Consider the following 72,089-nt stretch of genomic DNA (forward strand, 5'->3'; position numbering starts at 1 on the left):
GTCTACCGGATTTCTATCACTGTTCTGGAAAAAAAAGACATTCTGAAGAAAATATACTGTTTGCAGTGTTTTCACTGGACATCTAGCCTACCTCAAAACAGTTTGAAAGGACATAATACGTTTATAAACGCTCCGAACAGGTAGGCATGATTATTAAGGTGCGCACAGTTACAGTTAAATAATAGCCTGTAAAAAGTTTGTGTTTAACAACAAATGCTTTAGGACAAACTAAAATATCCTATAATAATAGAAAATAGAGTTCACAAATGTAGTATTCAACAGTTTACTACTGATAGTTCACCGAGTTATCAATATGGGTCTTAATTTTGGAGAGAGCTGGATTATTGCAACCATATTGTGTCATAGAAGGACGTGGGTGTATCTCAATACCAGACCCGCCTCCTTTCCTATGTCTTATTTCTTAGGCCTCACTAATATGAAACGATTGTATATACATGTAAGTGAGTGCATTTTATCAGTCACTCCAGCTAAACAATATTGCTTGGGCCTCAAATAGGAAAAATAGAACTAACACCAACTGTTTTTGAGCCTGTGTGTCAGAGTGACAGGATAAAACACTTTATTGAGTTGGAGTGGTATGCAGACTTTGCTTTTGAATAGTTGGATGCACCTTGATGACATTTTTGACATCTGCATTCATCCTGCACAAACACCCTTGTTACATCATGCTGTGGTATTTTATTTTCACAGGATGTGATTCACAGTTTCACACTCATGCCATAATTAGGTAGGTGTGTTTGTATGGAGAAACACTACATACCATATCTTAACCCTCAGCAATGTGTTGGCCTACCCAAGCTTTCACAATCACATTGAACCATGGTAAAGATGACTTCACTTACTGGTAATGAGTAAGAGAAAAGCCTTTCCCTTGGACCTAGGATGGCCAAGAGGTCAAGACACAAAGTGATCACTGGAATTCCGTCCAGGGACAAGATGTGCTTTTGAGTCGGAATAAAGGAGCAATTGTCTTAAAAATGTACCACAGTACGAGGAATTTAAAAAAAACATCCAGGTTACGAGTAGTAATCATCAGTAATTGCTATAATGCATAAATGAAAACACCCAAATCAGCTGTCCTTTTCCACACTGCCAAGTGTGATACTCAGACAATCACACAAAGATGACATCTCATTTATCCATGGAAGCCATAGCTGTCAATCCAACTGACTGAGTGGGGTAATTTGTGGACTAATGCTCACCAGAATATCTTTGACTCCGTGTGTAGCAAGGTCTGTCTGTTTAAATATGTTCTGTTGATTCTGTTGAGTTGGCAGTGGCACTTCATGAATGCCTTTATATTAGATGGCCTGCGTCTGCTCCGTTTCCCTGTGCCAGCTGTTGCTCTAGCACTACATCAGATTTCAAGGACAACTGCATACATAAATAATGAGTGAGAGTGAGTCTTCAACAGTCATGAAAACAGGGTTTAGACATCATGATACCCATTTAATATGCTGCTTACATTCTCATGAAAACTCTAAAATAAATCCTGGTTCAGGTAGGTTTCTTCTACAGTCTTAATATTTTGTGAATTTGTTGTTTTTGAAGTGCCACATTGCTTTATGCCTATTTGCATATGATACTAAGTACAGTACCCTGTACTTAGTTTCAACTTCAAGGGCAATGATTGGTGGTCTCGTTGGACCACAGGCTGGCTTTGCACTTCACGTGTCTCTCTGATCAAGGTTGTCAAAAAATAAGCACGAGCTGAGCGAGGGAGGGAGGGAGGAGAGAGCAACCAAAAGGGGAAATTATAAAAGTATTACATTGGATTTCTTGAGTGTCAGTGAGTAGCACTATGTGAATGTATTATAGGTAGACATAAACCACATCCGTTTATTTACATGAAAGTGTGTACAACAATGGTATTGCCTTGTTGTTCATAGGATGACTAAGGTGATTAACACACAGGAACCTGTGATGGAGGACTTCAGTGTAGCTGCAGCTGTGTCAGGGGATCAGGGCATATCCTTTCAGGTGAGTCTACTATTGCCTCAATCCATCCATTCATCAATCCACCAGTCACTCAACCAAGAGATTAATTGACATCGTACCAATGAAACAATTACAAATGTGCCTTTCATTTCAGATCTTTCTTGTAAAATGTTGTATGAGCTCTCATTGCAAGGATCTCAAATCCCTTAAAAAGAGTAAAACACTCTAATAAAGAGTAAATGCACCATACTGAGATACAGCTTCTACCCCCAAGCCATAAGACTACTGAACCATTCATCAATTGGCCACCAGGACTATTTGCATTGACCCCACCCCCCTCTTGTTATTACACTGCTGCTACTCACTGTTTATTATCTATGCGTAGCCACTTTACCCCTACCTAAATTTACTAATCTGGACCCCCACGTATTACCCCTACCTAAATTGACTAATTTGGACCCCCACTTATTGTTATTTTATTGTGTTACTTTTTATTTATTACTTCAGTTTATTTAGTAAGTATTTTCTTAACTCTATTTTCTTAACTGCATTGTTGGTTAAGGGCTTGTAAGTAAGGATTTCACGGTAAGGTCTACCTATTGTGATCGGCGCATGTGGCAAATAACATTTTATTTGATGTGGTCGTCTCACCTAGCTATCTTAAGATGAATGCACTAACTGTAAGTCGCTATGAATAAGAGTGTCTGCTAAATTACTAAATTGTAATACTTCTTGTGTCCAGATCTTCCCTGATACCCATGAGAGGAATTCCAAGCTGTCCAAGAGACTTCCCTCTATTGTGGTGGAGCCCTCTGTTGGGGGCAATGTGGAGAGTGGGGAACTCCGCTGGCCCCCTAAGGATCCCAACTCTGCTGAGGTCCCAAGTGGGATACAGCCCTACAAACACACACCTCTTCAGACAACACAGGACCAGACTGCAGGTAGGATAACCTGGCATGATATTCTATTGCCCCAATTTCAAAGTGTGAGTGTGACTCTTTCCCTATCGGAGTGTGACACATCTCTCCATGCGTCTCCCAGATGAAGATCATAATCTTGGGGTGAAGGACAGCAGTGAAGTGGTGTCTGGGGCTGTAGTGGAGGAATCGAACTGAGAAGATCATCCACCTCCACAGCTGCTCTTGCTGTGAATGTGTCCAGAGTAAGATAGATAGGCATGGGCACGGAAGAGAGGGTAGGAGGTACTTGGAGGGTTGTAACCCTTACCTGCACACTGCCAAAACACATAGGATTTAATTTGGATGTTTAAGCTGGACAGCGATCTGTAAAGCTGTCTTAAATATCTTGCTCACATTTGCCATACTACTGGTGGTAGCTACTTTGTGCAGTTTTCATATACATGCAAACTAGATCACAGCTACGCAGCACTCTCAAAGCTGCAATATGTAACTTTTTGGGCGACCCGACCAAATTCACATAGAGTTTTATAGACGTGAGTTTTATAGTTGTATATTGTCATTATCATTGGAAGCAAGTCTAAGAAGTGGTAGATATGTTCTAGGTCCACTATATGCTTCCCATTCTTAAGTTTTGTTTTTGTGTCTTTTGCTTTCGGTTTTGTACACCAGCTTCAAACTTATGAAAATACAACATTTTTGGTTATTGAAAAGATATCTCATGGCGGTTTAGATGCTTGTTTTTTCACAAACTCAAATGAGGCAAACTATTCTAATTTTAACAACCAGGAAATGGCAGTGCAATTTCTGCATATTGCACCTGAATCATGTTGTTTTCCTTGCTCTGTAGAAATGCTGATACTGTGTAAAAACATGGAGTACTTTTTAACAACTGAGGTGTTTTTGAAAAGCAGCATTTAAAGTTGTGTCCAGCATATACACTCCAAGTAAAATTTAAGATGCATAAAGTGGTGATAACTGTGGGTGTAGTAAAAAAAACTACTATTCTGGTTGGCAGTTTTTTACGTCTGGCTTCATATGTGTAAGCGTAATTTGTTTTCTTCAATATCTTCTACTATAAAAAGCAACAGCATAACATCCAGAGATAGTCCGAGTTGTTACAATCCATGACAGTGAAAATGCTGTGTAATCTATTTACCGCAACTGCATTTTTATCATCTGCAGTTTTTATAAACAATAAAAATGTGAGTGCTTAGATTGAAGCCTCGTGTATTGCATAAATAACAGTCTTTATGCTTGCCAAACGTTTTTTTGTTACCTTGATTTTTGTCAGCATGTGCCTATATACCTATCCCCCTCTCTCTCACCCCCTTCATGTATATCCCCTCCCAACCACACACAATCCTGGCTTGCAATCCCCATGTCTGATGGCTCACTTGAGTCTGGTTTCCTGGTAAAGGTCAGATACAATGTTTTCATCTCGCTAGACATGAGTGGCAGGGTCTCAATCTTATTTTTCCATCTCTTTCCTTTTTGAATGTGACCTTTCAGCTGACAATTTAGTGAAGGTCCCACCTCTGGGAGAACGAGTGGGCAGGATTGGAGAGTAAGGAGGGAGACAGAGAAAAAAAATATGGTGTAGATAACTTTTTGACATTTGAAAAATAGATATATTTTTGAGAAATGGAAGATCAATACTGTGCACTATTTAAGCCTTGCAGGCCTTAATGCTCAAATCAGTTTAGTTTTTCAAATCCATTTTGGACTACTGTCTGTCCAAACAGCAAGTACAGTGAACAAGTCAGATTCTTGAGTTCAGACAGCAGTCAGTTGCTGATAAGGCTATGCTAGTTGTCATAGTAATTGTGGGTGTGTGTGTAGTACTTACAACTAGTTGTTTATTGGGGTATCTGTACTTTACTAATTATATATTTGACAGCTTTTGCTTCATTACATTCCTAAAGAAAATAATTTTTTACTCCATACATTTTCCCTGACACCCAAAAGTACTTGTTACATTTTGAAAGGAAAATGGCCCAATTCACACACTTATCAAGGGAACATCCCTGGTCATACCTACTACCTCTGATCTGGTGGAATCACTAAACACACCTGCTTTGTTTGTAAATTATGTTGGAATGTGACCCCAGCTATCCGTAAATTGAAGAAACAAGAAAACTGTGTTGTCTGGTTTGCATAATATAAATAATTTGAAATGATTTATAGTTTTGCTTTTTATACTCAAGTATATCTAAAACCAAATACTTTTAGACTTCTACTCAAATAGTATTTTACTGGGTGACTTTCACTTTTACTTGAGTCATTTTCTATTAAGGTATCTTTACTTATACTCAAGTTTGACAATTGGATACTTTTTCCACAACTATGTGCGGTGGTGTAAGCTGATTGGTGTTGATGTTAGTGCTTCCTACACCTCAGAAGTTATGTATCAAGCTAAGGTGACAACAATGCCTGCCATGTACATTTCCCAGTTTATTTTAATGTTCAAAATCATAGGGTAAGAACACGTCTAGGGTTTTTGTATATCTATGGTGTTTTGGTATGTCTAGGTAAATGTAGGTCTATGGTGGCCTGAGTTGGTTCCCAATCAGAGGATGCTGTTTATCGTTGTCTCTGATTGGGGATCCTATTTAGGTTTCCATTTTGGTTTTGTGGGTTATTGTCTGTGTAGTTGCATGTCAGCACTCGTGTCTTATAGCGTCACTGTCACGCCCTGGCCATAGTTTACTTTGTATGTTTCTATGTTTTGATTGGTCAGGGTGTGATCTGAGTGGGCATTCTATGTTGGATGTCTTGTTTGTCTATTTCTGTGTTTGGCCTGATATGGTTCTCAATCAGGGGCAGGTGTTAGTCATTGTCTCTGATTGGGAACCATATTTAGGTAGCCTGGGTTTCACTGTGTGTTTGTGGGTGATTGTTCCGGTCTCTGTGTTTTGCACCAGATAGGGCTGTTTTCGGTTTTCGTATGTTTGTTATTTTGTTAGTTTATCGTGTATAGTTTCCTTATTAAATAAAATGAATCACAACTACGCTGCATTTTGGTCCGCTCCTCCTTCCCACAACGAAAGCCGTGACAGTCACGTTTGTTTTGTTGTTTTGTTTAGTGTTCTCTGTGTAATAAAATAATGTATTCTTATCAAGCTGCGCCTTGGTCTCCTCGTTATGACGAACGTGACAGAGCTAATCATTTAAATGTAATTAACTAGAAAGTCGGGGCACCACAAAAGAGTGTTTATAGAGCTGTTATCTTCCGAATAAACTCTTAAAAGACCTAGTAATATTTTACATCAATAGCAGTCAATATTAATCGTCACCTTATTTCAGTCTCATCTGAAAGTTGTAAATTCTTGGTTATCTTCACGAACCCCGGCTAACAAGTTGAATCGGCAATACAAAATTGGGTTGAATTATTTATTTACTAAATACCTCACTAATCACACAGAATTACATAAACACAGAATGAGTCATACATCGATTACAAATTATGCCATAAAGGACAATGTCCCCAGCGGACAGAACAGATATGACAGCTGGTTACACAATGAAAGGGGGTTGGGTTTGAGTGAAAGAGCGGGAAGACTTGAGGAACAAAAGGAGAAGCTATGTCTCTATCGGGCCGTAGGCAGCTACTCTATCGTAAATACAGAATCTTATGCATTCTAAATTACCGCCCATTTGGAAAAGGAAAATGCAATAAATATTAACACTGAGCTGCGCTTCAATAGGTTGGTGGTAGATGGAAGGCTGTGTTGCTCAACAGAGTCCTTTGAAGAGTGTCTCTGGTGGTGAACGAGATACGTTGTAGTGTCGTCGTTGTGTGGTAGACGGGGTACGTTGTCCATCCTTTCCGAGCCCACGTTTACAGCTGCTGTTGCTAACTCAATGGCTAGAATGTCTCACTTCTTTAGTGAATAAGAGTTCAAAGTTCATACCATTCACAACCAAAGCACACGCTGAGGTTGGCTTTGTTCTGTAGTTGACATGTCAGTCCTTTTTAACGTATGGACCGTCGTCCTCACGCCCTCGGAACGGAAGGTTACATTTTCGTCAAGGGCTTATATAGTGGAGGGAGAGAAGAGTGTGTTTCATAGTTTATAACCAATGTCTCTTCACAGGGGCGGGCCACTGATTGAGCAGAGCTCTAACCTTATAAAAACCCAATTCTCTCATTTGGAAGCTAAAATTAAATGTCATCACAAATAGATTCATATTCAAACATTTAAATTGCACAACAATTCCATGCGAATCTGATAACTAGAATGTGTAGACTTTTCCAGATACAGTTTATGTCGTCCTGTCATCAGTTATAATGTCTCAGATGACAACCGAACTGACATCATATTCATTAAGTACCAACGCATATTTTCCCCTGGTTGGATTACCGAAATATGGTTCCTTTCCCCCCACCATTTGATGTTCCCAGACTATGTTTAACAAAGGCTATTCAAGAGTCCTTCAGTAGAGAAGAGAGAGAGGGGAGAAAGGTATTTATGAGGGGGTCATAAACCTTACCCACAGTCCAAAGAAGAAACCTCGCAGGCACAAAACATTCATCCACCACACAACCCCTGAAACCGCTACATACCTCCCCCCAGCATTAACCCTGTGGTCAGAGCAGTCGAAGAAAACATGGCATGCATACGAGACATGGTATCAGCATTACCATGTTTAGAACATGAATGGTGGACGATCCGATAGTGGAAAGGCTGGAGGCTAAGGAACCACCGGGTGATTCAGGCGTTAGTGTCCTTATTCTACTTTCTCCAGGTAAGGGGAGCGTGATCTGTCGTCAGTACAAACTTGCAGCCCAGAACATAATATTTCAAGGACTCGACGCCATTTGATTGCCAAACACTCTTTTTCCACTGTTGATACTTGGTTTCACGGAGAATCGTCTTACGGCTAATGTACAGCACCTCTCCATTAACTTCCTGCGAGAGTGCAGCTCCAATTCCAGTGTCCGATGCATCTGTCTGGACAATGCATGAGGTTGAGAAATCTGGCGAATACAACACAGGGGCAGTGCATAAGGCCGTTTTCAGTTTCTGAAATGCCTCTTCGGCCGCAGGGTTCCACTGTACCATGGCAGATTGGCCCTTCCAGGTGAGGTCACACAGGGGTCCTGAGATGATTGCATAATCCTGGATGAAACATCTGTAATAACTGTAAAGCCCATACCTGTTTCTTATTCACTGGTCAAGGCCAATTATGGATCGCTGCGACCTTCTCTTGTGGTTTCAGCAACCCTCGCCCTATGGAATAGCCCAAATACTTTGCTTCACTTACCCCCAGCGTGCATTTCTTTGGGTTGGTCGTGAGTCCTGCTTGCCGAAGGGTGTCGATGACCGCTGTTAATCGGATTAGGTGCTCCTCCCACATGTGGCTGTGGATTATCACATCGTTCAGGTAGACTGCAGCATAGGTTTGATGTGGGCGAAGAATGCTTTCCATCAGAGGAACCTGCCAATACCCCTTGGTAAGGTCAAGAGTACTAATGAACCAGGCATTTCCCAGTCTTTCTATCATCTCATCTATTCTCGGAATGGGATAAGCATAAAATTCCGAAATGGCATTACATTTACGGAAATAATTACAGAACCGTACTATACCATCTGGTTTCGACACCAGGATAATCGGGCTGGACCACGCACCGTGTGACTCTTCAATGACTTCCAGCTCCAACATCTTCCCTACTTCTTATTTTATTGCTGTTCTCTTCGCCTCTGGCACCCGATAAGGTTTTTGATGGACCCTTATCCCTGGAGGTGTGATGATGCCATATTGGATGTGATAGGTTTGTCCTAGTAAGGAAGAAAACACATCTTTATTTTTCATAACCAACTCACGTAACTCTTGGGTCTGGGAAGGCGATACATCTCCGAGGGTATTCTCTTCCAGCAGGTTCTTGGAAGAAGTGGAAGTGGCCGAAAGTACTTAAGTCTGTAGGTTTGTTCCCCCCCACAGTGCTTCTTGACTTACCCACTTTTTTAACAGGTTAATATGATACACCTGTTCTGGCTTCCTTCTCCCTGGCTGACGGAGGAGGTAGTTTCATTTTCTGCAGCATCTGTAGCCAGGAATTTTTATTCTATCGTGGGTACTAACACCATAATGCTCTTGGCGTTGGGTACTATAGTCTATCACTGGCAACGGGATTAAGGTATATCATAAATCAGGAAGGGGTGAGTGTCATGCATAGGTGTAATAGGTGGCAAGGAAGTCAGGCGCAGGAGAGTCAAACTGAGTGTAAAATGGAGTCTTTTAATAAAGTTCCAAGAGTATGCTCCATAACACTAAATGTACAAACAAACCAAACATGGGTACGAGGACCCGACGCGCACCTAATACAACAATCACACTATACTGACAATAAAACAATCTCTGACAAAGACATGAGGGGAAACAGAGGGTTAAATACACAACAGGTAATGAATGGGATTGAAAACAGGTGTGTGGGAAGACAAGACAAAACCAATGGAAAATGAAAAAAGGATTAATGATGGCTAGAAGACCGGTGACGTCGAACGCCGAGCACCGCCCGAACAAGGAGAGGCAACGACTTCGGCAGAAGTCGTGACAGTGAGGTTCTCTGACAAGTCAGGACACCCCTGGAAATACCTTACCACATCCGCATACACCCCAGTCTCCATAAATGTCCTCCCAACAGATTTCTATGGACCAGGCTCAGCACTGTCCTCCGAAACGAAGTTTGAACCAACAGCTGTGATGTCATTGAATTTGTTATCTGGTTTAAGAGATTGTTTCTCTAGGAAAGGTGAGTACATTAGCAGGATTTATAGGTATAACATCTATTGCCTTGACATTCTGTCTGGTGTTCTGTAGTGTAGGGTCTTCCAGCTGAGCAGTGCCAAACTTTCCTATATACTGTGTTAACTCAGGAGGAAAAATCTCATTAGCATAAAAATTTCCAGGCTCCTCGCTTCCTGTTCCTCCTCTTCCACCATTTCTGGCCCATTTATCCCCACTGGTTTTCCTGCCTCTTTTCTGTCACATCTGCTCCCCCCCTGGCGCTTGAGGGTGCCAGGCTGCCCTGCATCACTCACGCCTATCATCTATTAAGCAAACCTGCCTTCCCTCTTTACGCGTATCAGCGATATTGGACTCAACTGGACTCATCTGTTTATTTCCTCCCCTATATTTGTCAGATCCCTTGCTCTGTTCCCCGCTGCTGCATGAATTGTTTTTTGTCTGTATTACTCGTTTGCGGACGCTGTTCCTGTCTCGCTCCATGTCCGTTATTTATTAAATGTTTTACTCCCCATACCTGCTCCGTCTCTCCAGCGTCAATTCATGTGACAGTCTTTCCCCTTCTCCCAGGAGAACTCGAGTGTCGGCTACGGGAATCTGGAAGGTAAGTACCTATTTGGCAATTCTCCTATCATAGGTCAGGGAGTTTTTTGGTAGCGGTTTCATTTTCTTTTCACCGGAAAATGTAAATGGTACCTGGCATGCCCTATTACAGGCACAGTCATCTCCTTTGTCCTGTAGTCCTTCCCACAGTTCTTGAAAATATGGACAGTCGCGTCCCAGTAGCACCGGATATGGTAGGTTTTCAATCAACCCTAGGTTACCTCTAAACTGCCCTCTGGTGTTGTAAATCTCTACATCTGCGGTTGGGTTAGTTTTGGTGTCCCCATTGTCATGACTGTCCTGTGAGGATCCGAATGGGTAAGATCAGCTTGGCAATGGATGACAGTAACCAGACCCTCTCTCACCCACAGAGGGGAGGAGGGAGATGCTGGGGAAGTTGACAGTTCACACCCTGTTGTAAATTAAGGAGAGAGAACATCCCTCTCCAAATTTCACAGAGTAATGTGCTTTATCTACACTGAGGTTTCCTGCCGAAACTCTATCACGTTATAAAGCGAATACTGGAAAAATATTCCTAACAGAAAACGTGGGGAATGGTAAAGAAATTAACATTTAGACCAGAAAAGCATGAAGCAGTAGCTACACGTTTGAAATGGTTGGAACTTTGAACCTCAATACGAGGTGAAAAAAATAAATTCACCTCCCAGACCAGAACATCACCAGGCTGCAGCTGCGCGTGTTAACCTGTTGATGCTCTGGGGGCGCTATTTCATTTTTGGATGAAAAACGTTCCCGTTTTAAACAAGATATTTTGTCACAAAAAGATGCTCGACTATGCATATAATTGATAGCTTTCGAAAGAAAACACTCTGACGTGTCCAGAACTACCAAGATATTTTCTGTGCGTGCCCTAGAACGTGAGCTTCAGGCAAAACCAAGATGAGACGGCATCCAGGAAATGAGCAGGATTTTTGAGGCTCTGTTTTCCATTGTCTCCTTATATGGCTGTGAATGCGAGAGGAATGAGCCTGCCCTTTCTGTCGTTTCCCCAAGGTGTCTGCAGCATTGTGACGTATTTGTAGGCAGATCATTGGAAGATTGACCATAAGAGACCACATTTACCAGGCGTCCGCCCGGTGTCCTGCGCCGAAATTGGTGCGCAAAAGTCACCTGCCAGTATTTTTCCATGGGATACAGAGAGGAAAGCACGCTTCCACGAACTGCATATCAATGAAGATATATGTGAAAAAACACCTTGAGGATTGATTCCAAACAACGTTTGCCATGTTTCGGTCGATATTATGTAGTTAATCCGGAAAAAGTTTTACGTTGTAGGTGACTGAATTTTCGGTTCGTTTCGGTAGCCAGACGCAATGTAGAAAACGGAACGATATCTCCTACACACAGACGCTTTCAGGAAAAACTGCGCATTTGGTATGTAACTGAGAGTCTCCTCATTGAAAACATCAGAAGCTCTTCAAAGGTAAATGATTTTATTTATTTGGTTATCTGGTTTTTGTGAAAATGTTGTGTGCTAAATGCTACTCAAAATGCTATGCTAGCTTTGCATACTCTTACACAAATTAGTCCATTTCTATGGTTCAAAAGCATATTTTGAAAATCTGAGATGACAGTGTTGTTAAGAAAAGGCTAAGCTTGAGAGCAGACGCATTATTTTCATTTTATTTGCGATTTTCAGAAATCGTTAACGTTGCGTTATGCTAATGAGCCTGAGGCTTTAGTCACGATCCCGGATCCGGGATGGGGAGTTCCAAGAGTGGTTTGAACCCTGAATGCCTTACAAGCGTGCCACTGACAGGCCCATCACCCTTCCTAAGGAGGGCTGGTTACGACAGAGATAAACGGCAAACATAGGCAGTCACACGTAAATTCATTCATGATTTTTTAACTCCAAAGTGGCGGAGGTTACGACTGTTCAGAAATCAAATTTTATTTGTCACATACACATGGTTAGCAGATCAAGAGGTTAATGCGAGTGTAGCAAAATGCTTGTGCTTCTAGTTCCGACAATGCAGTAATAACCAATGAGTAATCTCGCTAACAATTCCAAAACTACTACCTTATACACATAAGTGTAAAGGGATAAAGAATATGTACATAAAGATATATGAATGAGTGATGGTACAGAGCGGCATAGGCAAGATGCAGTAGATGGTATCGACTACAGTATATACATATGAGATGAGTATGTAAACAAAGTGGCATAGTTTAAAGTGGCTAGTGATAAATCTATTACATAAAGATGCAGTAGATGATATAGAGTACAGTATATACGTATACATATGAGATAATATAATGTTTACATACCCTACATTATTTAAGTAGCATTGTTTAAAGTGGCTAGTGATATATTTTACATCAATTCCCATAAATTTCCATTATTAAAGTGGCTGGAGTTGAGTCAGTGTATTGGCAGCAGCCACTCAATGTTAGTGGTGGCTGTTTAACAGTCTGATGGCCTTGAGATAGAAGCTGTTTTTCAGTCTCTCGGTCCCTGCTTTGATGCACCTGCACTGACCTCGCCTTCTGGATGATAGCGGGGTGAACAGGCAGTGGCTCGGGTGGTTGTTGTCCTTGATGATCTTTATGGCCTTCCTATGACATCGGGTGGTGTAGGTGTCCTGGAGGGCAGGTAGTTTGTCCCCGGTGATGCGTTGTGCAGACCTCACTACCCTCTGGAGTGCCTTAAGGTTGTGGGCGGAGCAGTTGCCGTACCAGGCGGTGATACAGCCCGACAGGATGCTCTCGAATGTGCACCTATAAAAGTTTGTGAGTGCTTTTGGTGACAAGCCAAATTTCTTCAGCCTCCTGAGGTTGAAGAGGCTCTGCTGCGCCTTCTTCACCACGCTGTCTGTGTGGGTGGACCAATTCAGTTTGTCTGTGATGTGTACGCCGAGGAACTTAAAACTTTTGTTTTATTGACGATGAGTGTGAGGTTATTTTCCTGACACCACACTCCGAGGGCCCTCACCTCCTCCCTGTAGGCCGTCTCGTCGTTTTTGGTAATCAAGCCTACCACTGTAGTGTTGTCTGCAAACTTGATGATTGAGTTGGAGGCGTGCATGACCACGCAGTCATGTGTGAACAGGGAGTACAGGAGAGGGCTCAGAACGCACCCTTGTGGGGCCCAAATGTTGCGGATCAGCGGGGTGGAGATGTTGTTACCTACCCTCACCACCTGGTGGCGGCCCGTCAGGAAGTCCAGTACCCAGTTGCACAGGGCGGGGTCGAGACCCAGGGTCTCGAGCTTGATGACGAACTTGGAGGGTACTATGGTGTTAACTGTTGAGCTGTAGTCGATGAACAGCATTCTCACATAGGTATTCCTCTTGTCCAGATGGGTTAGGGCAGTGTGCAGTGTGGCTGCGATTGCGTCGTCTGTGGACCTATTGGGGCGGTAAGTAAATTGGACTGGGTCTAGGGTGTCAGGTAGGGTGGAGGTGATTTGGTCCTTGACTAGTCTCTCAAAGCACTTCATGATGACGGAAGTGAGTTCTATGATAGTCGTTTAGCTCAGTTACCTTAGCTTTCTTGGGAACAGGAACAATGGTGGCCCTCTTGAAGCATGTGGGAACAGCAGACTGGGATAAGGATTGATTGAATATGTCCATAAACACACCAGCCAGCTGGTCTGTGCATGCTCTGAGGACGAGGCTGGGGATGCCGTCTTGACCTGCAGCCTTGCGAGAGTTAACGTTTAAATGTTTTACTCAAGTCGGCTGCAGTGAAGGAGAGTCTGCATGTTACAGTCTGATGTCTCTCTGGAATGCTACCCTTGCTCGGATTTCATCAACCTTGTTGTCAAGAGACTGGACATTGGCAAGTAGTATGCTCGGGAGCGGTGGGCGATGTGCCCGTCTCCGGAGCCTGACCAGAAGACCGCTTCGTCTGCCCCTTTTACGGCGTCGTTGTTTTGGTTCGCCGGCTGATACCCGATCCATTGTCCTGGGTGGTGGGCAAAACAGAGGATCCGCTTCGGGAAAATCATATTCCTGGTCGTAATAATGATGAGTTGACGTTGCTCTTATATCCAGTAGTTCCTCCCGACTGTACGTATTAAAACCTAAGATTACCTGGGGTACCAATGTAAGAAATAACACGTAAAAAAAAAATACTGCAAAGTTTCCTAGGAACACGACGTGAAGCAGGCCATCTCTGTCGGCGCCAGAAGTGGCTATACACACAGTTGAATTCGGAAGTTTAAATACACTTAGGTTGGAGTCATTAAAATTTGTTTTTCAACCACTCCACAAAATTTCTTGTTAACAAACTATAGTTTTGGTAAGTCGATCAGGACATCTACTTTGTGCATGACAAGTAATTTTTTCAATATATATTTTTTTTTTACAGACAGATTTTTTCACTTATAATTCATTGCATCACAATTCCAGTGGGTCAGAAGTTTACATACACTAAGTTGACTGTGCCTTTAAACAGCTTGGAAAATTCCAGAAAATTATGTCATGGCTTTAGAAGCTTCTGATAGGCTAATTGACATTATTTGAGTCAATTGGAGGGGTACCTGTGGCTGTATTTCAAGGCCTACCTTCAAACTCAGTGCCTCTTTGCTTGACATCATGGGAAAATCAAAAGAAATCAGCCAAGACCTCAGAAAAATAATTGTAGACCTCCACAAGTCTGGTTCATCCTTGGGAGCAATTCCCAAATGCTTGAAGGTACCACGTTCATCTGTACAAACAATAGTACACAAGTATAAACACCATGGGACCATGCAGCCGCCATACCGCTCAGGAAGGAGACGCATTCTGTCTCCTAGAGATGAACATACTTTGGTGCGAAAAGTGCAAATCAATCCCAGAACAGCAGCAAAAGACCTTGTGAAGATGCTGGAGAAAACAGGTACAACAGTATCTATATCCACAGTAAAACGAGTCCTATATCGACATAACCTGAAAGGCCGCTCAGCAAGGAAGAAGCCACTGCTCCAAAACCGCCATAAAAAAGCCAGACTACGGTTTGCCACTGCACATGGGGACAAAGATCATACTTTTTGGAGAAATGTCCTCTGGTCTGATGAAACAAAAATAGAACTGTTGGCCATAATGACCATTGTTATGTCTGGAGGAAAAAAGGGGAGGTTTGCAAGCCGAAGAACTCCATCCCAACCATGAAGCCCGGGGGTGGCAGCATCATGTTGTGGGGGTGCTTTTCTGCAGGAGGGACTGGTGCACTTCACAAAATAGATGGCATCATGAGGTAGGACAATTATGTGGATATATTGAAGCAACATCTCAAGACATCAGTCAGGAAGTTAAAGCTTGGTCACAAATGGGTCTTCCAAATGAACAATGACCCCAAGCACACTTCCAAAGTTGTGGCAAAATGGCTTAAGGACAACAAAGTCAAGGTATTGGAGTGGCCATCACAAAGCCCTGACCTCAATCCTAAAGAAAATTTGTGGACAGAACTGAAACAGCATGTGCGATCAAGGAGGCTTACAAACCTGATTCAGTTACACCAGCTCTGTCAGGAGGAATGGGACAAAATTCACCCAACTTATTGTGGGAAGCTTGTGGAAGGCTTCCCAAAACATTTGACCCAAGTTAAACCATTTAAAGGCAGTGCGACCAAATACTAATTGAGTGCATGTAAACTTCTGACCCACTGGGAATGTGATGAAAGAGGACTGGCCACCCCTCTTAGCCTGGTTCCTCTCTAGGTTTCTTCCTAGGTTCTGGCCGTTCTCGGGAGTTTTTCCTAGACAGTGCTTATACACCTGCATTGCTTGCTGTTTGGGGTTTTAGGCTGGGTTTCTGTACAGCACTTTGAGATTTCAGCTGATGTAAGATGGGCTTTATAAATACATTTGATTTGATGATTGAAATAAAAGCTGAAATAAATCATTCTCTCTACTATTATTCTGACATTTCACATTCTTAAAATAAAGATCCTAACTGACCTAAAACAGGGATTCTTTTGCAAGGATTAAATGTCAGGAATTGTGACAACTGAGTTTAAATGTAGTTGGCTAAGGTGGATGTAAACTTCTGACTTCAACTGTATATACCAATACAGAGTCAATGTGCAGGGGCACCGGGTAGTTGAGGTAGTATGTACATGTAGGTAGAGTTAATTAAAGTGACTATGAACTTCTGCCGTCTAGAAGTTTCCTCTGAGCTGTCCGTGGTCCTGCCTCTGATGATTTGGGATGAGTTGGACTGCAGAATGAAGGAAAAGCAACGAACATGTGCTCACCATATGTGGGAACCCCTTAAAGACTGTTGGAAAAGCATTCCTCATGAAGCTGGTTGAGAGAATGCCAAGAGTGTGCAAAGCTGTCAAGGCAAAGAGTGGCTACTATAAATAATCTAAAATATACACTTTTTTGGTTACTACATGATTCCATATGTGTTATTTCCTATTTTTGATGTCTTCACTATTATTAAACAATTTAGAAAATAGTAAAAATAAAGGCAGGCCCTGGAATGACTAGGTGTGACCAAACTTCTGACTGGGACTGATATATATATATATATATTCTTTAATCTTTTTTTTATTGGACTGGGCATACGGTAAGAACTCCAACTAAAATAAAATGCTGTTTTTAACCTTTGTCTCTTAATATAAATATGCATGTGTGCATCATAGTTGAACTCAGTCTTCATATGTTGTGTATTCTTAATATTTGCCTTGAAATACCTTCATTAATGATGGTGATGACTTATCCTCACTTATCCTGCCACTTATACTGTGTTTTCAAAATACCCCTCCATATACCCATCAAGAGGCATTAAAAGTAATGTAAAACTTTGTAGAATTGCAGGAAATGTGGCTATTTTCTTCCCAAAATATCTAAACCACTATTTCGCTCTTGTTTGAACATAAACACCAGACCTAATTATTCTTTGTTCACAATAATAGTATATTGCACCCTCAAGTAAAAAGTTATTTTACATACAGCTACTGTACATATAACACGTATTTTGTATATTTAAGCACATTTCTCATGTCATGGCAACAGTCTGACACGGCTGCAGCGTCACCATGGCAAGCACATTTCCATATAATTTCAAAAACAGCACTTGACCCAGTTGTACAAAACCTGCATGTTGATTCTCTCTCTGCATGTTGATATAATCACCATCATCATCAGTGTTCCCTTGTTCATGGTGATTATCATTACAAATACATTTAGAATCTTCTGTGTTTGTGTTTTTTCCCTCCTCATTGATTTGTATTTTGTTCCATTTTGTTGGACAAAGAGTGACCCACATCAGATGGTGCCCGCTCTGTGTTCCCACTTTCATCTTTCTCTCCCGCTGGCTTCAAACAGGTCCTTTAAAGTGGGGCATAATGGGTCAAGTTAGATACCCTACCACACCTAACATATCCCTTCACACACCAACCAACCAGCATCCTCAGCCTTCACACGTCACTTTCAGACTCATCTCACCCAGCAGGAACTTGATGGGGATGTTGTCTCCCCATCATCAGGGCAGCAGGCCAGAGAACTCTCATGACAGGGTCGTTATGCTTAAATGAGGCCAAGGTCCGGAAAGCTAGGACATGCATGTGGGCTTGCATCCCACTAGCTTTTCCTACCCAGAATGAGGACTTAATGAAATTAAGGCTTTGGGAGTCTTTTGGCAAAGTCATTCCCTCACAGTAAATTATGTGAAGGAGAGATAGAAAATTCAGAGGCAGAGCAAATGCAATGAGAGGATGTAGATTCACAGTGATTCTATAAGGTAATTTATCCTGCAAAAGCACTTAATTAACCACCATCTTAATCTACATTTAGTTAGGGCTCCCAGCGGTCTAAGGCACTGCATTTCAGTGCAATAGGCTTAACTTCCGTCCCTGGTTTGAATCTAGGCTGTATCACATCCGGCCATGATTGGGAGTTCCATAGGGTGGCGCACAATTGGCCCAGCATTGGCTGGGTTTGGCTGGGGTAGGCCATCATTCTAAATAAGAATTTGTTCTTAACTGACTTGCCTAGTTAAATAAAAGGTAAAAAATAATAATAATGTAGTCAGGGAGATAGAACAGCAGCCTCACTAGAGAATTGTAAGCGAACATGCAGTTTCTGAATGCTTTATAGAATATCAATCAGTGTAGCATAACCACTTCATTATGTACAGGGCTCTTCACTGAATAGCTCAAAGATACTTCTCTCCTCTTGTTAGTGATGCGGTGTTCATATTTACCACAGCCGAGGGTCACGCCTTTAGCCTTCCCAGCAAACATTAAATGTCACTTTAATCAATTGTAGATAAGAGGCACTACACATGGCAGAGCCGAGGAGAGCTAGGGATTCTGTCACAATCAAAAAATGGCACTTAAACAGTACATAAAGTGTGTCTTTGTCACGATCATGATTGATTGGTTGGTTGATTTTATTTGTCAGTAAAGAAAAAATACATAGTGAGCTCCAAAAGTATTGGGACAATGACATTTCTTTGTTTGTTTTGGCTCTGTACTCCTGCACTGATGACATAATGACTGTGGGGTTAAAGTGCAGACTATCAGCTTTAATGTGAGGGTATTTTCATCCATTTCTGTTGAATCGTTTAGAAATTACCGCACTTTGTTTATGTACTAATCCACCCATTTTAGGAGACCAAAAGTATTGGGACAAATTCACTTATGTGCATTAAAGCATGTACCATGATTATGGATAGTCCTGAATCATGAATACTAATGAGTGAGAAAGTTAAAAATGCACAAATATCATACCCCTCTTCAGGGTATAATATTTATGCTTCTAACTATTTTTTATTTTCGTCAAGACCAGTATGTAGGGGATCTATACTGAACAAAAATATAAACGCAACATGTAAAGTGTTGGTCCCATGTTTCATGAGCTGAAATAAAAGATCCCAGAAATGTTCCATATGCACAAAAAGCTTATTTCTTTCAAATGTTGTGCACAAATTTGATTACATCCCTGTTAGTGAGCATTTCCCCTTTTCCAAGATAATCCATCCACCTGACAGGTGTGGCATATCAAGAAGCGAATTAAACAGCATGGGCTCCCGAGTGACGCAGCGGTCTAAGACATTGCATCTCAGTGTTAGAGGCGTCACTACAGATTCTGGTTTGATCCTAGGCTGTATCACAACTGCCCATGATTGGTCGGTGTCGTTAGGGGAGGGGTTGTCCGGGCTATGCCATCATTGTAAAATAAGAATTTGTTCTTAACTGACTTGCCTAGTTTTAAAAAAATCATTACACAGGTGCACCTTGTACTGGGGAGAATTAAATGCTACACTAAAATGTGTAGTTTTGTCATGCCACAGATGTCTCAAGTTGAGGGAGTGTGCAATTGGCATGCTGATGGCAGGAATGTCCACCAGAGCTCTACCATAAGCCGCCTCCAACGTCCTTTTAGAGAATTTGACAGTACGTCCAACTGGCCTCACAACCACAGACCACATGTAACCACAACAGCTCAGGACCTCCACATCCAACTTCTTCACCTGCGGGATCATCTGAGGCCAGCCACCCAGACAGCTGATTAAACTGAGGAGTATTTCTGTCTGTAATAAAGACCTTTTTGTGCGGAAAAACTAATTCTGATTGGCATGGTCCTAGCTCCTCAGTGGGTGGGCCTATGCCCTCCCAGGCCCACTACTTTTATCAGTACACTCATAACAAAATAAGAATTAAGAAATATATATTCGATCAAGTAAACCTCACGTAAAAAATAAGACATTACATTTTTTGTTGACCAAATTCGTCAGTTTCATTGACCTCCATACAAAAACTTCTCACATAAGTGAGCGAACAAATGGGGAAAGAACACCACCTGCTGGAGAAGGCAGGTTCAAGCTCAGTTATCCCTCTCGCTTCGAGTCTTCCTCTGATTTTGGTCTATCAGGTGCGGCCAACACACCTGAACTCACTTAACAAGATAGAGGATTGAGAGTCTTGTTGACGCTGAGAACAGGATTGTATGTTTTTAAATAACAGTCTTAGAACATTCTTTGAATGTTACTAATGTTTTCTTGTGGTTTTTATGGAAAGTTTTCTTAATCTTCTTTTGAACATGACTTTAAATAGAACCATGAGGAAACCTGTAGGAAACATAATGCTGAAGTATTGAAATTCACATTGAAGAATGTAATTTCTTAATGTTCTCTGAACTATTTGAGAGCATTCCCAGTTGGAGAAAGGTCCTAGAACATGAAACCCGAAAACACAAATAACTTCCTCTGTTAGTAAATCCATTTGCTGCTCCTCCTCTCTGCCACTCGCTCCCTGTGCTCAGCTCTCTTTGCTAATGGCGGTTCTAAGTCTGCGAGTATCCATAGCAACGGTCCTGGATGGGCGATGTTTGTGCAATGTCCACATGTAGCTTACTATCGTAGGGATATTAGATCTAACAACGGACAGACGAGACGAGACAAAACTAGCCAGTTATAGAATATTGTGTTGTAGGACAGCTGAGCTGACTCAAGACCGGGCATTCAACTCGCAGTTGATACGATTTCTACGGTAAGAGGTATGTATTTACATGACATGACGAAACGTTGGAACTAAAGTGAAAGCTACTTTCATAGCAAGGTGTTATGACACACATTCCAGACACTGGCTCTTGCTATCTTACCATAACTGATTTGACAGAGAAATATTAGGTAGATAAGATAGCTTAGCTTGGGGATAGCTGCAGCTGGCTAACTGTGCTATGGAGAGAATTTGAAGTTTTGAAGTTGAGGACTTCTCCCCTCCTGACTGACTTGCCATCTCAAGATGGTCAGCCACTTCAGTTCTATGTGTAGGCTAAAGCCTACGCTGACCTTGTGCTTAGCAAGCTGTCAGCTAGCTAACATAATGGGAACCAGGTGTGTACAATCAAGTCAAAACAAATTGAAAAGGAAACGTAGATCGGTGGCAGCTAGAAAGCCGGTGACGATGACCGCCGAACGCCGCCCGAACAAGGAGAGGGACCAACTTCGGTGGAAGTCGTGACAATGGCACAGAGATGGGTGGAATTAAACAGACAAATTTGTTGCAGAATTATTATCTAGTGCCTGGGCTTTTAATGAGCAGATAGCTATGAAATGTCCCGTAGCTCCACAATATAGACAGCTCTGGGTGTGAGTCGAGTAAGTAAGAGTAAGTGTAAAGGGTGCGTGTTGGTGGCAGGGATGTCAAGCGCAGGAGAACGATTCCCTCTCCCTTCTACATTCTCGAAGCCGCCCATCGATCTGGATGATTAAGTCTATGAGAAATCAATGTCCATTGGCAGTGAGCTCATCTTTGATCTTTTGATCTCATCTTTGATCACCTCCAATAATCCGTGAAGGAACATGTCGAACAATGCTTCCGGGTTCCAGGCACTCTCAGCTGCCAACGTGCAAAATGCCACAGCATAGTCTGCCACACTTCGGGAGTCTTGGCGTAGCTGGAGCAGGTTACGAGCAGCCTCTCTCCCAGACAGAGAATCAAACAACTTCTGAACTTCCTCCACAAACTCCTCCAGACTGAGGCAGACGGCAGACTGTTGCTCCCACACGCCGTGGCCCAGGCGAGTGCCCTCCCGGACATCAGCATTATGATGTATGCTATACTTCGAGGGGAACGAAGAAGGCTGCAGCTTGAAAATGAGGGAGTACTGGAGAGAAGGTCCCCGGCAGGTTCCGCAATCTGGAATCTCCAGCGTAGCGGTCCAGAGGAGATAAGCTGGGTTCTTGGGATACTGGGGTGGGCTGGGAGATTACGGGTGTGACCTGCTGCCCAGTGGGGAATCCGCATAATTGCTCAAGCAATGTATCGAACACCTTGTCATCATGGCTTTCTGCCAGGGCATGGAGTCCCACCATAAGACATTGCAGTAACTCCTTGTGTTTTCCAATGGTAGCTCCTTGCAGAAAGACAGCATTGTGGAGCTGGTCTGCTGGGTCAGTCATGTCCAGTTTGTACTATCAGAACTCAGGATAAGACTCAGATGCAGACAGCTAGAATCACAGATGTTTGTTGAACCAAACAGGGGGCAGGCAAAATACCGGTCAAAGGCAGGCAGAGGTCCGTAATCCAGGGCAGAGTCAGTAAGGTACAGAACAGCAAGCAGGCTTGGGGTCAGGACAGGCAGAGGTTTGTAAACGCGTCAGAGTCAAGCAGGTACCGAATGGCAGGCAGGCTCGAGGTCAGGGCAGACAGGATGGTCAGAATCGATCAGGGTGTGACAATTGTTAGACATCGGGGATCCTATGGGGAGGAGTGAGGAATTTGGGGCTGAGGTCAGGTCAGATGATGTGAGGAAGAACAGATATCACTAGAGTTCTGTCTAGCAACAGAGATGTATTGGCTGTTCAGAGATGCAACGAGGATGCGCAGCATAGGAGAAAGGGTTAAATACCAGGACTTGTGAATATGTTCCTTGTCTGTTCAGCTGCCTGAGCCTTTACGTGAATAAACTTGGTTTGAGCTTTTATAGTTGTCCAACAGTTTTTACCCTGTTATTTAGAACCTAACAATGTATTGCCTTCAGCTCCTAGTGAAGAAAATGGCCTCAATGGTGCATCTCTAGCACACTCTGTTCTGGGAAGTTTTCTTGACCTCATTCCAGATGGTTCATTTCAATCAGGACTGACTAATCAGAATACTATTATGTTACTGTATAGATGTATGAATTTTCTTTTAACCCTAGTACTGAATATAATGTGTGTAAATATAATCAAGAATTAGAACAATGACTGTCTGTTTCTTGGTAGAAATGAATGAACTATATCGCCAGACTGGCTAGAATGCTTATCTACACAGGCAGACCTTGGCTCGGGTCATAAATGATCTAAATTAGGAGAGACGATGTGGGAAGGCTTGAGAACTATACTGCCATACTAGAGTGGAGATGAGATGGGGTAGTACGAAAACTAATGACGTCATTTTCAGTTTATAACCTGTGGTAAACTGTATCATGTTCAGTACTCTCGAGAATAAATGCTGCTGGTTGATTTTGAGACTGGACTCTGTCCATTTTATGCAAATAAGAGTCTTACAAATTCTTAGGAATTGACAGTGTTTAATTTTAATTGGATATTAAAAACAGAGGAATTTAATTCCTGTAACACTTATCCTGACAAGTGAATCACACATTTTTCTTTTACAATAAATTACTTCACCAAGTGGTGATCAAAATGAAGTGTAGAACTTTAACTCAGGGAACCTAAAACTGTAACAGGCGATTCAGGTTTCACAGTGTAAACAGAGCATTAATGTCATACAACACTGTAAAGACCTCCTCTGACAGAGAGAACTGACTAAACTATTTAAAGCTCTTACACTATGTATACAAAAGTATGTGGACAACCCTTCAAATTACTGGATTCGGCTATTTCAGCCACACACGTTGCTGACATGTATACAAACTGTAAATGCTGTTATTGTGAAGTTGAAATGTCTAGGAGCCACAACGGCTCAGCTGCAAAGTGGTAGGCCACACAAGCTCACAGAATGGGACCGCTAAGTGCTGAAGCATGTAGCGCATAGAAATCGTCTGTCCTCGGTAGCAACACTTACTACTGAGTTCCAAACTGCCTCTGGAAGCCACGTCAGCACAAGAACTGTTCCTTCGGGAGATTCATGAAATAGGTTTCCATGGCTGAGCAGCTGCATACAAGCCTAAGAAAACTATGTGCAATGCCAAGCATCGGCTGGAGTGGTGTAAAGCTCGCCGCCATTGGACTCCGTAGGAATGGAAATGCGTTCTTTGGCGAGATGATTCACGCTTCACTATCTGGCAGGGAGACGGACGAATCTGGGTTTGGCAGATGCCAGGAGAACGCTACCTGCCCGAATACATAGTGCCGAATTTTCTTGCTTCGGGCTAGGCCCCTTAGTTCAAGTGAAATCTTAACACTACTGCATACAATGACATTTTAGAGGATTCTGTGCCTCAAACTTTGTGGCAACTGTTTGAAGAAGGCCCTTTCCTGTTTCGGCATGGCAATGCCCCCATGTACAAAGCAAGGTCCCTACATAAATGGTTTGTTTGGATTGGTGTAGAAGAACTTGATTGACCTTCACAGAGCCCTGACCTCAACCCCATAGAACAGCTTTGGGATGAATTGGAACAGCGACTGTGAGCCAAGCCTAATCGCCCAACATCAGTTCCCGACCTCACTAATGCTCTTGTGGCAGAATGGAAGCAAGTCCCCGCAGCCCTGTTCCAACATCTAGTGAAGAGTGGAGGCTGTTATAGCAGCAAAGGGGGTACCAACTTCATATTAATGCCTATGTTTTTGTAATGAGATGCTCGACGAGCAGGTGTTCACATACTTTTGGTCATGTAGTGTAGCTACAGGGATGACAGTCGGAACTCCCAAATTCAATTCGATCTTTCATCAAATCAGATGGCTTATTCATCACAAAACCATTTGATGCTGCTAATTATTTTAATGATTGGCAACAAGTGGGCAAACTTATGCAGGAAATGCCAACAATGAGCAGTGAGCCATTGTACCTTTTTTTAAAGCATTGCAAGTGAAAAATGATGGTTATTGATCATTAATGACAAACCTCCACGAGGGAAAGCTACTGAGGATGGTTACTGACTCTATAGCTCTGAATCCACGATATAGCAGATCTATCTATCTAATAGAACTCAGAGGGTTTTCTTTAATGGAAGCTTCTCTAATGTCAAACATGTAAAGTGTGGTGAACCGCAGGGCAGCTTTCTAGGCCCACTACTCTTTGCTATTTTTTTATACCAATGACCTGCCACTAGCATTCAACAAAGCATGTGTGTCCATGTATGCTGATGATTCAACCATATACACATCAGCAATGAAGTCACTGAAACCCTTAACAAAGAGTTGCAAGTCTGTTTTGGAATGGGTTTGTAGCAGTATTTATTAGAGAGGGGTAAAGAAAGATTTTGTTCGGGCGCCAGGCAGGTATTAAACATGCCGAAAGGAAAAGAGTAGAATAGAGAGAGTACCACTACCAGACCCACACACATCAGCAGAAGAGACTGCCTAGAGTGTAGCCTGTTTACCAGATAGCCAGTGGAGAGAAAAGAGAACACACCATATAAAACCCACATCACAGCACAGGGGTAACCCCAACAAGAATACCTCATACAATAATACTAATAATGGCAGAGCAATTAAACAGCAATTTCATACAAGAACGAAACCAGTCATCAACAGAGGATTTGCAATAATCTGTATTATTTTCTAGTGGATGAGTGCAGAGGGTATGAATGTCGGGGGTGTTCATTGACACAACAAAGGCCTTAAAAATGTCCACAGTCTTCTCGGCCACATGTCATTAGTACACCTCACCTCAATACAGTTCACATAACAATACACAACCTGCAAGCAACCTCCCTTTTAAATAAAATGTCCATCAAAATACTTCTGGCAGGGCAATAATAGTCCAGCTCTAATGAACTTCAATGGGAAGTGCATTTGAAAAATAGAGAGTCTGTTGCAGGGTAAAGCACTGGAACGAGAGGGAAGAGAAAGAGAGAGAAAAAGAGAAATCATAGCTGTGGTCTTCAGGCCTGCCGGTGTACGGTCTGACTGTCCGATGGTTTGTATGTTAAAGCTTCGCAACAATGTTGCTACTAATCCATGCGATCCATAACGGGCGCGGTCCCAAACAAAAACAACCACGATCTAAAGCGATCACACCGATGATTGAGTTAAATACTTTATAAGCTACAAACGCTGAAAACAAACAAAACTTCTGCACACAATCAAACTGTCGCGCCAGCCAAAAGCCCCTCCCCAAAGAGCTGAATGAGCTCTCTTTATCTCCTCCTTCCTTACTGCTCATGTGCTCTTAAAGTGGCAGTGCACGGTGAAGGCTCCGTGCAGATTTCGCCACAAGTTGACAGTTATAAACTGGTCCTGTACATCTCTAAAACTCAGAGCATTTTATTTGGTACATATCCTTCCTTAAGTTCTAGACCTCAGCTGAATCTGCTAATGAATGGTGTGACTGTTGAACAAGTTGAGGATACTAAATGGCTTGGTGTTACCTTAGATTATAAACTGCCATGGTCAAAACATATAGATTCAATGGTTGTAATGATGGAGAGAGGTCTGTCTGTAATAAAGAGATGCTATGCTTTTTGACACCACACTCTACAAAGCAAGTCCTGCAGACTCTAGTTTTATCTTATCTTGATTATTGTCCAGTCATATGGTCAAGTGCTGCAAAGAAAGACCAAGTTAAGCTGCAGCTGGCCCAGAACAGAGTGGCACATCTTGCTCTTCATTGTAATCAGAGGGCTAATATTAATACTATGCATGCCAGTCTTTCTTGGCTAAGAGTTGAGGAAAGATTGACTGTGTCACTTCTTGTTTTTATAAGAAACAATGTGTTGGAAATTCCAAATGGTTTGCATAGTCAACTTACAGATAGCACTGACACACACACTTACCCCACCAGACATACCACCAGGGGGTCTTTTCACAGTCCCCAAGACCAGAACAAATTCAAGGAAACGTACAGAGCAATGAGTGCATGGAACTCCCTTCCATCTTATAGAGCGCAAGTGAACCGCCAACCTGGTTTAAAAACAAACGAATAGACTTGTGTGTAATGTGTGTACTGACATGTATGTGTAACTGATAGATGCACACACACACTACATGTTATTGTTTTAAATGTACAATTTGTCAATTGTAAAGTATTTTGTCTGTATTGTCTTTTTGTTATGTGTCGGATCCCAGTAAGACTAGCTGTGCCATTGACGTCGGCTAATGGGGATCCTAATAAATCAAATCTGTCTGGGCTCTGGCTGGGCTGTGGGGATAAGGTCTGCATATTTTATTTTACAGTGGATGTGTAGTCTGTGGCAACCTGGAGGTCAGCAGGGAGCTACAAAGGAAGGAGCATGACCTTGGCCAGCTCCAGAGGGCTCAAGAGGCCAGGGTGAGTCAGCACCATGGACAGCTCTACAGGCACCAACTATGGATAATGATTCAAAACCAACACTACCCAGTCTAGGTGCTGCAACCAATTGGCACCTGGAATTGGTTACCCCAAATTGGTATAAGTAGAGGTGCAGTCACTCAAGCGCTTGGGCAGACAGGCACAGGGTACGCCTAGACCTCAGAAGAACCGGGGTAAGTATGATAAGACACCAAAGAAGATACGAGGCAATGTTTGACTCACTTTTATTTCTCACTTCCTTTTCTTTGCCCCAAAGGATGAGGACCCATTCCCAGGCAGCAAGCCACCCAGTGCAAGTTGAAAGCATGTATTTAAACCCTGGACTCATTGCACTCTCTCTGTTTTGTTCATTAACACAGGTGGTCCGAGGAGCCGCCACACCGATACAGAGTGACCCACCTATTACCTGAGAGGCCTTTCAGTTGTATTTCTCCCCCCCTCGTTGAACACACCACAGAGAGAGAGCGATGGCCCAAGGAGGACTGGGCTGGCAAAGTGGCCCACTTTCTGACTGGAGAAGCCCAGAGGGCACTAGCGGACGTCGGCGGAAGTTGACAACTACAATGCTCTGAAAACTGTCATCATGGCTCATTATGGACAGAACCTACCAACCTGGGCCCAACGGTTCCACTCCTGTGCCTATGATGGCCACGCCCCGGTAAGACCGTTGGCTTACCACGGGAGACGGGCCATCAGCAATAGATCGACTGGTAATGGTCAAATGTATCCGGGGCTTCCCCACCGACGCTAAACGCCATGCTGCGTGGTAGAAAGGGAGACGCCTATTTGAACCCCGCTTCCAAATGGCCTCCTTTTACTGAACCCAGATCACACTTGAGGTGATGGCCACTATTTGGCAGGGACCAGAGAAGGTGTTACACCTGTGGCCAGAAGGGACACTTGGCCTGGAGCTGCCCATAACAGTGGGTTGTATACATGGAGACACGAAAAGTTACCCCACCTGCCACGTGGAAGTGCAAACCCCTCAAGGTAGCTTTGTGATTGTGGCCAGGGTAGTACAGAAATTGCCAGTAAATGTCCTAGTGGGCTGGGACTGCCCAATTCTCCAGAGATTCTGGAGCAGAGGGGCCACAGCCCCTAGGAGAACAGCTTCGGGGGAAAAGGAGAACGGCTCCCCAATGTAGAAGCGTCGTACCAGCCATTGCCGCCGCTTCCCTGCCCACCTCTGCAGACTCTGTGGAGGCACCAGCCGATCCCCCTCGACTCCCCCGGCACCGGCCGAGAGGAAGAGAACTCCCCTGGAGAAATGTTTTCAGAGTTTCCCTTTGCGGAGGAGGGAAAGGGAGCCTCCAGTTTGGCACCGCCCAACTCACCGATCCCAACTTGGAGCAGGCGGGGACGTTTGTGGGAGGTGTCGGTGGAAAAACAGTAGACGGGGTGAGTGATCGTTCCTTTCCACATTTTGCAGTAAAAAAATATCCATTTTATTAGGTTGTGAAAGTGGGAGACAAAATAGTTGAACAGCTCAAAGCGACTTGCACAGACTTATCTTAAAATAAAAAATGTAAGCTTAAATGAATCCTTCAAAGAGGCAGGTTTAACTTCTGCTTGGTACTGTTTGTGAGGGAGCATGGACTATTTGGAATATCTAAATGAAGACCAACATGCACTACAGAAGCCAGCCAGACGAATACTTGTGAATAGGAGTAATCCATTAAATTATTTTGATGAAATAGCTTTTCGAGACCACTTTTGTATGTACAAAGAAAATGCATTGGAGATAATATCTTTGCTCGAGCAATGACGTTCCTCTCTGTCTCAAAGAGGAAGGCCTTTACATAATTATCTCCAGGTTCTGATCACTTTGAGGTTTTTGGCATCTGGAATCTTTAATCGTGAAACTGGTGATTTGTGTGGTGCCAGTGAAGCAACTGTGTGTAGAATAACGTGTGTAGAATAACGCACAAATCTGCAGAGCCATTTGTGAACTCAAGAGTCAACTATAAGCCAACTATAAAGCACAATTCTATAAAGCCCAATTCTATCCCAGGAGTGATTGGCTGTATAGATGGATGTCATGTTCCCATCAAGTGTCCATCAACTCCTGATGCTGAGGAGTACAGGAGCCGTAAGAACTGTTTTTTTTTAACCCCTTTTTCGTGGTATCCAATTGTTTTAGTAGCTACTATCTTGTCTCATCGCTACAACTCCCGTATGGGCTCGGGAGAGACGAAGATTGAAAGTCATACGTCCTCCGATACACAACCTAACTAAGCCGCACTGCTTCTTAACACAGCGCGCATCCAACTCGGAAGCCAGCCGCACCAATGTGTTGGAGGACAAGGATATCCCTACCGGCCAAACCCTCCCTAACCCGGACAATGCTAGGCCAATTGTGCGTCGCCCCACGGACCTCCCTGTCACGGCCGGTTACGACAGAGCCTGGGCGCAAACCCAGAGTCTCTGGAGGCGCAGCTGGCGCTGCAGTACAGCGCCTTAACCACTGCGCCACCCGGGAGGCCCCAATAACTGTTTTAACACAGGCAGTCCGAGGAGCTTCCACACCAACACATAGTGACCCACCTGAGAGGCCATTCAGTTGTATTTCTCCCCTCCCTGTTCCCCCAACATTTATTAAATAACAACTTTTGTTTGAGCACCACAAAACGGTCTCCCGTTCCCTTATTTTATTGAGTTTCACCTCTGACTCCCCTGGGCTGCCACAAGTCTCGTAAACCCGACCCTAGGCAAAGTAGCATTGATACATTATGGGAGGCAACAAGTCGGGCTCTGGATGTAGGGCTCTGTAGCCTGAATGCAAAGTAGGTGATTTCCATGTGTCATTTTAACGATGGGTGACATTTTAAGTTCTCCACAGAATGACGTGATGTGTCCATTTTGGTGTCTGACGCATATTTACAGTATTATAAAAATGAACATAAAAACACTAGACTATAAGACTTAACTTTCCTCTATTTATCAGCATAAGAGTATTCATTATGAATAATGGGAATTTAGGGAGCTATAGAGCTCAGAAGTACCAAAACTGTCCAGAACTAAAATCAATATGCAAAACTGTCAAACCCCAATAAAAATCAAATAAACTCCTCTGGCATAATTGCGAGGGTATCTGTATTTATAAATAAAAAATACTGTTGAGGATTTGAGTTGCACATTTTGGGTAATATTCAGGGGTGGAAACTTTCTGTGGGAATTAAAGGGAATTTATGCAAAATAATATTAATTCCATTTAAATGTAGATGTTTTTTGCATTGGATATATTTACCATATCATATGGAGACAGATACATAAACCTTTTACCTTATCATAAGTAGACATAATTGCAAATTATTATATCCTTCCAAAATATATATTTTTTAAAAGATTTAGTTACGAATAGAACTTTAATTAAATGAGTTGACTCTTCACATGGGGTGATTTTACTGAACAACAAAAGAATTAGAATATTGAATGATCCCCAATGATCCATCGCATCTCCCAAAAACGTTTTTCAACGTTTTTGGGAGATGTAAATCTGTAAAATGATAGTCTAGCAACTAAAGCTTTGGTTGTCTTTCTCTCAGGCTTCCATGTCTTTTCCCTGGACCTCCTCAATGTCCACCTCTTGAACATCAGACTCTGAGGCCTCATCTTCACTGTCACTTTCCAACCTTGTTGAGGATGGCTCATTGTCAGGCTCAAAAAGCCTCAAATTTGCCCGGATGGCCACCAATTTTTCAACCCTTGTATTGGTCCGCCTGTTGCGTGCTTTGGTGTGTGTTCCCAAACAAGGACCAGTTGCGCTCGGAGGCGGCTGATGTTAGTGGGATTTGGAGGATGATGGAGGAAACAGGGGAAAGGGCTCAGATCCATAAAGTCCCTTCCACCAGGAGGCTGATGAGATATGTTGGCACGACTGCCATATTGCATCTCCATCCCAAAGCCCTTGCTTGGAAGTGTACTTCGCCAGACTTCCAAGAACCTTGCCCTCATTCAGGCCAAGGTGGCGAGACATGGTAGTGATGGCACCATAGGCCTTGTTGATCTCTGCACCAGACAGGATGCTCTTGCCAGCATACTTGGGGTCCAACATGTACACTGCGGAGTGTATGGTCTTCAGGCAGAAGTCTTCACACTTTTTGATGTATTTCAGAACTGCAGTTTCCTCTGCTTGGAGCAACAGTGAAGTGGGCAGGGAAGTATGTCTCTCTCAATCTGTGCAATGACTACTGCTATAGGTTTCAAGAGTTTCAGGCTGATTACCATCTTTACCCAAATACATAATCCAGGAGGATGCTCTTGATGGGGCTGTCCATATCGGCAGACTGTGATATGGCCATTTCTTGGAGAGACTCCTTCCCCTCCAGGAGACTGTCAAACATGATGACAACACCACCCCAATGGGTGTTGCTGGGCAGCTTCAATGTGGTGCTCTTATTCTTCTCACTTTGCTTGGTGAGGTAGATTGTTGCTATAATTTGATGACCCTTCACATACCTAACCATTTCCTTGGCTCTCTTGTAGAGTGTATCCATTGTTTTCAGTGCCATGACTGCAAATGTCCAAATGAGGTGGACTTCAATCAAGAAAGATCTGAGTAGCCTGCCACCACAAGCTCAAAGTCAATACTGCAGCCTGCACAAAAGAACACAGGATTTAGTTGGGAAGCTTGTTATTGTGATGTATGATGACCAACCTTTCGTCGGCCAAGTCCTTGATCTGGTGGGGAATGAAATCGAGGTGAGCTGCATGAGATAAACTTGGGGAAATAACTTATTCATGCCACCAGAAACGAGCGATGTGATCTTTTACTACATATCTGATGTGAAAGCAGTCATCTCAGAGCCAGAGCCATCCACCAATCGCAGCTCAAAACTATGCAGCCCGGGCTGGGGACATCAAAGCGATGTCATAACTCAAAGGCTCCATCAAAAATGGGGAGAATACACCACAGATTAGGTATTTTGTAGCTTCATTTAAAGTGATGGTTATAAGGTCATGTAACAGAAGTTAAATGAGAACAGAAAATATAAAGTAAAAAAAAGTTAGTAATTTAAGTTTTAAATCAACATTCCAAACGATAAACAGGTAGTGTTATTCTTTCATAGCCATCCTCAGTCTTGTCAGTTGGATAAGACACCAACCAGGATTTTGTTAATTTGATTTTCAATCCAAGTTCATCACATTTTTCTAATTTATTCAATCAAAATGTTATACTTTTCAATGTTTCAAAATGAATTGATCTTGACTTCTGATATGCCTTTTCCATGTGCCTTTTCTCCATTTACCTTAGAAAAAAAGCTGATTAAAACTGATTGACGGAGCCTCTTATTTTATATTTAGTATGTTGCTGAGACAGTCTTTTAGGATAATCCAATGTGGAGTCTCACAGTGTCATTCAGTAAAACAATGCCACAGTCAGATGATGTAACGCGGGTTTTTCACATCATATTATATCATTTAGTTTTGTCAAGCTGAGGATACAGTAACAATCTTTACTCCTTTACAGAAAAACCTTTTTTGAAAGTTCCCGCTATTTTCACTTTCTAGCTGAAATTGTGGGTGTTAAAATCAACAAATGAGCTCATGTTAGTAGAAAAGCCAAAATGTATGATATTAATTATGATGCAATTTCGACTTTCAAAGCAGTATTACTATCTATCAACAGCTGAATGCTAATACTGGTAAATAAACAAATAATTTGACAAAGCAATTGACGTTACACCGAATTACATTATTCATGGGAGAAATCATTTGATTCAAAATGAAAATGCATGCATTTAATTATTGGTGACTTAAACTTGTTGAAATATATATATATATACAACACTCTAATGAAGAACGTTAATTTGCATTTTTAACAAATAAAAAAATTATCCCATTTTGAAATGCTTATTCGTCATTGACCCTGTGAATACAAGGCTGATGTACATGCTGTACTTCTTTGCTATCAGTTTCCATTGTTCAGAAGCAATGATTCCTAAACGGCAGTCAAACTGCCATAAATAGTTTCCACCACCTGATGCTTCCTCCACCCTTTACATTCCTCTCTCCTCCACCACTACCTACAACACAGCAGGCAGTTGAGGGAGGACAGCTTATAATCATATCTGGAATGGAGTTCATGGAATGGTATCAAACACATGGAAACCATTGTTTGATGAGTTCCATTCTATTAATTCTGTTGCAGCCATTACTATGAGCCCGTTGCCACTGGTGTGGAGAGGAGTAGACAGGAGGCAGTCACAGGTTTAGAACTACTGAGTTTATTTAAGCACCATATATCAAAGTGGGACAAAACCCAAAAGCTGTTGTGCTCAAAATATATCTTCATAAACAAAAAGGCACATAGCAAACCCAAAACGCAAAACATAAAGTACTCAGGAAATAGTAGGAGAGATTCCCCTCAGGAAACCAAATAACATTTGCAATGACTGACAAAGACAAATGGCAGAGGGAGATTATATACAGTGATAGAGTGGGGATTGAAACCAGCTGTGTGTAATGATGACGAGACAAGTCCGGGATTGATGAGTGAAGGGCGTTTTCCAGCAGTAGGTTCGACGCTGAACGCCTGAGCTGGACAGGAGGGGGAGCCAAAGCGAAGGCTGGTGTGACACCCATCCTCTCCAACTAAGGTTTCACCAACCTCCTGTGACCTCCAAACATCTATTCTACCACTGTCTGCAAGAAGTCATCCTCTCTCATCCTCTCTCCCTGCCTCCTCATGAAAATCTCCCACCAGGCTTTTGAATAACTCCTGTGGTACCCAGAGGCACTCCTCTGGTAGAGGAGATGGAGTAGTACGTGGAAGATAAGATGTCAGAGGAAGTGTTGTCAGAGCTCTGCATCAGCCATCAAAGCTGCATTGGCATGACACAGCAAGTATAGCCAAATCATCACACTAACTAATCATATGATACCTTGTGGTCATGCCCAAACCCCAAGCCCTTGACCTGGAGTCCAGTAACACATTGGCTCCAAAATGTAATCCAAGGGACATCTGGTCTGTGGGCACACAACTCTCTCACGCATGTAGGTCTATACACAGACACAAACATGAACATAACAATGCTCACATATGCACACACATTCACATACACACACAGCTGAGTGATGACATTGTTTGTCCACAGACACACAGTTATTAATTCCACATCTTGGCCGGAAATATAATGTACAGAGGAGTTCTTATATCCTGACATGTCCTTGACTGTAGGAGAGACTTTTGCCCACACAAGATAATATTTTTTTAGACTACCTATCCATATGGGAGAGTGACTATTATATAAAGCCTATAATAATTTACGATATGAAACTGTTGATATGGAGACTGTTGTCTTCCAAACCATATAATAGGTTATACACCACCCTATCGGAGAAAATACTATGGCTACACAATACTTTGGCTACAAAAATAGGTGCTATCTAGAACCTATAAGGATTTTTCAGCTGTCCCCATAGAACCCTTTTTGGTTCTAGGTATAACTAGTTTGGGTTCCATGTAGAACCCTTTCCACGGAGGCTTCTACATGAAACCCAAAAGGAAAAATTCAAAATTAATTAAAATTAATTAATTCTACCTGGAACCAGAAAGGGTTATCCTATGGGGACAGTCAAACAACCCTTTTTTTATGTGTGTGTTTTTGTTAACCTTTAATTAACTAGGCAAGTCAGTTAAGAACAAATTCTTATTTTCAATGACGGCCTAGGAACAGTGGGTTAACTGCCTGTTCAGGGGCAGAACGACAAATTCGTACCTTGTCAGCTCGGGGGTTTGAACTTGCAACCTTCCGGTCCAACGCTCAAACCACTAGGCTAACCTGCCGCCCTCATGCATTTTGTGTACTGTATATTTTAAGTGCTAGATGTGTTTATGCAGGGCTCATCTGTAAAAGAGACCATAGTCTCAGTATGCCTTCACCATCAAAATATGTTTGCAGGTGTTATGGCAGCTGCAATCAATGCAGTAAATGCCAAACAAGCGCACAATAACCAACCATTCAAAAATAATCCAAAAGTTGTTTTTCTGAGCAGTTGTTTGCTATTTACAGATATACCTGTAGCGTATCTATTCTACTGTAGAACTCCACTTTGTGATATCTTAAAACTAAGCCTGTATGAAAGTTCAGTCTGGTTTAAAAGCATCGTCGTTCGATATCGTGTGTAATTGTTTTGCCACGGATTTAGGAGACGGATTAAGGCCTAGCTTCAACAAATATGAATGGTAATGTAATGATTAACTTTCTAACAATATTTAATCTTTGCTTCCGTCATGCGCACGTTGTCTCGAGCCCGCATTTTTGCTGCGATATTGTTGGTTACACAAGACTTCTGTAGCTACCTGTCACTACTGGTCGAGGTGAACATGAAAGTGAAAGCAGTGAAATCCCCAGATTGTTAGGCCTCGTCACCGCTCCAGACGGTAAAAGGTGTTGCTCAGGTGAGTGAGGCTATATTCTTTTGAAGTTTGAAAAGGTTTATGCTTATGAGAAAAATGGATCTGTATGTCTGTAATGCTTACCCCTATAGCCCCTATAGAAAATAAGAGCAGAGGATTCTGCTGAGGCAGATTGTTTTTACAGACTAGGTTTCATGCAAATTGGGGCATTTGTCATACAATTCAACTCTTTAGCCTCTGCATGCTAAGTATTGCTTCGAAAATGGTGACGAATGTACTATAAGGCTATGCAGAGACATACTTCAATAGATACCAAACGTCTCTTTCCATTTTTTACAGGCACGTTTTAACATGTCACTGCAGCTATCAACAAATAAGCTGTCTCTCTCATGGAAACTTAAGTGGGGAGGATGTTTATTCATCAACAGTGTTGGAGAGTAGTGAACTACTGTACATTTAAACTAGTAATGTAATTACATATTGCAGTAGCTTGGTGGTAGTTGTACTAAATTCAAATCTTGGTAGTGTTTTCAGTAGTATCTTGCTAGTGTTTGTTTTGTACATTTTTGCCATGTAGTGATAACTACTGGAACTACACTACTTTTATTTGCAAAAATAATGATAAAATATGGGTGAAGTAGGCAAGAATGTCCTTTTTCATCATCAAACTTGACTAATTCTCACTTGAAACACCTTTTTGTGTGTGCCTAACTCACTTTTGTTTTTAATAGGCTTAATTACACATTCTGTTAACATCTGACTCAAGAGTGAACTGTTCTTGCAATTTGTAGTCTATGACATTTCATATTTAGATATGGTAATTTTTCACGAAGTAGTTTGGATGTAGTTAACTACATTTTCTAAGTAACTTAATTTAAGTAAGCTGTATTTTTCTTAAGGGTAGCTTTGGACACTCTTACTGACACTCTTACTGACAGTTGTGGCTGTTTCGCTTGATGTATTGTTGTTTCTACCCTCTTGCCCTTTGTGCTCTTGTCTGTGCCCAATAATGTTTGTACCATGTTTTGCGCTGCTACCATGTTGTTGTCATGTTGTGTTGCTACCATGCTATGTTTTCATGGCAGATGATTACAAGGGCTGCTTTATATAAGTAACATTTCATTATTATTTATTTTTCCATATTTTGTCATTGTTTCTGTGATAAAAAAAAACAAAAAAACTTGTGGATGGGTCCTCCCGAGTGGCGCAGCGGTCTAAGACACTGTATCGCAGTGCAAGCTGCGTTGCTGCAGATGCTGGTTCGATACCTGTCTGTGTCGCAGCTGGCCACGACCGGGAAACCAATGAGGCGTCACACAATTGTCCCAGAGTCGTCCGGTTTAGGTGGGGTTTGGCTGGCCCGGATGTCCTTGTCCCTTCGCGCTATTGCGACTCCTGTGGTGGGCCAAGCACATGCACGCTGACATGTCGCCAGGTTTACGGTGTTTCCTTCGACACATTGGTGCGGCTGGCTTCAGGGTTAAGCTTGCATTGTGTCAAGAAGCAGTGCGTCTTGGCGGGGTTGTGTTTTGGAGGACGCACGGCTCTCGACCTTCGCCTCTCCCGAGGCCATACGGGATTTTCAGCGATAGGACAAGACTATAACTACCAATTGGATATGACGAAAAGGGGTAAAATTACTAAATTGGGTAATTTTGTATACATTTATTTAAATTTGCATTGGGCCGCTCCTGGGGGGATTCTGGTAAGATGCCGGCAAAATCAACTGAATTCCGGTAGAGTAGACGGAAACGGCCCAATGTATTTGGGCCGATTCTGGGCAGTCATTCATTTTGATTCCGGGCCAATTCTGACACCCGATTCCGGGCCGATTCAATCAGTTCTGGGCCCCCGGAAGAGGGCCGCTTCTGGGACAGTTCGTCATTGCTAGCTGGGAAGAATTTGTTCATAACTGACTTTCCTAGTTAAATAAAATAAGAAAGCTTTAGTGTAGCTTAACTTCTTCCAGTGTGAAGTAATTGGTAGCTTGGTAAACTATATTTTCAGAGTAGCTTCCCCAACACTGGAAATTAATTAGGGGGTACCTTGGTTAAATGACCACACTCATACCTTAAAAAGTGAACTTAGAAAAGCTGAACATAAATGGAAGGCCTGCGAACTTCAAGTATTCTATGAGATAATGAATGATCTGATGAGAAACGACAATGTTGCGGTTAAAGATGCAAGAGCGAAAGTTGTTTTCGAGCAATTGGTGGCTTATTTGAGTATGAACAACTTCAGTCAGGTTTCCACTCACTTCACAATACGGAAACTGCTTTATTGAAAGTCAGTAATGTTAGGTTCTAATTATTAGAGTAAGAACAAGACGGACACTGAAAGCTTAAACCAAGTTTTTTTTCTTCCCAAAGGATTGAACAGCTGAATCGACAAAACATGTTTACAATAGTGGTGATATATGTACCCCACTTTGGGTGGAGTCTCCTCCTTCTCGCTAAACATTGCATCTTTATTGCTAGGCAGGAAACTAAGTGATACGGGTAATAAACTTTTCCTTCTCCCTTAACGTGACCTGACCTGACCTCGACCCCCATCGTCACTAATTCATGACTCTCTCCCCTTATCAATGCCTGCCACATATGATCGTTTCCCCTACACTCAGTACATTCCAAGCTTAATTGCACCCACCGTAGACTTTCCCCCTACAGATAACCATTCACATCTGGTGTAGACCCTCTAAACCTAAGCACTCAATATTTCAATAGGGTACCTGATAATTAACCCTATCCCAAGTTTAGGAGTTAGAACCCAGAATCCATCAGTAATAACCTTCTGTTGGCTGCCGGTGAATGCTCTATCCTAATTCTTTTGGATCTCAGTGCCGCCTTTGATACTATCGATCATAACATTCTTGTCTACCGGCTGGAGAGATGGGTGGAAATTTACGGTATTGCCCTCGATTGGTTCAGTCATATTTATGTAACTTACATTTCTCAGTGAGCATGGGTGGTTGAGTATCGTCCCCAGCAACTATTCACTATGGTGTCCCTCAGGGGTCAATTCTAAGCCCCATCCTTTTTTCCCTGTACATGTGTCCCCTTGGTGACATCATTCGCCATCACAAAATTCAGTTTCACTGCTATGGTGATGACACACAACTTTATATACCAATCAGATCCAGTGATCAAGCTAGCGTAGCTACCCTTCACAAGTGTCTTGTTGATATCATATGTTGGATGTCTGACAACTTCTTCCAGCTCAATGACAAGAAATCAGGTTGTTTTATTTGTCCCTCACCTTGCTAGAACCCAGACTGAGAATAACCTTGGTCCTTTGTTCAACAATGTAAAGCCTCGGGCCAGAAACATTTGTCTTCTGTCCCTAATCTAAATCTCGAGTTGCATGTAAAGAAGATTGTCCAGTCCTGCATTTATCGTCTTAGAAATATAGACAAAGTATTTTATTTCAGTCACTGATCAGGACAAACGTTAATCATGATTTTATTTCCTCACTCCTAGGTTACGTTAACTCTTTATATACATTTATTAGTCAGAAATAACTCTGTACACATATTTCAAAATGCTGCAGCTTGGCTTTTAACAGGCACCAGAAAATGTACCATGTCACACATATTTTAGCTTCTCTACACTGGCTGTCACGTTCATCGTATAGAGGAGACCAATGCGCAGCATGATATGAATACATCTTCTTTTAATAAACGAAGAACACATAACAAACTATACAAAACAACAAAACTAACGTGAAGCTAATACAACGAGTGCTGACATGCAACTACACATAGACAATAACATACAGATAAACCAAGGAATATGGCTATGTAAATATGGTTCCCAATCACACATAAACAGATGCCTCTGATTGAGAACCAATCCAGGCAACCATAGACATATAAACACCTAGACTAGGAAAACCCCTAGACATACAAAAAACCCTAGACAACACAAAAACCCACATACCACCCTTGTCACACCCTGACCTAACCAAAATAATAAAGAAAACAACGATAACTAAGGTCAGGGCGTGACACTGGCTACCAATCACTTTTAGAATAGATTTTTCACTTGTATTAATCATGTTTAAGGCTCAGTTTATCCCTATCCTATATCTCAGATATTTTATCTCCTTACGAGTGGGGACGCAGCCTGGGATCCTCTATCAAAGCACAGTTGACCATTCCAAAGTCTAAAATTGCCATTAGAACGCCTAGACTTTGGAATGGTCTGTTAGAAGAGATCAGGTTTGCAGATTCAGTGCCCCTTTTTAAATCTCTACTGAAGACATTCTTTTATAAAAAATACATTCTTAGCAGTGACTTGTGAATTGTTTGTCCCTGGCCTAGCGACATATTAGAATATAATACTCCCTACATAGTTTAAAAAAAAACATATTGAAAAACAACATATGGAACAGCGGGGACTGTGAAGCAACACAAACATTGACACACACACACACACACGTTGACATATGCACTATACATACACATGGATTTAGTAGTGTAGATATGTGGTAGTGGTGGAGTAGGGGCCTGAGGGCACACAGTGTGTTGTGAAATCTGTGAATGTATTGTAATGTTTTTAAATTGTATAAACTGCCTTAATTTTGCTGGACCCCAGGGAGAGTCTGCTGCTTTGGCAGCAGCTAATGGGGTTCCATAATAAATATAAATACAAAATCGTCAGTCCATTCTCTTTTGGAAAAATTAAGGCTATTCAATACGAGAAATTATACGAGATCTTCAGTTTCTTGGCAACGCTGTGTACTACTCCCTTCACAGAACAGCGCAAATTGCCTCGAACCAGAATAGAAAGAAAAGTGTGAGGCTCCGGTGCACAACTGAGCAAGAGGACAAGTACATTAGTGTCTAGTTTGAGAAACAGATGCCTCACAAGGCTAGCATCCCGGAATTGCCTCTTCACTGTTCACGTTGAGACTGGTGTTTTGCGGGTACTATTTAATGAAGCTGCCATTTGAGGACTTGTGAGGCGTCTGTTTCTCGAACTAGACACTCTAATGTACTTGTCCTCTTGCTCAGTTGTGCACCGGGGCCTCCTACTCTTTTTTTTGCGCTGTTCTGTGAAGGGAGTAGTACACATTGTTGTACGAGATCTTCAGTTTCTTGGCAAGTTCTCACATGAAATAACCTTCATTTCTCAGAACAAGAATAGACTGACGAGTTTCAGAAGAAAGTTCCTTGTTTCTGGCCATTTTGAGCCTGTAATCGAACCCACAAATGCTGATGCTCCAGATACTCAACTAGTCTAAAGAAGGCCAGTTTTATTGCTTCTTTAATCAGAACAACAGTTTTCAGCTGTGCTAACATAATTGCAAAATGGTTTTCTAATGATCAATTACCTTTTTTAAATGATAAACTTGGATTAGCTAATGGGCCTCGGTACGCCTATGTAGATATTCCATATAAAATTAGCCATTTCCAGCTACAGTAACAACATTAACAATGTCTACACTGTATTTTTGATCAATTTTATGTTATTTTAATGGACAAAAAAATGTGCTTTTCTTTCAAAGACAAGGACCCCAAACTTTTGAAAAATAGTGTATGTCACTCCCTTTGGTTCTTTCCCTAGGCATTATTGTTTCTGTTCCTGTGACTCTGTTTGTGTTCCATGTCTGTACACTGCTTGTGTTTCTTGTTTTGTTCCATGTTCGTTTATTTATTAAATTATTCACTCCCTGTATTTGCTTCCCGACTCCTCCCATCGTACACGTTAGAGAGTAACACCTCACCAAAGTGGAGCATCAGGGATTTACATTTTTTTTTTTTGTGAGTGTGGGTGACGTCGGGTCCGGGTGCTGCAACCGGGGATGCCTCAGCTGGCTTTGCCCGGTTTCCATGCCTCAGGCATTTCATCAGGTTTACAAGATGCGGTTGGCTCGGCAGTCCCCAACTCTTCAGCCAGGTCGGCAGGCTCCGGTGCCTCAGAAGAAGCAACCAGCCCGCTCCTTGTCCTCGGGACCGTCCTTCTGGTCAGCGTCCTGCGGCTAGAGCCGCGCATCGGGGAGGGGGTACTGTCACATACACTCCCTCTCCGGCATTCGAGGTCGTCAGGCTGCTCATTATTACGCACACCTGTCACCGCCATTACGCGCATCAGCGCCTCATCAGACTCACCTGGACTCACTCACCTGCCTGATGACCTTCCCTATATATGTCACTCCCTTTGGTTCTTTCCCAAGGCATAATTGTTTCTGTTCCTGTTCCTCTGTTTGTGGTCCATGTCTGTACACTGCTCAGGTTTCTTGTTTTGTTCCATGTTCATTTATTAATTAAATTGTTCACTCCCTGTCATTGCTTCCCAACTCCCAGTGTACACGTTATACTGTCCCTGTCCCTCTTACCTTCAAGAGAAAATAGCATGTTGTCTGTAAACAGAAGCTGTTCCTGCTGACTGCTGAGACAGTCACCAAAAGCTACAGGCACTTTTAACAACACATTCCACAGACACAGCCTTACCTGACTCAAGAGAATTATTTTTTAGAGACATTTTTCATCTTTCCCCTACATTTTTATTTTAGTAACCAGGGACATTCAATGGCAAGCGGTGATCAGATGGCAGAGATTGGGGAACCTGGGGACATGGAGGAGGTCAATGAAGCTCAGGGTCTAGAGGACGGATCCTCCCTCAAATCCACCATGGAGAGGAATGGGAAGACCCAACCCGACGGCCCGGTGAAGGAGAAGAAACTGGGGATGATGAAGCAATTCAGGAAGAGCATGAAGCGGGTTGGAGAGAGGAGTCCTCTGGCCTCAAACAGCAAAGGTTCAAAGGACAGACCCTATTCTGACCAGGGGGGGGACAGCAGTATTGACCCTGAAGTGACACCTCTAACCCATCAGCTGCCGCCCACTCACTCACAAAGTAAGTTTTACTCGGGTTTATCCCTCTGTCAAATTAAGTGAGTCATGAAATATCCTCTTTAGTCAAGAAATGGCTTCCCAAGGTCATGGGAAGAGGAAGTCTCAGGAGACATAGGATGACAGTATAAATTACAGGAAGGACTCTCCTATGCACTGTATTGTGTATTATTTGTTTTCAGCCTGACATAGGCCAGACTGAGCAGGGTGTTTTCCTCATTACGCAATAACTTACATTCCTATCTTAATCAGAAAACAGCTCCCAACCAAGCAGGATATACACTAACATATCTAACCTTCGTACAATAACAAATCTGACAGAAGCTGCTGAACCAGTTGCCAACGTAGTTTCTGTTTGTGCGTGTGTGTGACTGTACGACTTTCCGTTTGTTCGCAAACACACAAACAGTCAGCACACCCACTATTACACTGAAAAGGTAGTTACATTTCTACCGGTATTCATTGTCAAAGAGATCAGCAACTCTCTCTCTCTCAGGTTTGAGTGCTGGGTCTCCTGTGGCCTCTCCCCTGAAGAGTCCAGGTGAGTTTTTTCAAAGGAAGGAGGGAGAAGAGAGTGCAGAAGATTCACCATCATCCCAGAAAAAACACTCCAGAACACACTCAGGTACACTGCTATTAACCCAACCGACCAGAACTTGTTCTTGTCAATGGTTGTTTTTAAAGGCTGTTTGCACTAGGCATAGATGCTGTTCAAAGACAAACACAAATACATGTCTTTCACTGAGAGAATTCTAGAGAGCTTTGTTGGGATACCCTTCTGTAATACAGGCATTCCTAAACTTTTACTGCACATGACCCCAAATTGACGCCAGAAAATGCAGAGGACCCCAATTGGGAAAATTATATTCCCCTAGTTAACGCTGTATGTTCATATTTACAACATGTTAGGTCCCGCAGGCTGTTCCAACACATAATAATGACATGATAGTGCGTTCCAATAGTGTAAGAGGTCCTTAGTTGACACTAAAAGGTTGTATTCGTATATATATTTGAAAATAAATGTTATTATTTTGTTTGATAAGATTAAGTTTGGGAACCACTGTCAATCTGTCTATATTGGCCATCTATAGACCCAACAACCATTGGGGACTCTCTTCTGAAGAAGGGGGCTTCCATTCGATGGAGTTTGCGACTTGTGGGGAATAAGGACAAGACCCTCAAACAGGAGCCGCTCCAGTCTGTCACTGAGATCACAGTGGAGGAGAAGAGAGCGGGGGAGGAGAGCGTAGAGGTCAAAGAGTCATACATACTCCCAGAGATACCCCTCACACCCCTCTCAGGTGAGGCTCACCCTCCCCCCCCTCTCTCCCCCTCTTTCTCCCTCACACTCTCTTTCTCTCTCACTTTGATTTGTCTTGTCCATCTTTCTTTGTTTTAGCAACAGAGATCACAAGAGATCTTATTTGTGATGTTCATCACTACGCTTGTGTGTGCAGTATGTGTGTATTAGGTAAAACAGCCTGAACTTCCACAGACGGATAACAAAGTCGTCTCTCTATGCACTAAGGCCTTCACTCTGTCTGCTCTTGATTTCCAGTGATGCAGATCAACGAGCTGATTAAGACTGAGGTGCTGGAGGAGGCCCACCTGAACCTCCTCTCCCTACGCCAGGAGTTCCAGCGGGAGAGGGATGAGTGCACGGAGGAGGCCTCCCTCATGGAGCTGGCAAAGAAGGAGAAGGACCTGAGCATCCTTTACAGAGCCATGCAGGAAAAGGTGAAGGAGATAGTGCGCAACTCCAACAGCCTTCCCTCCCTCAACAAGGAGCTCCTGATGCACGCGGCCCGCGTCATCCAGGAGGAGGAGAAGAGGGAGGCAGAGCCTGGGGGCGTGGTTGGGCTAGGGGACTGGCGGGGTGCCTGGAAGGAGGCTGTGAGCGAGGGGGTCGAGGCAACTTTGAAGAGAGTTCCTCTGGACAGGCCCGAGCAGAATGTCTCCTGGCTGGCTATCCACCTGGGTCTGCTGGGCAAGGCCATCGTAGAAGACTTGGAGAAGGTGAAGAGAGAGCTGCAGGGCTCTTACCCACCCAGCTTCAACGTGTTCAGCACCTACATGAGCTGTTACCATGGTGCTGTCAGCCAGCACCTGAACACGCTTCAGCAGCAAGTGACAGATCTGAAGGACTACTACGCCCTGCTGGACTGGATCATCAATCGCTATGAGAGGTGAGGAAGACTAAAAGTCATTCTCTTGACTAAGAATTACAGTGTATATAAACAAAATGTTTTCGAAGACTCAAAATGGTGAGTATTATTGTATCTGAGAGACACCATCCCTGTTGAACAGTGAGAAGATAATGAGCAGTCCTTCACTGAGACCAGAGGTGGAGGCTGAGAAAACAGGCCTCTCACTGGAGGAGGGCTTCCTGGACCAGCTCAAGGGGAAGTACTGCATGCGGGCTAAGGTAAGGGATCGAACACTCCTAAGAGTCAGATGGAAAGATGTTTAGGAGGAATTCAGATTGAAAGCAGGTACACTAGAAGAGTTTACAAACCTTTTTGTTAATATTTTGCTCATCAGTCCTTTAGCCTTTGTTATTCTTTTGCTTTCCATGTCTTTTCCAGGAGGACATGAGAGCTTCGCTGGATAAAATATTAGAGCTTGAAAATGAGGGTATTTGGATAAAGAAACAGGCACCAGAGACCGATGATGAACACTTCTTGAACTCTGAAATACACATGGATATTTGGACGGTATTGTTTTGTCATGATTTCACATGTTGCAATACTGTCATATCTCCGTTAGAGGGCAACATTGCCTACTTAGTTATATTTTGATTGTAGTGACAGGCTACAACTTTGTAAGAGTTGAAACTGATGTTGCTTTCTTTGTAGAATGTTAAGAGCAATGCTGTTAACTCCAAGAAGATTGATGTGAACCTGGAGATGAGAGTAGTCTGTTCCTGCCTAGAAGAGTTACAGCAGTTTCCCAAACGGTATGCTCTGCAACAGACCTGCAACAGCATTTCGCTACATTCGCAATAACATCTGCTAATCATGTGTATGTGACCAATAAAATGTTATTTGATTTGAGTCTGCTTTTTCTATCTCTATCCTAACCATTATTCACTGGAAAAACAAAACCGGGCCTTCTCATTTGCTTGTTAATAACCCCATGCCTTATATATGTTTTATCTCACCATCTCCATAGATTTGAGACTAAATTAAGGTACTGCTGTAACAGTGTGGAAAACCCTTCACTTTGGGCTGACTATCAGATAACCTACATCAACAGCTTTACAGCTCTTATGTAAGTCTGACTCCTCTGACTCCTCTTCACTACATCAGGTAAACAACGCGGAAGAGACATTTCAGTTGAATACATTCAGTTGGACAAATGACTAGGTTTCCCCCTTTCCGCCACCCACAATGTAGACTAGAATGTCCTGGACAACAGTTGCTAGGCAGTCAGTTCAGCTTGCCAGACACTTTGGGGTACATTCACCAAAGGAAGGTGTGAATAAGCGAAACATTTGACTGCTGCCTAAAAGGTTGACCTAAGAACAGAAGTCTTGGATCAGAAGAACAGTGTCTGTAACAATTAGTTTACTACTATCTCTGTTATTTGATGCACATTTTTTGTTTGCAACCATATTTTAGTGGTATAATGTCATGCATTTAGGTACAAGTTTAACATCACTATGTCTGATTTGAAGTTGCCACTTATGCAACAGAAGTGTGATGGAAAACTGGGACGATTTGTACAACTATAAGAGAGCAGTTATTTCATGTGCATTTTCTGTGGAACCAAAATATGGTAATTTAGCCTGCCTGCAAGATGCTGTTCAAGATAAACATAAAAAAATACACAAGTCATGTTGAATTATGGATAGATATGTACAGTATTTTACAAACCAACTCAAACATACTCAAACACACTAACATGCAGGCTCAGTGGCACACCATATCATATTATTGTACAAGTGAAAGTGTATTGAAGAGCAAAGCTGTTTCCAGGTATTTCTGAAGTATATCGCTGCCAGTCTAAAGAGAGAAACACCACGTGGTTTCAGGGAAACGAAGCTGCGCAAAATAACTGCCTAGGGGTTTAAGCTGTGGAAAGAGAACCTCTCTCCATGCTCAAAGAGCTGGTAATGCCACTGAATCAATCCACAGCATGCCTATGTCAGTCAAAAAAGAGGAACATAGTATTAGAAATGGGCAGAAAAAGTCAGAATTCTCTCCTGCAGATTTAGTTATTCATGTTCAAGGAGACAGGACACTCAGATGGCCAGATATAACTTTATACTGTTTAGCCATATTTTCTACTATTGGCATAATGTTTGTTTGGATAATCTCATCAAGACAGCATCAATCAAGACAGCATAGCCCTTCTTCCCCAGATTACCAAATCCATCTGTCACAAATGTTTCCAAACAGACTCTGAAAACCCCTCAGTTTCACAAGAAACATCACATAGTTTCACAAACAAAACATAATTCTGACAACCCCTGTTGAAACCCTCACACCATTCCCCCTTCGCCATTCCCCCTTCACCCCCCCCTTCCCCAACGTAGTGTTCTGATGAATTGAACATAGGTGTGTATGAATGACAACCTGACCTCTTTCATTTCCCTCTTTCTCTTCCTCCAGGGAGCATATGGAGGGCTACAGGGAGAGCTGCCCAACACAGGTGGACAATCTCAGCAGAGAGGTGGATGGCCTGGTCCATAGACTGGTCCAGAGCCTGGAGGACCAGTTTAAAAATGATGTCAGGGTAGGTTCGGGAGGGAAGTTCGATTGACCTTTGACCTTGTCCTCGTTCTACAAATGCCCTGATAGCCTGAGTTGATCAGTGGGTTGAGGTGATTGAGATCTGTCTTTGCTACTTGTCTCGGGTGACCTGGAAGTTACTTAGTTTGGTAGCCTACTGATTTCCTCCTTGCACATGTTTTTGTAAAGGCTTTTAAACTAAGCTCTCAATTGCTCCTGCTGTCAATGTTATGGATGGGTGATCAAACAAAAAAACGAGTGCGGGAATGGGTGGGTTAATATGCGTCTGTTTCTTCCAGCCCTACCTCAGGAGAATGATGACGAGGAAGTGGCTCTCCACAGATGAGGACTTCAAACAGCTGTATAGCAGGACAGAGAAGCTGACCCATCGCTGTTCACAAATGAGACCTCCATATGTACAGGTAAGGAATCGGGAAGTGCTGTTCATATTGTTTTAAATGAAGGATATATCACTCAATTAAGCAAATACTCAGAATTTGACTTGGTGATATGGTGCTGCTAGTGATAGACAACATTTAGAGACAGAATACAGACACCAGAGTTTAAACAAAGTTCACATACATTATATAATACAACTAGGTAGAGTGAGCATAGAGCTGTAAAATAATTAGCATTTTTTTCAGCTGCCGCAAGTAGTACATCCGCTGGTGTTCCTTCTTGGGGACCATTGTGATGTCCCTCCACTTGCACTTGTGGGAGTTCAGGAATTCAGTGATCCAATGACAGATGGAGCTGGACACATTCAGCTGGGAGAGTTTGTCTTGTAGCAGTTCTGGGATGATGGTATTGAATGCAGAACTTAAGTCCACAAACAGTATCCTTGCATATGTCTTTGGGTTCTCCAGATGTTTGAGGATGTAGTGTAGGCCCATGTTGACAGCATCATCCACAGACCAGTTAGCTCTGTAGGCAAACTGCAGTGCGTTGAGGAAAGCATCATTGATGTTTGAGATGGAACCGTACCAGACTCACAAACGTTTTCATGATGACCAAGGTGAGTGCTACAGGTCTGTAGTCATTCAGACAGGAACAGTGCATTGCTCTAGTGACTGTTTGAATATGTCCGTGAAAACGGGAGAGCTGGTCAGCGCAGTGCTTAAGTATGGCTGGAGAGACCGTGTCCGGGCCAGCAGCCTCCCTGCTATTCTCTTTCCTAAAGAGTGTTGCTGGAAGGTGACCAGGCATAGAATGGAAAATGGATTACAGTAGCTTCTTGAGTTGATGGGGAAATGTCGGTGAACTGCCAGGAAAAGCAGTAAAAGGGAGAGGAGGATGGATGTCACTTAGTTGATTAGGATGATGTCAGTCATGTGAAAGAGAATGTAAACCGTGAAAACAGCAGACTTTAATTTCTCTTTTTAATTATTTTCTCTTGCCCCTGTGTTCCTCTGCATCAGACATTTTTGAGCTGCTTGCACTACTACGTGGTGAAAGAGTATGTCTCCCAGCTGATGAAAAACAACTACTCCTGTAAGAACAGGAAGCATGACAAAGCCGCCACCAAGATGAGGGCGCAGTGGAATAAACTCAAGGATCTGTTTGAGGAAATGGTAGCTAACACTTCTTCAATTTACATTCACACACATTCCACTTTTCATGTTCATTCAACATTGTTTAAAATGTAGAATACTACAGTACATCGATTTGTTTCATCGTTATGTCTTTTGTGTTTTGAGGAATATTACTTTGTATATTCAGAAAGGCTGTCATAAACAAATTACTTGTTATAACCATTCAAGACTACAAGACACACATACTTTCCTCTTCTATAAGACAACCCATGACTGGCTCCACCCAGTAGGAGACCACCTGAGTAACATCATTGGGGAAACAAACAAGAGGGACATAAAGAACCACCTGAAACTTTTAGTTGCTGACTACCCAGACATCAGGTAATACCATGCATCTTCCTGTGGTCATCTTGTATCTGTTGATTTTGGTAATCAACAGAGTATACCGATGTAATATGCACAGTATAAATTACAAAAAAGGACATGAATTCTACTCTGACTCTGTTATGGCCCTGTTGCTGTGAAGAGAGAACAGCAGTGAAAGATAAAGTAGGTCAGTGGTTAGCAGTGTTCATCAGACAGGGGAAGCATGTTGACTGTAGCAGATTGAGAGGGAGCAGAAAGCATTGTTGATTCCTGAGAGCAGTAAATGCATGATGTACATAGGAGGGGCAAGACCCGGCTGAGCCTGGTGAGTGATACTTACCCTGAAATTACACAGACCCACAAAGATTTCGAAAACAAATCAAATTTTGAACAACTCCCATATCCATTGGGTGAAATACCACAATGTGCCATAACAGCAGCAAGATTTGTGACAAGTTGCAACAAGAAAAGGGCAACCAGGGAAGCATTGTAAATACAACCCATATTTATGTTTATTTTCCCTTTTTGTAACACTGTCCATAATGACATTTGCAATGTCTTTATTGCTTTGAAACATTTCTGAGTGTAATGTTTACTGTTCATTTTTTGTTTATTTCACTTTTGTTTTATCTATTTCACTTGATTTGGCAATGTTTCCCATGTGAAAAAAGCCTTTGAATTGACTACAAAGCAGGGTTGACACTGGGGGGGGGGGTGTTCCCCGATGAGGCATGACCACTTGTATGTTGTGCTGTACTATCCCAGAACATTGTCCTGGTCTGGGTTTTTGTTAACCTCTCTGACATGTGATTTGTTGATTTGAACTTTAGTAAACTACATATCAAGATTCACTTAATTTTTTGTCTCGGTCTGCAGTAAGAAGCACCTGTCGGCTGTGCTGTACTTCAGGGGCTTGATGCGGGGCAGGGAGAGACAGGTGATCCTGCAGCGTCTCACTGAGCTGAAGAGGGAACTGGGAACCGCAGGGAATATTGGAGATAATAGAAGAGCCCTCTTCAGGGGCATGCAGGTCACTGTCACCAATACAGACTGTCTGGCTGACATTCCGTTCTTCTGCTTCCTCCTCCCAGACAGCTAATAAACGGACCTAGATACAGGAGCCTACGACAGAGATGATAACCTAACCAAACTGTCTGAGAAAAATAACATCACTGTATCACAAGTAGGATCACCTCGCACAAATCAAACTGAGAATAATGATTCATGTAATCAAAGGGATGCTTTAAGACGTCTCGTTTGTTTCCTATCATGTATTGTTACTACAGCCCACTGTCGCAAAAATAAGCTTAGGACACAAATAATAATGGGGCTGATTTGCTAAATGAAAGAACAGCTTTAATATAGCAGATTGTGGCTTCCCTCAATGTAATTGTCTGCATTTCCAATCCCCCATATCTTTATTTGTAAATATGTCTATTAAAATATATATATATTTATTTTCCCCTAACCCTACCATCCCTCCCCTAATTGGCATAAACTAATGGACAACAACACTTAGGCTTCTACTTCCAGCTTATACATACTATATACATTTTATGGACACAGTATATTTTACAATAGTTATATTTTTGTTTTTAGTCCCATCCTTCAGCTCCACTCAACCCTTCCCATCGATATCTGAACACCATCCAGTTTTGCCATATATTGAACACCATTTAATTTGCCATATTTTTGAACTGTGCTGTGATGTTTCACAAAACTTCTGAACCTTTCTATTCTCAAAGATTCTACATATTGTAAATAAATAAATAAATACTCATTTGTCTAAGAGTATTATTATAGTATTGATCGATTGACTATGACTTTTTGAATCACCCAGCAGTGCTATTTGCAGAGGGAGACATAACTTGGCCGGAGGTCTCGGGGCCCTCCCATTTTTTGGGGGCATCTAAAGCACATTTCCTGCATTTCTACACAATCTAATATGGCCCATGGCACTTCTAGCCATCTCTCTTTAGAACAACAAAAAGTAAGCAAAAATGCCCACAGTCATCAAGCTAGATAAGAGATGATTAAATATGTTTAAGTGATTGATAAGACTGAACTAGATCCATGATAATTCAATAATTAATGTTGTGTTGCACCTTTTAACCAATAGCCTAACAAATAAACAACGTTTAAAACTTTTGATTTTCTTTAAGACATCCTCTATATAAACTTTTAGGCAGACCACCCAGCCGACCCTTCCCATCTTTTTTTTGTCTCAAGGAAAAGCTTTGGAAAACAAAAGTCGAATGAAAACACATACACCTACACATAACAGTATACCCTCCATATAATTCATATCATAGGCCTAATAGTTCTGTAGAGCTCTTTAAACTTGCACACAATATAGCTGGGTCACCCCGTCCTGCCCCAAGGGATCCAATCAAATTGTCAGACGTTTACATACACCTTAGCCAAATACATTTAAACTCAAGTTTTCACAATAACTGACATTTAATCCTAGCAAAAATTCCCTGTCTTAGGTCAGTTAGGATCACCACTTTTATTTAAAGAATGTGAAATGTTAGAATAATAGTAGAGTGATTTATTTCTGCTTTTATTTATTTCATCACATTCCCAGTGGGTTAGAAGTTTACATACACTTATTAGTATTTGGTAGCATTGCCTTTAAATGGTTTAATAGGGGTCAAACATTTTTGGGTAGCCTTCCACAACCTTCCCACAATAAGTTTGGTGAATTTTGGCCCATTCCTCCTGACAGAGCTGGTGGAATTGAGTCAGGTTTGTAGGCCTCCTTGCTCGCACACGCTTTTTCAGTTCAGCCCACAAATGTTCTATAGGATTGAGGTCAGGGCTTTGTGGTGGCCACTCCAATACCTTGACTTTGTTGTCCTTAAGCAATTTTGCCACAACTTTGGAAGTATGCTTGGGGTCATTGTCCATTTGGAAGTCCCATTTGCGACCAAGCATTAACTTTCTGACTGATGTCTTGAGATTTTGCTTCAATATATACACATAAGTTTCCCTTCCTCACGATGCCATCTATTTTGTGAAGTGCACCAGTCCCTCCTGCAGCAAAGCACCCCCACAACATGATGCTGCCTCAATGCTTCACGGTTGGGATGGTGTTCTTCGGCTTGCAAGCCTCCCACCTTTTTCCTCCAAACAGAATGATGGTCATTCTGGCCAAACAGTTCTATTTTTGTTTCATCAGACCAGAGGACAGTTCTCCAAAAAGTACGATCTTTGTCCCCATGTGCAGTTGCAAACCATAGTCTGGCTTTTTTATGATGGTTTTGGAGCAGTGGCTTCTTCCTTGCTGAGCGGCCTTTCAAGTTATGTCGATATAGGACTCGTTTAACTGTGGATATAGATACTTTTGTACTTGTTTCTTCCAGCATCTTCACACGGTCATTTGCTGTTCTGGGATCGATTTCCACTTTTCGCACCAAAGTAAGTTCATCTCTAGGAGACAGAACACATCTCTTTCCTGAGCGGTATGACGGCTGCATGGTCCCATGGTGTTTATACTTGCATACTATTGTTTGTACAGATGAAAGTGGTACCTTCAGGCGTTTGGAAATTGCTCCCAAGGATGAAATAGACTTGTGGAGGTCTTGGCTGATTTTTATTTTATTTTCTCATGATATCAAGCAAAGAGGCACTGAGTTTGAAGGTTGGCCTTGAAATACATCCACAGGTACACCTCCAATTGACTCAAATTATGTCAATTAGCCTATCAGAAGCTTCTAAAGCCATGACATCATTTTCTGGAATTTTCCAAGCTGTTTAAAGGCACAGTCAACTTAGTGTACGTAAACTTCTGACCCACTGGAATTGTGATACAGTGAAATAATCTGTAAACAATTGTTGGAAAAATTACTTGTCAGGCACAACGTAGATGTCCTAACCGACTTGCCAAAACTGTAGTTTTTTAACAATAGATTTGTGGAATGGTTGAAAAATAAGTCTGAGGACCCATATGCCAAATCTTTTCAGTCTCATGAGGGGGAATAGGTTTTGTCGTGCCCTCTTCACGAGAAAATACATTTTGAACGGTCATCCAACTCGGAATTGCAAGTCGGGAACTCAGGCCTCTTTCTAGAGCCCCGACCTGAGGTTTACTGAGTTCCCAGTTGTCTTGGAAGCACCATAAATTCAGAGAATGGCCAAATTTGCCCACAAAGGACAGCCGTGCCACCTTCCTGTTCAAGTGAGCACAGCACAACAAGGTGAGTCCAAAAATGTATTGTATGCTGCTGCATAAATTATGTAAAATGCCAGGAAGATATGTATACTGTAGCTAAGAAAGTAATACTTAAGTGTATGTTGTGTAGTAAGCTGTTAGTAGCCCACGTGCCTCATCCTAATCATTTGGTCCCTTTTCCCCTCATAATTTAGCCTACTGTTCTGATTTGGTGATTCCCATGTAGCCTATAGCCTGTTTTAGAGAAATGTAGTCATTGAATATTGTAAGAGCTTTCATTGTCTGCTTTTATGCCCCCTTTATTTATCCTACAGTTCTGACTTGGTGCCCAGGGAGAATCGTGTATGAACGGTCTATGTAATGAATTCTGTTGCTGTACATTTCAAAAGTGCTGAACAATTAGTTATATTGACTACGGCCGTCCTAGCTCGCTCATTAATGTCTTAATCGAAATGACGGTTTGCCTCTTATCCGCTCGTCATCCCCTTATGCCATAATGTAGTTTGTACATCTCAATTTTCAGTAGAAACCACATTTGTTTAAGCAAGTCAGCCATATCAGCTGTTTTTTAAGGCAGTAACTGAGGCGGAATGAACTGTTTCGCTGCCAGACAAGGCTCCGCTAATAGCCAGGTGTAGCGTGGTAATAGTGGTAAGGTGGGTCACAGTTATAGTGCAATTAATGTGTTGTGTAGTGGTTTTGCTGGTATGCATTTAAGAGAATGGGCAGAGAAGCACGGGACAGTTATCTTTCCAAGGAAATGTACTTTCTAAATAGGCTTATGATTAGGCTAAAGTTTACTACATTGCCTAGAAAAGCCTAAATATTGATCACCTATATTTCTTCACCTGAAATTCTTCCCACTCCTAAAAAGTAGGCAATAAAAATAGCTCAAGAATTAGTGCAAGTCTTTCCAACTCTGCTCTCTTCAAACTACATCTAGCACATTGGCTGATAAGGGCAATGTGAGAATCTCTGGTAATTTAACCTATTTCTTAAATTATTTTTGCGCATTTGAAATTGCCTATAGGGCGCAAAATTGCTGGTTTATTTCTGTTAGTGTGAAAATAAGGGAATTAGCTAGGGAAACCGACAGATCAATAACGTTACATTGACATACTGACTAATACAACCCACATTGCACTGAAAAAACATCAGAATATCAATCTTCAATCGTTTGGCCGATGGTTTCATTGTTTGAGTCAGGTCTAGTTAGATTGAGGCAAAAATAATAGCTAATGTAAGCCAACTTTTGGCCAGCTATCTATCAATTGGCAAAAGCTTGCCAAGTTAATTTACTTCTGTAACGTGACAAAACAAAGGCTACAAAACATGTCCATACAAACAACTGCTGTTTAATGTAGTAATAATAGCCACCTCATATCGCTATCTGACAGATAACTAAAGGCTAGAGCTGACCTGGCTGTGGTAGCTACTCACTAGCGTAGCTTATTCATTCACCTCAGTCGAGAGGGGATGAAACATTAGCTAACGTCACATGTCAGTTACAATACTAGCTCATCACTGTGAATAAACACAAGTTTCATTTTTTTCCTGTTAAGTTAAACAGCAGTTACCTTGCCAGCTACATCAGTCAGCTAAAAAGTAGCCAGTTTCTGTTCCTTTCACAACTCAGGGAAAGAGCGTAACACGTAATCATCACGTAACTATGCTCAACTCTCCCATGTTGGTCCAGCCAACCTTTCAGAAGCTTTGCCTTCACACAGCCTGTCAGCCCGCTCTGTGGTGTCCGAGTGGTCCTAAATCCAGTCAGATAAACACTCCAAACAGCTTACCCGACCGCTTGGAGGTGTCCATATGGTCCTAAAGCACACAGTTACCTCTTTCATGATAAAACTGGGGGTAAAAATGCAATTTCAGAATGTGGTGGGGGGGGGGGGGGACATGCTCCCCCCGTCCCCAGTGAAAGTTGCACCCCTGATGTTCAGTGTTGAAAAACTTTACCATTGACGAAAGTGAAAGTACAGCTATTTCCCCGGGCTACTTCGATGCATTTCGTTGCAGATAATATCTACCCTATCGTTGTTTTTTTAGGGGGGATCCCACAGTCCTGTTTTTGTGTAGTGAGGTTTTGAAATATAACATTTTGAGAATTAAACCACAAAACAAATGCAGTCTTCTCCATTTGTTAGTTAAGTGAAAACTTTAGTTTCCTTCCTTTGTACTCATGTGTGTCAGCTTATTAATTATATTGTAGCTATAATGACAAGCAAATGTGTCATAAATGTAATCATTATGTTGTACATAAAGTTTTATTTGAAGTCAATACATATTTGCCTGTTTATCATGTGAGATGAGTGCAGGCCAACCCAGCACATGGTAGGAATGGGAAATATGTTTGAGACTGTTGAGACATGCTCTATGAAAACAAACTCCAAAGCATCAGATCACAGAAGCCAGCTACACCTACAGGAAACCCATATCGTCATATGAGGAAGGAAGCAATGTTGCTAAAGAACAGCTCAAAAGTCTTATAAAAGACAGCTCAGTATCCTCCTGAGGTGTCTATTTCTAAGCAACATTCAGTTCACCTGGACCACATGCAGGGGAGGTAGAACACTTGACCCAGCATTAATATCAGCGCACACTGTGGAAGAATGAAGTTATTTCGAGGGTTGAGGGATGAAGCAGGTAAGGAATGATCATTTCTCAAGTCTAGAACTCAATTGACATTGCATAGCGGAAAAATAAATCTAACAATTAAGCTTTCACTTCTTTAGTAGTTATTATTGACATAGCTATGCAATAGTATATCTGTTTAAAACAGGTGATAAATTACATAGCCTCAAAATGTTTTATGGTCGATTCAATCAAATCCGCTATAGCCAACATCCGCATAGCTGATGTTTGGACGGTGTTGGAGGTGAAACTGCGTTAAGGCAGTCAAATCCACAAGCTCTCCCTGCATTATCCCTAAAGTCGAAATTGCCATTGGCTGCATGGAATTGGAATAAGAGAAATCCCATGCAGCCTTGTTTACAAGTACGAACACTGAAATGTGAGATGTCATCTCACCTCGATTTGGCTGATATAAATCCTCATTATTTTGGTTAATAATTTTTAATTTGAGCATAATTACTGTATTTCTATATAACCTACACTTTCTCATTCTCGACTTCTACAAAAGTGGGATAGGTGTTACGTTCGGACCTATTTCCTTTGTTTTGTCATTATTTAGTATGGTCAGGGCGTGAGTTGGGGTGGGCAGTCTGTTTGTTTTTCTATGATTTGGGGATTTCTATGTTTCGGCCGAGTATGGTTCTCAATCAGAGGCAGGTGTCATTAGTTGTCTCTGATTGAGAATCATACTTAGGTAGCCTGGGTTTCACTGTTTGTTTGTGGGTGATTGTCTATGTTAGTTGCTTGTATCAGCACAGTTCTCATTATAGCTTCACGGTCGTTTATTGTTTTGTATAGTTTGTATTCAGTGTTCAGTGCTTTCTTTAATTAAAAAATCATCATTAACACATACCACGCATTTTGGTCTGCTCCTTACGATGATCGTGACAATAGGTGTGACTTTGTGAGATATTTTTTAGGTGGTTTGACACTTTATTCAGTCAGTAATGAAATAAGGAGACAGGCAAATGCTAGAAACAGTGGGAAGGTTGGAAGCAGGCAATGATCCCTGTTCTCAGGTGGAAGGTTGCATGCACCACATGCCTGGGAGTGTTACCACTACACCAAGGCTCTACACAGGAAATAGTTATAATGGTTGATGGCAGTGGCTAACCAAATCATAGTTTGCAGATTGCAAACATTTTGTAACGGCGTTCTTCTGTTGATGGAGGAGCGGACCAAAATGCAGCGTGGTGGTTACTCATGTATATTGATGAAAATAGACTTGACATGAAATAACTGAAATGTACAAAACAACAGACGGAAACGTGAAAAAACTATACAGCCTATCTAGTGAAACTTAAACACAGAAACAGGAACAATCACCCACGAAACAATCAAAGAATATGGCTGTCTAAATATGGTTCCCAATCAGAGACAACGATAATCCCCTGACTCTGATTGAGAACCGCCTCAGGCAGCCATAGACTACGCTCGACACCCCACAAAACCCCAAGACAAAAACACACCACAATAACCCATGTCACACCCTGGCCTGACCAAATAAATTAAGATAAACATAATATAATTTCGACCAGGGCGTGACACATTTTGTATATTGTAATTTGGGTGAACTCTTTAAAATCCTGCTTGCTCTCCAGGAGGGTTGGGAACTGCTGATCTATGTTTCCCAAGAGTTGAGTGTTTGAAAATGTTCTTGTTATAATAATACATTTCTCAAAATCACCAAACCTTCAAGAAGAATGCAATGAATATCAATATTCATTCAGGTGGTTAAGGCCTACTAGTTGAAGATCCTTGCCATCCTTTTACTCTACATAGACAAAATGTGTTCATGAGTTGTGACTGTTTCATGCCAAGCATGTGCACAATACTATAATGTCAAAAATTATATTTGATTCCTGGAGAAATGCTTATTTGTATGACTTATTCAAAACTGTCCATGAATGGCTGCAAAAATACATTGCCTCATATTATTCATTTTCAAAGACAAGTAGAAATATGAGATTTTAAACATTACACTGGCATACATTACACTGATTACACTGGCATAATTGGGAAGAAGTGGAATAACAAAGTAAGTGTGGGAATAACAGTAGGGTTCTTTCTGACAAGCACAGTAATTACCCTATATTTTAGCCAATTGTTAAGAATGACAATTGTTCCACGGACCAGACTAATTAAAGTAAATAGATAATAAAATATCCTGAAAACAAGTTGTCATCTAAAACAGGCTATAGGCTACATGTGCACCACCAAGTCAGAACAATAGGCTAAATTAAGAGGGGAAAAGGACCAACTGATTAGGGTGAGGGACATGGGCTACTAACAGCTTACTACACAACATACATTTAGTATTACTTTCTTAGCTACAGTATACATATCTCCCTGGCATGTTACATAATTTACGCAACAGCATACAATACATTTTTGGACTCACCTTGTTGTGCTGTGCTCACTTGAACAGGAAGGTGGCGGGACGGTCCTTCATAGGCAAATTTTGTCATCAAATTCTGGCATTCACTGGATTTATGGTGTTTTCAAGACAGCTGGGAACTCTGAAAAAAAACTAAGATGAATTGTGGTAACGTCACATATCAATGCAAAAATAACATGCAAAACAGGTGGGGCTCGAAACCCCCACCTGCCCTGAATGACGGGCTGCCACAGCGTCTTTTTACAGTTTTATAAACTCAGCAGAGAACGTTCTCTGGCTACGTTTCAAACTCATAAAAGACACACCCTCGTCTACTTACCCTCGCCTTATGCCCTTGGGGGAATCCCCGCGGCCATATTTGTCATAGTTCCAAATGATTAGCCAAGCAAGGTTAAGTTTGCAACGTAAATTCCTCAGCCCTCGTTTTTAATTGTTCATCCACTAAGAAGAGTCAGACAACTTAAAACCTCAACGTCAATATGGTGGAGTCAACAACCAGCGTAAATCAAAACGAATGTAAATCAGTTAGAAATTGTGCTACTAATGCACGTAAAGGTCATTGTTTTTGTTTGGTTAGCTTTTGAAAAATGTAGAAATTAAAAATGTTCCTTCTTCAGAAGTTCCAGCTTGGCAGGCTAATGTTAGCTAACTTAATAATTTGCTGTAGACGTATATTAATAATTTTATAACGTTAGTTAATATAAGTAGACATGTGATCATAATTGACAGATTTTTGTTTTGTTTTTCCATATTTTTTTGTCATTTGTATATTTTTAAAATTATTATTCTCGTTTTTTATTGCAGAAAAAACAGTATACATACAATAAGTATACAAACAGACAATTATAACATATGCTAGGGGCTACAAATAATTACAGATCATAGAAAGACATGAAAAGATACACACATTGTTTTAACAGCTTTCTTATTAGAAGAATGTAGAATGGTCTTAATGTACTGCTCAATTTCCTTATAGACAACACGGAATTATGTTTTTTTATTAGTGAATTTACATTTGTGAATATAACATTTTACCATCAGCACAATTAGATTCATGAGGTAAAAATGTTTCTTTATCCTTATTATAGTTAAGGAAACTGAGCAGCACATTCTCCCATAAAACAACAAGACCTCAAGAATATTAACAATTATAAATATTATGAATATCTTTCCATCATTTCTTTACATGTAGACAATGCCAAAATGAATGCAAAACTGTTTCTGGGTACAGTTCATGTTAATGTATTTTTTGTTTCTTCGGGTAATGATTTGCAGGGTAATACTTATGGATCATTCTGAAAGAGACCTCTTTGACCTTGTTATTAACAAGCAGGTATTTGTGTGGTAATAACCAGACTTTTGTCCAACAGATATTATTGACAAATGTATTCCAGTAAGTTGTGACATAAGGAATGGATAAAATATCCCTTTGAAATAAAGCACGTATAGATCTGTTGTTCTGAGGGAGCAAGGAGAAACACAGTTTTCCTATTGGAGAGTCAACTGGATTAAGCAAGGGTAGGTCAAGAAGGTGATGTCTGGTTACATCTTTAAACAACAGAGTTCCAAATAGAATAGCATCAAAGACTATGGCAAACTCTCTAGGTGTAACAGGGATATTGTAACGAGATAACAAATTCTTCATAATTGAGTAACAATCCTTCTGCATTGAAAAGTTGACTCACCAGCAGGATATGATTATTGAACCAGTTCTTTAAAAAATAAAGACTTGTTTCTATACCAAATATCCTTATTGTTCAAAATTAAATACCTATGTGGGGGAAAAGTATGTTTATATATTAACGACCACTCTAAGGATACTTGCCTATGAAAAGCAGATCATTTTGTAGGAATCTTATGAATGTTATAGTTACAAAGTTACATACAATTGAAGCCACCTAAATGGGAGAAGATTTAATGAGGGATGAAATTCAAAATTAATTGTGGATTCTTTAAGAAATGTTTAGCCCAATTTATCTAAAAAGTATTATTCAGATTATTCAAAAAATTGAGATTTTTTTTGTGGAATCCTTCTGGCTGTTCTGCTTTTTGTGTTTCACCTGTTACTGTTTAATACAAATAAAAGTGTAAACTCGTCAGAGGTCAGGATCAGAAGTATTCACTTAATTTGACGCTTGGGGGGAAGAGGGTGTGTTTTAAGGTTGTGGAATGCCGCCTTTCTCTCCATTCAGCGCCACTCTAATCTTGAGGGGCGTTACTTTAAAATATGCAACCAATTATCTTGATCCCTTAGATATTTAGACCAATCATATTCTTCAATGTGTGGCGGTTGACAGTGTGTGGCAGGGCAGGACCATTATAGATGTTCCGCTCGTGATGTTAAATTGCAGGCGCATATATGCTCCGATTTCAGAATGAGTTGGAGCACAGTTGAAAAGTTAAGGCGCTGACTATATAATCGACTAAATACAAAAATAAATTCAGTACTTTTCAATGCGTGAGATATAAGACGTGTGCCGTGCGAGCGTGAGAAGAGGGTCAATGCGTGTATTTCACGATCAATGCGTGAGAGTTGGCAACTCTGGTTCTACGCTATACAAGTAAAGTGGTCAGTCCTGTCCGGAGAGTAGAGCTATTCCTTTCGGTTCACACTTATTTTTCTATCAGGCTTAAGGTATGTCTATACTGAATGCTTTCTTTTACACATACTGAACGTTTGCTTATGATCTCAAAATTTTTATTAACAAAATATACATAGCAATGATATCTGCAGAATATATATCTTATCTTTTACCCACTTTTTTAGGGTAGCGTTAGATAAAGATATTGCCAGATAAAAAGGCCTTACATTTTTAAACATTGTAGCGAATTTGGGGGTTAGCCACGACCATGACCCAACCCTGTTCAGCGACTGTCAAACTAACACCTTAATCAAATCAAATAGTATTGGTCACATACACATTTTTAGCAGTAGCGAAATGCTTAACCGTTATTCTAAACGGTCCAAACTGATGAGTTCGCTATGTGTTGTGTTAATGTCGCTGCCATATTTAACAGCGCAGCAGATTGAATACCATCAGTTTATTGCACATTGTGTCTGTAAAACACCCTCATCGGCAGCCACCTCTGATGATAATGCAGTAAGTGTCCATCTGTCTCTGACTGTCTCTCTATAGTGATGAGGACCCTAAGGACTAGAAACACAGTTTTGGGAACAGGATCCACTGAGCCAAACTCTTCAGTGGAACACAGTGGAAAGACAACATCAGCTGGAAGAAAGTTTAAACCTTTAATATTGCCCCGGATCCTAAGACGGAATTCCAAGAGTAACACCAACATCACTGCTCCAGATGTCCCCAACACATCCAGTGTTATTACTGCCCCTCTCGAGGGTGAGTAAACACTACAATGAGTTCTACCTTTTATCTGTCATTGCATCGTATTTTCAAATGATTCCTTTCTTGTCAAAGGTTATCAAAATCCCTGTGGAATTTACATTTCCCTTATGACTGATTCATTTGTTTATATAACATCTGTAGATGGTTGGTATAACCGATATCATACAGTACATTCATATGCAAATGTTTTATGGCATATAGTTTAGACACTGTAAACACTACACAGTCTTTGTTGTCTTTCCCCTCAGAGTTGTTGACTTTTGAGCAGAACCTTGAGAGAAATTGCCTGTCTGCTGCTGGCCAACAGCTGATTGAGAGAGAGGAGCGTCTATATGGACAGATCTCAGAAGAGGTGGTTCAGTCGACCACAGAGTGGGAGAAGGAGGAAGAGCAGTTCACCAGAGATCACAAAGCCCTCCTCAGCCAAATAGACCTGGCTGTAAAGAGTTCTCTCAGTCCAGATGAAGACAGTCTTGAGGCTCTGAAGTCTGCAGTGAAAGCTATCCTACAGGAGGAGGAGCAGGATAGGCGATGGCTGAAGCAGGTGGGTAAACAGCCTCCCTGGAGGCCCAGTGAGTGTAGACGTCACCACAACACTGTCCTCCAGAGCCTGGTGGAGGAGCGTATGGACAATGCCGAATTGCCTCCTGAAGAGAGCAACAAGCTACGCTCCTCCCTGCAGAGGGATGTCTGTGGGAAGGGCAGGCGGCTGCAGGAGGACCTGCTGAGGGTGGTGAAGGATGTGAAGGGCTGCTACCCAGAGGACATGGATATCTGCAACTTCTATGGAAAGATGTATCACCAAGCCTTCAGCGCAGGGATGAGGAATATTGAAGAGTATGGGCTGGGCATGGATGACTGCTCTTACCTCCTGTATTGGGTGAATGTTGCCTACCCAGAGTGAGTGATGTCTTGTTTGTGTTTGGTTATTAAAAGACTATATAATGAGGTCAGGAAATGTGACTGACTAGCATAGTAACTCCTGGTTTTTGTCTTAGAATTCTACAAAATCCAGAACTGACCAAGGTGATTAACCCTGAAATGTTAGGAAAGCTGTTGACTGAGGAGTTGACAACACCATTGGAGAATCAATGTCTTTCTCACAAAGAGGTAAATATGATTTCAATTAAAATGTGTCCTGCAAACTGGACCACAGCTTTCTGACCCATGTGTTTATGTTTTTGTACAGCAAAAGATTAGGGGCTCTATTAAGTCTGTATTGCTGAAGCATTGCAGATTGTGCGATAGAAATGTGAAGGTAATATCTGATTGAGCCGACATATGCAGCGTTTATCGTGAATAAAGTCTTCACTAACGCAAGAACATTGCCTTTAAATTTCAATCATGCTGTAACGCTGAACTTCTGCCATACGGTTTAAATAGAGCCCTAGATTTGCCCATCTACAGATGTAGGATCTTGCAACAACAAAAAACGATTCAAAGTTTAAAAGGCTTCTAAAGTTAGTAATTCCCACTTAAAATGTTCAGACTTGATTTGCCCTTACTACAAATGTATCCACCTCTCCAAAAATGTCAATTTATAATCCACACAATAATTCACATTTCCTGTTGCTGCAGGATTATTTTCCTGCTGTCAGATGCAGGCTCAAATTAAGATCCTACATCTGGAGATGTAAATGATGGCTTGTGCATCATTAGAAAAAGTTTATGGTAATAAGCCAACACTTTTTTGGGTTCCAGGTAGAACTACTTTGGGTTCCATGTAGGATCCTCTGGGGAAAGGGTTCTACATGGAACCCAATAGGGTTCTATCTGGAACCAAAAATAGTTATTCTATGGGAAGAGCCAAAGAACCCTTTTGGAACCCTTTTTTCGAAGTGTGTGGGCTTATTACATTACATTTCTTTATGTTATATTTTAGGTTATAGATAGCACCATTTTTTCTAAGAGTGCAGAGATAAATGGTTCCCTTGTTAGATACATTGTTTTGTTGATGCCCTGTTTTCAGACAGAGGTGCAGACATTGATCAACAAAGTGCTGATGGTGGAGGAGCAAGCCTGGATGGAGGGGTCTATGCCTGAGCTCAGAGACGACTGTTACTTTAGCCCCTTGGCCATCGACGTCATTCAGGTAGACATTATATAGGAAATATTTGGCATCCTCATGCCTTTATTGCTCTAAATATTCAGTTAGTCACAAATTAGGTTGTTGATTTTAACAGGGATTAATTTAATACATTTTTTATTTCACTGTCCCTTTAGTTTATTAATGCTGCAGTGAAATCGATAGAGACAGTTTTGGGAGCCATGTCCAAAGTCCAGATAATTGTGTGCCTATTGAAGGACTTCTTGAATAGGTACTACAGTATACACTTTTTGCAGGAAATAATTGCATGACCTGAAGTTACAATGCATTGTATTGTATTCTATTCCAAATACTATCAAATTATGATTATCTATTACTAATATACCAAATTACACACTTGCAGCTATAAGAAATTCCTGGAGAAAGTTCTCAAGGGAAGCAACAATGGAAACAGCAGAACTGTGATGATGGCCAATCTTGCCTGTGTTGAACAATTTAGGTATGTTGTACTTTTCTTTTCAGTTTTTTTATATCCAAATTGATTGGACCACGATGACATCTAGTCATCTAATTTGATGTCTATGATTCCACACAGGGACTATATTGTAAACAAAGCCGATATCTTCCCAGTGGATGTAAAGGAATGCTGTCTGTCCATAGTAGCTGAAATGAAAAACATTGGCTACACATCTTTAACAAGCCCTATACACAAGGATCTCCAGGTATAGCTGACTTACACAACTCATCTCTCTTTGATTTTGCGTCTGAGTCAAGTAATATAAAGTGTAATGTACCTACTTGCCTGTCCTTGCTCTTAATTCAGTACTGATCTATTGTCTATCTGCCCTCGCCACACACACACAGTCTCAGTACAGAGATCTGGGGACGCCTGTCTGGTTGGAGAAGAAGAAACAGGTGTTTGAAAAGCTGTTTGAAGGAATTAACAAACACACCCAGGATCTTAAGGGCTTGACTAACTCCTGTCATCAGGTAAATTGATTGAGAGATGGAATGGCTAATTTCCTGGTTGGTTGGTAGGTTGGTTAATTGATAGATTGAGAAATCAATTGGTTGGTTGGTTGATTAATTGGTCGAATGGTTATACAGGAGCTGCTGAGCCAGCTGCACTTGGAAGTGACAGTGGAGTATGTGAGGAGGCTACTGAAGAGGAAGATAAAGCTGAGAGACAAAGAGATGCAGGAGCAGGCGGCCAGGTCGTTGTGTGAGGATGGCCAGAGTCTACACAAACTGTTCACTGAAGCGGTGAGAATACACTTACTCTCACTCACACACACACGCACACGCACACACACACACACACACACACACACACACACACACACACACACACACACACACACACACACACACACACACACACACACACACACATCATATTGTGTTTGTTGTCACAGGGTTCCAGGGAGGAGTGGCTAAGTGACATCCTTCCCAAGATTGCTGAAGTGCTGAAACTCCAAGACATTTCCTCCATACAGCTGGAGATAGTGACTCTGAGTCAAGCTTACCCTGATCTCAGGTTAAACTTTCATACTTGTTATTCACATAACTGTTGTTAGACAATACTGTAGCTATGTGATTTTGTATTTCCTTTGCATATTCTAATGCAGTGATTGCTTATATTGATACAGCTGAAACAGTTCCTTTTATAATGCTAAATTCAGTTACAGTGCCTTGCACAAAGCCAATAACACACGGCAGATGATGCTGTGTTTGCGTTGAACACCCAGTGAGCTCAACCTTTTCCACTTTGACCCACAGTGAATTCCAGGTGTCCGCCCTGCTTAGCCTCAAATCCAACCTTTCTGCCTCTGCCGTGAGGAGGGTAAAGAAGACCCTCCTGGACAACCAGGACACCACCAGCACCCAGGATGTCCCATCTTTTTTCTCCAAGGTACAGGTCAAATGAGTGTTGAATACTCTTAATGGGTCACGTCTGCAACGCTCTTGTAAGGAAAGTACCCTAAAGAGGGGACTAGCGTGGTTCTGGTTCCGGTTCTGACTGAAATGTTCGCTTATAAATTGTTCTGTGGACACCATAGATTGAAATAGCATGCATTCAGCGATAGCCCTAGATTTCACGGACTCGGGACTATATATCTTCCACCTGTATACCTCAGGCTGTGAAATCTGACATCACTTGAAGCTGGGATGTCCTGCCTACCATTTCATTCACTCTTCCAATACTCCATCAACTCCTGGCTGAATGCTATGTCACTGCCATTGACAAAGCACATGCCTGCAATCCTTAGATCCTAGCGTAGCAGGAGAGAATGGTTTCATCAAAGTCATCAACAATAATTCAGAGATTTTAAATAAATGTTTTTTTCTGTTTGCCATAGACAGACAAGATTAATATGAGAAGAATGGCCAGTTCATAATGAGTAGAGAATATGCACATTTTCTCTAACATGAAACATGTATTTTACAGTTATAAGGAAGTTGACATTTTATAGTTAGTCTTTTAGAATTTGATTGTACTATATTTAGAAAGCATATCCGTCATTTCAAGCCTCATTCATACATTTGTGTAGAATAGCAAATGCATCATAAAATATTTAATATGTGTATCATTTGTACTGTGTACTTGAGCGTGTGTCCTCGAAAGTGGCCACCTCAGCAATATTGTTTTTTAAATACCAGAAAGGTGGGATTTTAATCTTTCTTGGAGTATTCTGCATTACAAATGATTGTTTATTGCCATCTCATTATAAATAATTACTTGTGGGTACATAGATTATAATTTAGATGACCCTTGAACCACATCAACAGCCTTGTCGTTTACAGGATAGGCATTTCAAGTGAGTCAGGCTGCCAATTCTTCCAGGTTAATGTCCCTATATCCCCTGGAAGACTGTCAGTTTTGATAATAGGTTGTGATAAGGATTTAAGGGACACCATTCTTTGATATCCCCTGGGATACCATTGAGGAAGCATGTTGTGTATGGGACTGTCCATTGAAAAAGATCAAATAAATACCATCCTATGTCTCTAATGGGGCCATCCAAAACGCATTCAAATTGACTTGCTGATTACTGAATGTGTTGTGAATTTCTGTACATTTTGGAATTTCCAATATCCGAGTACTACTCTCACAACCCAAAAAGACTGTTAGGGGATTTCCCTTCTCAGCGGAAGCACAATCACTGATAGCCTTACTGCCGTTGTCTCCATCTACAGGGCACTATTGGTTCTAAGTCTTTCCATTAGGCATTTTTGATGAGGATTAAAACCACTTGACCTGAAAATGAAAAACTTTGGGCAGTTTTAATTCCAATTTCTCTTTAAGAGTAAATAATAACTTGCCATATAGTACCTTTTAAAAAGTTGACAAAGACATGTAATCAGAGCTCCAAATATTGTGTTGTCGGTTGAGAACTTGATGGTCATGTTGTTTAGAATGGGGTCGTTATTGTCCTCTACCTGAGACTTCCCAGTTCCCACACTCAGCAGCAAAAAAGGCAGCCATACCAGGCTGCAGACCTGGTTTGGGACAGGAAAATGGAGTACACTTCCTGGCTTGTCTCCAGAACCTCCCAGGTCTGTCTCTGTGAAAGTCCTCCCTTCCAATGCAGCAGGGTAGGCAGGTGCTCCATAGTACTACAACAGAGGTAAACATGTAACAATACATCATATTGGAGATATCAAGCCTGTACTCAAGCTAATCCCTATGGAGTAAATTAGTCAGTGCTGTGGATCATGCAGACTTTGGAAACCCTGTGGCATACTCATCTGTGTGAAGTGGGGCTGTTTAACTTTGCACTTTTGCTTCTTAACGATTTTATGTTGTATTTTGCATGTTGAATTATTTATGTAATAAAAAGAGCAATTCATTACATGTATGTGAGGCACCTCTGTGTAGTTTGACATTTCTCAATTTCTCCTTCATGGATTCAACAATTATGTGGTTATTTAGTATTTTCTGCCTTACTCAAGGATTTCCCTTCAATTGGTTAGTCAATGATTCCAAGTCATTGTTACCATTCTGTCAATTAAAATGGGAAGTATACATTCTAAGCACTTGTCTAGCCATGATTTATTTTGTGTATCAGTTCCAAGTAAACACTCACTTTACCAGTAAGCTACACTACCGGTCCAAAGTTTTAGAACACCTACTCATTCAAGGGTTTTTCTTTATTTTTGCTATTTTCTACATTGTAGAATAATAGGCCAGTTCATCTGATGCAGCTCTCCATCACTCTCCTTCTTGGTAAAATAGCCCTTATACAGCCTGGAGGTGTGTTGGGTCATTGTCCTGTTGAAAAACAAATTCTAGTCCCACTAAGCCCAAACCAGATGGGATGGCGTATCGCTGCAGCATGCTGTGGTAGCCATGCTGGTTAAGTGTGCCTTGAATTCTAAATACATCACAGACTGTGTCACCAGCAAAGCACCAACACAGAATAACACCTCCTCCTCCATGCTTTACTGTCACGACTTCTGCTGAAGTCGTTGCCTCTCCTTGTTCGGGCGGTGCTCAGCGTTCGATGTCACCGGTCTTCTAGCCATCATTGATCCATTTTTCATTTTCCATTGGTTTTGTCTTGTCTTCCCACACACCTGTTTTCAATCCCATTCATTACCTGTTGTGTATTTAACCCCCTGTTTCCCCTCATGTCTTTGTCAGAGATAGTTTTATTGTCAGTGTAGTTTTATGGTGTATAGGTGCGCGTCGGGTCCTCGTACCCATGTTTGTTGATGTATGTACATTTTAGTGTTATGGAGCATGTTACGTGGACTTTATTAAAAGACTCCATTTTACACTCCTTTTGACTCTCCTGCGCCTGACTTCCCTGCCACCTATACACCTATGCCTGACATTTACGGTTGGAAATACACACGCGAAGATCATCCGTTCACCCGCACCGCATCTCACAAGGACACGGCAGTTGGAACCAAAAACCTCAAATTTGGACTCCATACCAAAGGACACATTTCCACCGGTCTAATGTCCATTGCTCATGTTTCTTGGCCCAAGCAAGTCTCTTATTATTATTATCCTTTAGTAGTGGTTTATTTGCAGCAATTCAACCATGAAGGCCTGATTCACACAGTCTCCTCTGAACAGTTGATGTTGAGATGTGTCTGTTACTTGAACTCAGTAAAAGCATTTATTTGTCCTGCAATTTCTAAGGCTGATAATTCTAATGAACTTATCCTCTGCAGCATCCATCCTTCCATTTCTGTGGCGGTCTTCATGAGAGCCAGTTTCATCATAGCGCTTGATTGTTTATGCGACTGCACTTGAAGAAACTTTCAATGTTCTTGAAATTTTCCGTATTGACTGACCTTCATGTCTTAAAGTAATGATGGACTGTCATTTCTCTTTGCTTATTTGAGCTGTTCTTGCCATAATATGGACTTGATATTTTACCAAATAGGTCTATCTTCTGTATACCACCCTTACCCTGCCACAACACAACTGATTGTCTTAAATGAGTTAAGGAAAGAAATTCCACAAATTAACTTTTAAGAAGGCACACCTGTTAATTGAAATGCATTCCAGGTGACTACCTCATGAAGCTGGTTGGGAGAATGCCAAGAGTGTGCAAAGCTGTCATCAAGGAAAAGGATAGCTATTTGAAGAATATAAAATAAATTATTTGTTCAAAACTTCTTTTTGTTTACTACATGTTTCCATATGTGTTATTTTATAGTTTTGCCATCTTCACCATGATTCTACAATGTAGAAACTGGTAAAAATAAAGAAAAACCTTTGAATGACTAGATGTTCGAAAACTTTTGACCGGTAGTGTACCTATGATTTTGGAAGGAGGAAGGAAACCACATTAACAGCCTTATTGTTAACAGGATAGATGTTTCAAGTGAATCATGCTGCCAATTCTTCCAGTTTAATGTCTTTATCTCCACTGGAAGACTGTCAGAGATTTGATAATAGTTTGTGATAATGATATAAAGGGAAACACCATACTGTCCATTGAAAAATATAAGCTAAATACCATCCTACCTCTCCAATGGAGCCATTCAAAATGCATTCAAATTGACTTACTGATTACTGTATGTGTACATTTTGGAATTTCCAATATTTGAGTACTACTCTCACAAGCCCAGAAGACTGTCAGGGGATTTCCTTTCTCAGGGGAAGCACAATTACCGATAGCCTTACTGCCTTTGTCTCCATCTACAGGGCATGACTCACTACACATGAAGTCTTTCCATGAGGCATTTTTGATGAGGATTAAAATCACTTGACCTCAAAATGAAAAACATTAGGCAGTTTTAATTCCAATTTCAAATATGTATTTTTTCTTCTTTAAGACATTAAATAATAACTTGCCATAGAATACCTTTAAAAAGTTGACAAAGACATGTTCCAAATATTGTGTTGTCGGTTGAGAACTTGAGGGTCATGTTGTTAGAGTGGGGTCGTTATTGTCCTTTGTCTGAAATGTCCCAGTTCACACACTCAGCAGCAAAGAAGGCAGTCAAACCAGGGTGCAGACCTGGTTTGGGAGAGGTCAATGGGGTACACTTCCTGGCTTGCCTCCAGAACCTCCCGGGTCAGTCTCCATGACAGGCCTCCCTTCCAGCGCAGCAGGGCTGGAAGGTGCTCAGCAGCACTACAACAGAGATAAACATTTATCAATACATAATATTGGAGATATCAAGCCTGTTCTCAAGCTAATCCATATGTAATACAATTACATTCAGTGCTGTGGACCATGCAGACTTTTGAAACCCTGTGGTATACTCTGTTTTACCTTGTACTGGCGTTGTCCTTCAGTATCTCACTGACTATTATCTTGAGACTTTCAATGTCGCTGCACTCCAGCACTTCTCTCACTTTAATCAGTATGATGTTCCACTGTTTAACATCAGGATTCTGATAAAAATAACTAATGTCAGTGGAAGAATATTGACCTTTTAAAGTAATTACACATTCTGAGAAGAACCAGCTGCATCTTATCAGGTAGAAAGGAGGCATTTATAGTAATTGGTGTACAACAGGACTAGCTTTTTCACCAGGACTGAGAAGATAGAGTGAAGGAGCTCAGCATCGTGCATCACTCTTTTGTTCACATAATCCCATCTCTTCACCAGCTTCCCATGGTTACTCTGCACCAGGTGTTGGAGGTACAGAAGGGTGATGCACTGATAGGCTTTGTTAATCACAGTCTGCAGAGAGAAAGGACAGAGATCTATAAAATAATATACTGGAAAGAACAAGAGAGAAGTGTTGAGTATTTCACATTAAAGTTTCGTTATAAGAATGTAATAGGTGGGGTCTCCCGGGTGGCGCAGTGGTCTGTGCCACCAGAGACTCTGGGTTCTAGTCCAGGCTCTGTCGCAGCTGGCCGCGACCGGGAGGCCCATGGGGCGGCGCACAATTGGCCCAGCATTGTCCGGGTTAGGGAGGGTTTGGCCAGCAGGGATATCCTTGTCTCATCGCGCACTAGCAACTCCTGTGGCAGGCCGGGCGCAGTGCACGCTGACCAGGTTGCCAGGTGTACGGTGTTTCCTCCGGCACATTGGTGCGGCTGGCTTCCGGGTTGGATGGGCATCGTGTCAAGAAGCAGTGCGGCTTGGTTGGGTTGTGTTTCGGAGGATGGCTCAAGACCTTTGCCTCTCCCGAGTCCGTACGGGAGTTGCAGCGATGAGACAAGACTGTAACTACTACAAATTGGATACCACAAACGGGGGGAGAAAAAGGGGGTAAAAAAAGAAGAGGAATGTAATAGGAATGCTCTCACACCAGATGTGAACAGTGAACACACCTTTTGCGTATCCTTGTCTTTGGGAAGGTCTTGGAAAATAAATGTAATCTCTTTCATTAGATTTTCCATTTGTTCATCCTCTCTTTTGAAGTACTTCTTCAAGGAAATCTGGGGATCACAAAACATTGTAACACAGTTTCTCTTAATTGTTTCAATATAATTTAATAGAAATTAAGATTACAAAATTAATGTGTTTCTCGGATGAAGTTCATATTGGAAGTGGGAACTTGTGGATTTTGAACAGGTAGGCTTGTCTTGCTATAGTATTTCTATAGGGGGGGGGGGGGGGGTAACCTGTGCAAGTTGAATTGGTTTTTCCAGGAGAAGCTTCCAAGAAAGAGCTTCCAACCCCTTAAGTGTTGATATGGTTTTAACACAGTCTAAGCTTGTGTCATCTTTGGCAATCCTTGAAATATACAACCTGCAACAGATACATAATCATAATGATTATCATGATTCAACAACAATACATGAGATTTGATTTCATAGCATAAATATAAACATATAAAACTTACTTGAGTTCAATGCAGGTGTTGAACGTCTTAAAGAAGTGCATTGTACCTGACGTTCCCATTCCTGCTTGTTTCTGAAGGTGCTTCTTTTCAACATTGACATACCTGCACAATAAGCACATTCATTCAACATTTTGCCTGGTCTCAGTGTATTACCAGACAAACAGCAAGACAATGAAACAGTAGTGGTACTAAGAAAAGGTGACAACTACCTTTCCACAAAGTCCTGTAGCTCTCGCCAACAGACTATTTGGACCTTGCGCATCAGAGTTTGGC

At 41.7% G+C, this 72,089-nt stretch overlaps 3 protein-coding genes and 1 long non-coding RNA gene across 6 annotated transcripts in view; 3 read left to right on the top strand and 1 right to left on the bottom strand.

Annotated features, from left to right (window-relative positions):
- The window catches only part of LOC135508113 (protein LBH-like), a 6,091-nt gene extending 204 nt beyond the window's left edge, over window positions 1–5,887 (top strand). The window contains exons 1-4 of one of the 2 annotated variants that reach the window (XM_064928064.1): window positions 1–140; window positions 1,911–2,001; window positions 2,702–2,900; window positions 3,001–5,887. The exon at window positions 1–140 is cut by the window's left edge and continues 204 nt beyond it. In XM_064928064.1, the coding sequence (XP_064784136.1) occupies window positions 1–140; window positions 1,911–2,001; window positions 2,702–2,900; window positions 3,001–3,074 (504 nt within the window). In that variant the 3' untranslated portion in view covers window positions 3,075–5,887. The remainder of the gene's footprint in view (window positions 141–1,910; window positions 2,002–2,701; window positions 2,901–3,000) is intronic. The other variant, XM_064928065.1, reaches the window with a different exon arrangement.
- A 29,472-nt stretch (window positions 5,888–35,359) lies between these two features.
- Window positions 35,360–50,709, top strand: LOC135508114 (exocyst complex component 3-like protein 4). The gene is made up of 14 exons (XM_064928066.1): window positions 35,360–35,487; window positions 41,959–42,302; window positions 42,795–42,923; window positions 43,390–43,599; window positions 43,857–44,484; window positions 44,606–44,723; window positions 44,884–45,012; window positions 45,154–45,254; window positions 45,470–45,568; window positions 46,912–47,035; window positions 47,331–47,453; window positions 48,450–48,602; window positions 48,826–48,944; window positions 49,806–50,709. Exons 2-14 carry the CDS (start codon window positions 41,975–41,977, stop codon window positions 50,026–50,028), a joined length of 2,484 nt encoding a protein of 827 aa, XP_064784138.1. The 5' UTR covers window positions 35,360–35,487; window positions 41,959–41,974; the 3' UTR covers window positions 50,029–50,709.
- Window positions 50,710–55,536: 4,827 nt separating this feature from the next.
- On the top strand, window positions 55,537–67,416 carry LOC135508115 (tumor necrosis factor alpha-induced protein 2-like). 2 transcript variants are annotated; one of them, XM_064928068.1, is made up of 12 exons: window positions 55,537–55,755; window positions 61,279–61,494; window positions 61,749–62,400; window positions 62,499–62,610; window positions 63,470–63,592; window positions 63,724–63,818; window positions 63,951–64,046; window positions 64,143–64,269; window positions 64,412–64,537; window positions 64,655–64,810; window positions 64,963–65,084; window positions 65,327–67,416. In XM_064928068.1, exons 1-12 carry the CDS (start codon window positions 55,722–55,724, stop codon window positions 65,472–65,474), a joined length of 2,007 nt encoding a protein of 668 aa, XP_064784140.1. In that variant the 5' UTR covers window positions 55,537–55,721; the 3' UTR covers window positions 65,475–67,416. The 2 variants fall into 2 exon arrangements, with proteins under 2 accessions (XP_064784140.1, XP_064784141.1); XM_064928069.1 differs by lacking the exon at window positions 55,537–55,755 and adding an exon at window positions 60,473–60,776.
- A 4,404-nt stretch (window positions 67,417–71,820) lies between these two features.
- Window positions 71,821–72,089, bottom strand: part of LOC135507376 (uncharacterized) — a 438-nt gene continuing 169 nt past the window's right edge. The window contains exons 2-3 of the long non-coding RNA XR_010450654.1: window positions 72,026–72,089; window positions 71,821–71,918 (exon numbers count right to left, since the gene is read on the bottom strand). The exon at window positions 72,026–72,089 is cut by the window's right edge and continues 37 nt beyond it. This is a non-coding gene — a long non-coding RNA (uncharacterized LOC135507376). The remainder of the gene's footprint in view (window positions 71,919–72,025) is intronic.

Source organism: Oncorhynchus masou, chromosome 21, assembly GCF_036934945.1.
Source record: "Oncorhynchus masou masou isolate Uvic2021 chromosome 21, UVic_Omas_1.1, whole genome shotgun sequence".
In the NCBI taxonomy this organism is placed as follows: Eukaryota; Metazoa; Chordata; class Actinopteri; order Salmoniformes; family Salmonidae; genus Oncorhynchus; species Oncorhynchus masou.

Excerpts from the sequence above, each read along its gene's own strand:
- LOC135508115 (XM_064928068.1), top strand. The coding sequence starts at position 55,722 with ATGAAGTTATTTCGAGGGTTGAGGGATGAAGCAG. Across the intron at positions 64,538-64,654 it reads TGACTAACTCCTGTCATCAG|GAGCTGCTGAGCCAGCTGCA; the intron begins GTAAATTGATTG and ends ATGGTTATACAG. Across the intron at positions 65,085-65,326 it reads CAAGCTTACCCTGATCTCAG|TGAATTCCAGGTGTCCGCCC; the intron begins GTTAAACTTTCA and ends TTTGACCCACAG.
- LOC135508114 (XM_064928066.1), top strand. The coding sequence starts at position 41,975 with ATGGCAAGCGGTGATCAGATGGCAGAGATTGGGGAACCTGGGGACATG. Across the intron at positions 42,924-43,389 it reads ACACTCCAGAACACACTCAG|ACCCAACAACCATTGGGGAC; the intron begins GTACACTGCTAT and ends GGCCATCTATAG. Across the intron at positions 44,724-44,883 it reads AGTACTGCATGCGGGCTAAG|GAGGACATGAGAGCTTCGCT; the intron begins GTAAGGGATCGA and ends TGTCTTTTCCAG.